The following is a 70,531-nucleotide window of genomic DNA, read 5'->3' as shown; positions in this document are numbered from 1 at the left end:
TTGGTTCCTTCTTCTTCTTGGGGTAAATAAGACGTATCTTAGGCAGTCAGGCCTTTCCAATTATATTCAGCAACAAGTTTGACAAAAGATGAATGCATGAGCATCTGCTGCAATTGGTTATAAGCCAAGTAAGCTAGGAAAGAAAGTCTATTGATTTACTTGGATTGACTAATCAACTAAGAAAAGATACATCCGTGTGTGACGAATGCCTGAGTATGTGCGTATTGTGTCTTTTCATGCATATGACAGCTTGACATAATTTAATTCAATAGTGACCAAATCATAATTCCCAATAACAAGAACAGATTATAAACAAAGAAATGTTTTTGTCACTTTGCATTAGATAATGTAAAAGCCTGGGCTATTTTTAAAACTGGTAGAAGAGTTGCACTTAAATCTTATAACATGGAAGAGAAAGCGGCAAGTTATTGTTAATGTAATCTACCAAATACAAGGGAACAACAACAACAACAACAACAAAAAACTATTTTTTACCTATCCTTGGAGAAAAAAAAATAATGATATGGTAACCAGTTTTTGTAAAGATATAGGTTTTGTGAAAAACTTTCACACAAACAACTCATTGTCATCAATAAGATGTAGAGAGTGCAACAATCAGCATGAAGTGACTCAGTTAAAACACAAAACAGATCCTAATTTTCTCAACTTCGATCAGAGGTCAGGTCCCAGATGAATGATGTTTTTTAGTAAGTAAAAAATATCTTATTAGAAAGAGAAGAAAATTTATAAAAGAAATCCTCCAGATAATTACAAGCAGTTTCAGATGAATGATTTTCCTTACATCTACTATAAATTGCATCTACCGTAACAGTCAAGATCGAGTTAAACATAACCAGGATAATAGATAGTACTAGTCAGGATGTCACAGGATAGAAACAAGATATTCCAGAATGGAGCAAAGTGTCCAAGTACCATAGTGTGCATGTGTGGGAATAGCGAGAGGGGAATGTGATACTTTCTTCAAGCAGAATAGTCGCAATTAACTATGACTATATTTATATTTATAATATGCAATGATCCAGCATAATTAATTAGCACATTCACATTGCATCTATGCGACATATTGGTAAAGAATAACTAGGGAAAAAAAAATGAAAGATTTATGCACACACAGAGAGAGAGCTAGAGGGAGAGAGAAATGTGACCATAATTAAACATTCCAGAGCAATAAGGCAGACCTTTCATAATTAGTAGCTTCGGATTTGGCCCGAGCAACAATTTGTCTCCCATCTGCTGCTAATCCTGCCACAGCCTGTAATTGGAAAAACACCAGCATATTCATAAAAAAAAATAAAAAACTACCTCCTTTGTTAGCAGCTTATGCAGTGAAGCTTCAAATTTAACCAAGTCTGACTTATTAACCAGGAGACTGAAACATATATCAAATAACAGATCACACTTGTTTTGCAGCCAACAGAGAAGAACATTCATGACATTTAAATATCGAAAACAGCGGAGATAACCCACGACTTATGCCAACAATTTACAAAGCAGAATTTGGATCCAATCGAAAAGTCACCTTAAAAATAATAATAATAATAAAAGAGAAATGGGAACATATGGTACCATGCCGGAGTGGCGATGAACAGAGTGAATTCTTCTATTGGACCCGGGTAGCATCATCTTCGACGCTATTAGCTTCTCCACACCCTAGAATACCCAACCAAAATACACAACATAAAGAAAAAAGAAAAAAGTTGCCCAACAATCAAATAATCAAACAGGCAAACGCCGAGTGATATCTACCATTACAATCCCGTCTCTGCATTTGATGCCGATAACAGTCCTGGAAAATCCAAAACTCAATATTACTGCACATAAAAGCCTAGGGTTTGCGGGTCGGGCAGGGAGCTAGATAACGAATGAGATGGGGAGAGGTAAAGAAGCGAGGGATTGAAGGGTGGGGCAAGAGAGAGAGAGAGATTACCCGCTGTTGTCGACGGCTTTGGCGGCGTACTCGATCTGGAAGACGCGGCCATCGGGAGAGAATGTGGTCACTGAGAGATCATACCCTGTTCCTATGCTGCTCATACTGTCTGATCCCTGTCTCGATTCTTCTTTTACTTCTTCTTCTTCTTCTTCTTCTTCTTTGGGTTGTCTTCAGATGTGCCTTCAGCCAAAACCAAGCTACAAATACAAGACTAGCTGCTTTTTCTTTCTTCTCAAGAAATACAGCACGCGACTTTTTTTGTTTTGTTTTTTTTTGTTTTTTTTTTTTCCTCTCTCTCTCTTCTATTTGGGCCTCCGTTCTTACAGGCCGTATAATGCATAGAGCCCAAGAAAAGGAATTGCCCCAAGAGCCCAATTATCACTCTTACGGGCTCCCACGTAAGGACAAAAATTTCGTCCAAACCTAGTGTGTGTTATTTTAACATGCGAAAAGCTCAACGTCCAAAACTCATGACAAGCTGTCTCACGGGTCCTTCAACTCAGCAATGTCAAAATTAGCCAAATAATGTAGCTAACTATGGTCATCAATGAGACACAAGAGTCCCTTTGAATTTCGAATAAGATTTTCATATTTTGCCCTTGAGGACAAGGGTGATTTTTAGGGGAAAGAGTGTTATGATAATAAAGTGCAAGGGATTAACATGCTATAGTATCTACTTTTGTTGTAAAGTCAATGTTGCATTAGGAGTACTTAGTTGATATCTATTCTTATATTTTATTATATGTCAGTGTTGCAATCGGATTACATATAGTAATCATGTAGTTGATTACTATATGTAGTAAACTATATTGTAGTCTTATAGTTTACTTTATCTTTATTATTAGTGTCAGTGTGGTATTAGAATTAAATGTTAGAGTCAGTTGGGTTGTAACACTACGGTGCATTTATTTGTGTGTAAGGGGTGAAGCTCTAAATCATGTAAGAGTTATCTCCTAGCCGAGTGTGAGTTATCTTTAAGTAAGTGTCAATAAAGAGTTCTACTCCAAGTCTAAGTCTTATATTCATTCTATTTAATCGATGTCATTGAATGAATAAAGAAGCAAAAAATTGGAGTTTTGGACACCAGTCCCAACACGTTCGGCCTCTAGAGCAATCGTTCGATCCACAGGTCGCAAACGTTCGTTCAAAGGATAGGGAATGTTCAATAGTACTAGAATGCATGAAAAACTAAGGATACTCTACCTAAATGTGATAACTCATAATCAAGCCTTCTAATAGCCTAAAATGAACATTTTAAAACATATTAAGTTGACTGATTAAGAGTGAACTTATACTTTGTTTAGAAAACATTTCCCTCAAGAATAATCTATAAAGCTTATGTGCTTAAAATTTGTAAGAACATCAAAACTCATATGAATAAAATATCAACAATATGAAAGATAAATTAAGTATCGAGGATTACCTCAGTGAGGGTGAATTATCTTCAAAACTCCTTCCTCTCTCTCTAGAATCTCTCCCTCTCTCACACAAGAAATGAGATGAACATGGTGCATGAAGGGATTTTGTGAATGAAAGGCGTAGGGGGAAAAATGGGTATTTATAGGGAAGAAAATGCAGAGGATAAGGATAACCTAGTTTGTCACCTATCGAATGTTCGATACTTGAGGCTCGAATGTTCATGTTCTATTTAGGGTTAAACGAACATTCGTTGTACGACTTTGATTGTTTGATGTATGATTTGACGTACATGCAAAAGGTATGGGATGTGCCTTCTGACACACAATACACAACATCATCAAACGTTCACAATAGAAACATTGAATGTTCGTTAAGAGGATAAAGATGATGGTTGCGTCAGCTAGGGCAATCATCGATCGTTCGTGAAAGAATTTCAAATGTTCGTTTTAGGGTTTCATCGAACTTTCCAAGGAACAAGGCGAACGTTCGAAGGGACTTAAAATAATAGAAAAAATATTTTTGTATAATTTGTTAGGAAATGAATTTTTGATGATAGAATATAGGGTTAGTCTTCTTATTTTAATTTGTAAATCGTTTTTTTTTTATATGGGGCATCATATCAGACCCAGTTGGGCTGCTAGTTGTTGGTCATTATTGTACTTATCAAGGAATTGGTGTTGTACCAGAAATTCTTTCGAGAACGCGCAAACCATACCAAGAAGGGAGTAAGGGCACGAATAGACCATATGGACTTGGGCTATGATTTTACTTTACTGCTTATCATGAAAATATATGAATATTGATTGCATTGCATTCTCGCATATCTTGTCAAAGAACTATCTTACACAATGATGCTTTTAATAGGCAAACTTTTACTAAAATCTTGAGTTAAACTGTCTTCCATGTGATATTGACTTACTAAGTCGTGAACTTACACTTGATTTTTTTCCATCTATGAAACACTTATGTGATTTATAGTTATTCAACAATTATATAGTGAGTCATGCGAGAAAGTATGTAATTGTGGAGGACTTAGCTAGAGTTATCTTTAAGGATATAGATTTGTTTTGGTTGCACCTTCTGTGGGATGAGTGTGAGGATGATCGAGACGAGGTTATAAAAGTATTGTATTTGCTTTACCTTACTCGACTTTAGTCGGATAATATAGGAGTGGCTTACCGCAACGTGGATGATACGAACTCTCAAGTTTTCCCTTGATTTTTATTATGACATTTAGGAGACTTTATTTTATGTTGTTTTTTAGGATGTTTTGAAGAGTTTGTTTTGGTTTTCGATTTAAAGTAATTTTTATGAGATCTTGGAGACTTAGAATTTGCTATGGTAATTTAATATTTCATGATTATTTTAGATTGCTATCTTGTAATAAGTATTTAATTTACCGCTGCTTAAATACAGAGTTTACATTTTAAGAGATCCTTTGAGGCTTATTTACGTGGTAATTTGGTCTTGGTAAGAGCGTCGAGTTAATCATTAGTTAGTTAATTTTCAAGAGCATTACACTTGGTGATCTAACAATGACATGCAAATTTCGCACATCAACATAAAAATAACATTTTTACTCAATTTTTATCATTCTAATCCATTCATTTTCATCATGCTATTTTTTTTTTTTTTTTGAACAAATAGCATGTGCTATTTAACTTCTAGATGCCCAAAAGCTACATCGTGAGCAATGAGGGACATACCCCCCACACACTCTTAAATCAGAAGGATATGACTTAAAAAACAATTACATATGTAGAATCTCAAATTTCACTAAAATTACAATCAGCCCCCTAACAAAGAAAATTCTAGTAAAACTTGAGCCACACATAAGCAACTGTACCTAGAAACAAGAGAATATACAAACACATCTAGCAGAAAATACAATCAAAAAACGTCAGAGGGGAACAGTCTTCGCCGGAGACCGGCGTGTGTTGTCCCCCGAAACCGCCAGCCATCAGATCAGCCACCCAGTGCCTGACTGCCGCCTTTGCACGGCGAAAAAACACCGGAACGAGACCTCCACGCACCGGTTGAAGAGAAAACTTCATTGGCGCGTGACAATCACACGCCAGTCACCGATGATCCCGACAGCCGGAACAAACAGCGGCGGAGCAAGAAGACGCCGGTAAACCCATCTGAGCAGCGCGTCTCTAGAAAGCCGATGGAAAAACGTAGATCTAACATCAAAAATTCCTAAATAAACATGTAGCTAAATATCTTTCCTTTTTAGGTTTAAAGGCTTCATTTTGCATAAAAATACTATTTTCTTCATTTTTTTCCAAAAATCACATAATGCTAACAACAATACTTCAAAAACTATTATTATTTACCATAAAATCCTCCAATAATCTCAACGCATCATTTATATAGTCATAACTTATTAAACTCTCCAACGTATGTGAAAATATATCTCTTGATGAATTTCAAGCTCCTCTCTCTCTATGTAATGACCAAAAAAATAAATTGCAAATTTAGCATAAATAAATTATGTTTATTAAATACGATGGGACTAATAATAGATTCTAAGTGATAATATTTATATTATCAAAATAAAAGGGGTTTAAGGTAAAGTAATGAATGAGGAAATAAATATTAATAGTGAGTTTTAGTGTAGCAAACAATTAATTATAATAGTAAGTTTTTAATTGAATTATAAGTAGTGGGTTAAGTAACAATTAACAAAGAAGAAAATTAGAATAGTGGGAGGTTTAAAATAAAATCTAAATTTATCTAATGCCACATGGCAGCCTAGGATTGGTTAATTGGATATCTTATCCCTTATTTTTTATTTGAGGGATAAAAATGGTAAAGCAAAGTGAAAAAAAAAAAAAAAAAAAAAACATATATATATATATATATATATATATATATATATAACAGAGAGGCATTTTCGGTAATTTCTCCCCCATTTTTCTTTTTTCTCTCCCTTTCCCTTTTTTTTCTCCCCGCACTTCACAATACCACCAGCCTTCTCCCTTTCCTTTTCTTTCTTTCTTTTCTTTTTCTTATCTCTTTCTCCCTTCCTCCCTCGTAACACACTCACATACACACTCACGCATAAAGAGAGAGAGAGAGAGCTATTGGAAGAAAAAGAAAAAGAAGAAAAAGAGAAGAAAAATAAGAGGAAATCCGGCCATAGGGATTTCTAAGTGGTACATTGCAAGTCATTGGCCAGGAAACCATAGTTGAGCCCAATATCTGCACAACCAAGGTGAGTCTTTTACTCACTAAGAACGATACTATGTTTTGAGTATTTTATAGAAATGTTAAATGATATGTTGTTTTGATTCGAACCAACAATATGTTGATGATATGTGTTTTGGATGGTTTCAATATTTTCAAGTATGTTGAGATATGACAATGATGTTTAAGTGATTTGAGATATGAATATGAAAGTATGATTTGAAGTGTGATTTGACGAAATTTTATGTGTATTGAGATTATGATCAAGAAAGCATGATTTGAGTTAAGTTTTGATGAGTTTTAAATGTGTGCTGGGGTTGAGATATAAATTATGTGATTTGTACTTGAGAAAATGACTTGTTGAAGTGTTCATGTTTTATGAGAAAGTTGTGTGTGTTAAAAGCATGATCATGAAATGTAAATGTATAATGACTTGAGCATGAAGCATGAACAAAGTAAACAAAATCGGGGGTTCAAGTCCCACGGCAAGTACACAAGACCGAGGGTTCGAGTCCCACGGCAAATAACATCAGAAACAGAAACCAAAAGAACAAATGTACATGAGCATGCATAGCATAGTTTTATGATGTTTTAAGATGTTTTCATGACTAGATGTATTAATTTTCATGCTAGATGTACCTATATGCCTATGAGGTTAAATGAGACAGTACATATGTATATGTTTACGGCTAGTCTGTGTAAGATGTCTTAAGGGCACTAAGTTTGACTGTGCTTAGATACTCGTGTTTCACATCGAAAGGTTTGGGAAATGCATGTATCTCTTTATAGCTACGGACAGTGAAGCCAAGCATTGGTGGAAGTTCACAAAAGCCCTCTTAGATGAAGAGGTGGGTCCTAATGTCTAGTTACGTGGGACCGATTTAAAAGAGAATTCAACGACCAATTCTTCCCTCGAGCACTGCGACAACAATGTGCTCGAGAATTCCAAGACTTGAAGTAAGGGAATATGTCAGTTGTGCAATACTTAGCTAAATTTCTTAAGCTATCGAGGTATGCTCCATACCTTATCCCTAACGAGCAAACCAAGGCTGAAAGGTTTATAGACAGTCTATCACCGAGAATCAAGGAGATGATTGCTTTCCTCGAGATCATTGACTATTTAAAGATGGTGCACACTGCCACCCTTGTTAAGAAGGGAATCTGTGAAGCGACTGCTGACTATGTAAATAGAAAGCGGTCACTCTCATTAGAAGCTCCTTCTCCATTGTCGAAGAGATAGTCTTTTGGCAGCGATTCTGGATCTACTGGGAGGCAAAGTGCTCTTGTGAGTCAGAAAAGCTTTATTGTCGCACAGTGCAGCACGCGTGGGAATCCACACTTGGGGGGTGTGCCGTAGGGGATCTAGGGCATGCTTTAAATGTGGCTAAGAGAGCCATTTCTCTATATAATGTCAACAAGTCGCTGCTAGAAAACTTGGGACTGAAGCGAGCAATGATCAGCCTAGACAAACTGCTCAAGCAAGGGTGTACTTACTTACACCGAGCAACTGCTTTAGGTACTATACCCCTTACTTCGTAACATTGCATGTACTTTGTTTGATTAAGGTGCTACCCATTATTTTGCCTCATTTGCATGTGTGAAATTGTGCAAGTTGAGCACTGAACCCTTAGAATAGGACGTATGCATGACGACTCTTATTGGTGACACTGTAATGTGTAGGAAATGTGTGGACAACTGTCCAATTGTTATAAAAGGAAAGACTTTGCAAGTGAAGATAGCAGTGTTTAACATGTTAGGCTTTGAAGTCATTCTAGAATGGATTGACTATTAAAGTATAGAGCGAATGTAAATTGCCACAAGTAGGAAGTTGCATTCTGACTTCACGACATGAGAGAGTTAAGTTCTGCAGGTCTCGTGTGCGAGCTACTCCGCCACTTCTCTCTATTGTTCAAGCAAAAAGAGTGTCAGAGATGGTACACTAGCGTGTTTGGCTTATGTCTAAGCCAAGCCTTGAGCTACCTCTATGGTGAACTGTGTGAAATCCGCCCTTATCACCAAAGTCTCTAATGCATTTTTACTTAGAGGGACTTAAATATGAGGCAACCTAGATGGCTTGAAGTGCTAGAACGAGTGAGCCCACTTGTGTACAAGTCAAAATGCCTCATAGTTTGGAGGGCATTTGCGACGTATTCCACGTCTCTCAGTTGTGGAAATGTGTTCACGATCCCTCACGTCATGGGCCTCTTGATATTCAAGCAAATTTGACATATAAAGAGCTGTCAATGCAAGTGTTGGATCGCAAGGAACATCAACTGAGGATCGAAACCATCCCATTAATAAAGATTCTGTAGTAGAATCACGGTGTTGAGGAAGCCACAGGGGTATTTGAACAACAAATGCGGGAGCGATTTTCTCATTTGTTCAAGTAAACTCATGTATGATCACTTGATTCATACCATTTTCATGTCTTTTTTTGAGTAAAATGCATGTCTAGACACTTATAAAACGACTTAGAGTCTAAATTTCGAGGACGAAATTTTTATAAGGTGGAAGAGATGTAACGACCAAGAAAATAAATGGGGAATTTAGCACAAATAAATTATGTTTATTAAATAAGATGGGACTAATAAGATATTCTAAGTGATAATATTTATATTATCGAAATAAAAGGGGTTTAAGGTAAAGTAATGAATTAGGACATTTATATTAATAGTGAGTTTTATTGTAGTAAACAATTAATTATAAGAGTAAGTTTTTAATTGAATTAAAAGTAGTGGGTTAAATAACAATTAACAAATGAGAAAATTAGAATAGTGGGAGGTTTAAAATAAAATGTAAATTTATTAAGTGCCACATTGCGGGCTAAGATTAGTTAAGGGGGTTATCTTATCATTTATTTTTGATTTGATGGATATAAAGGGAAAAACAAAATGAAAATAATATATACACACACACTTTAGAGTATTATAAAAAGAGCGAATGAGCCCTGTACAGTAACATTTTCTTTGAACGTGTGAACAATGCTTTTTCTTTGACATTTTTTTGCCGATTCTGCCCTTCATCTTTCTTCATTGGACCTAAATCTGGCAGGGTTATTTTTGTCTTTCATCATTTCCTTGGATTACAAAATTACTATTTTGCCCCTATTATCCTTCGGCTGGTAAAGAAATATGCAGGGCATTTTTGTCTTTTACATTGAAATTATTTTTTTACCCTCTAAGTTTGTACAGAGTTGAGTTTTTTTTAAGGAATTTTTTGATCTTTCCTTCTTGCATTAGTGTTAGATTTTTACCCCTTTAAATCCTTTGACTTAAAAAAAAATATGGGCTTTTAGGTCCTTTAATTGTAAATTATTGTACTGCCATTTTTGTTGTTAAAGTGGTTTTTTTTTTTCCGCCGAGGGCCTTTTTGTCTTTTTTGCTCTTTCCCGCATTTTTTCCGCTTGCTCTTTGACCGTTTTGCCCTTATTGGTTTTCATATGAATTAGATTTTTTCTTGGGTTTTTAGACATTTCGCCCCTCTTTTCTTCTTCTAGCATCTTCTTCTTTGTTGTTTTTCTTTGTTCTTCCACCACGCAAACCCATTTCTTCGTTTGCCACTAGCCATGCCGAAGGACAATTTTTTACCAAATCCATCCGTGAATCTCGCCAGTCACCTGTTTTCTTCAGAGGAAGTCCGCGGGAGAGTTATGCAGTAACCACGATTTTATTTACCAACTCCTCCACCGAAACACTATGCTATCGTAGACTCTTGCTTCTTTCTTTTTTCTTTTTTCTTTTTTTTTAAGAATTTCTTCTCAAAACTCCATTCATGCTTCAGAGATGAAAGTACCAACCCCATAAGAGAGTCGGCTGGATTTTCTCCCAAAAATCTTGTCCATTCACTTGGTTAAGAGAAAGAGAGAATACTTGTGAAAATTGGGTAGAATGGTGAGAATACTTGTGAAAATACCCATTATTTTGGTCTTTGTAGGAGTCGGGTTTTACTCATTTTTCTGCCGATTTCTGTGATTTATGGTTTTCTAGAAGTAGATTGATTGGTCTACTAGTTTTGCATGCTACTATTCAGTCTGAAAATTAGGGGTTTTGGATGTAGAATAATGATACCGACTACGCTTGCATCTAAGTAACTAGATTTGTTATTATTTTGTGTTGCTCCTTTTACAGTAAAGACCTATTTCCTATCAGCTAGATGTTGAGGATTTTGTGATAAAATTGACTGGCAATTGGTTATCAAAAGTTTGTAGTGTATTTGGTTTTCATGGTATAAAGCTCGAGAAAAATATGATAGGAATATTTTGTAAATTCACAATTTATTTGAAGTGGAACATACATGTAGCATACAACAATTTATTTATATTCGTGGATTAAAGGTCTCAATTAAGCAACAATTTGTTTATATTCGTGGATCAAAGGTCTCAATTAAGCAAATTTGACCTTGGTTAAGATGTCTATCATACTATCATTTTTTTTCTTCTTCCTATTGGTCCTAACATCCCTATTTTAGCCAGATATTATCGAGATAACTGTAATCTGTCAGTTGTGTTGAACATTCTATGTAATTTGGAGTTATTTTTTTTAATATATTTCTTGGTTTTTTTTCGACATGTAGTCATTCTGTCACGACATCTTTTATTTCTTGTCTACATGTTTGGACTCCCTTAGGAAAACTTAAATGCTAAAACATCCAAATGCAAGCATGCCTACTTGAGTTGAATCATAGAACTATTGTTGAAAATGAAAGACGCAAATACATCATAAGTGAGAAACTGAACCATATAGAGATTTTTATTGGGCTCACTTACATTTTGCCGCCTTTATGATTTGCTATGTTATATATGTATTATAGAAGTTCCAATCGGTCAAGAGATTTAGATGTTCTTCAGAAAAATTCTCTATATAAGGTTCGTTCTCAGTTATTTCTTCTTCTATTCTTTGAGTTTCAGAATAATAATCATTGATTTTGTTCTTATGTTTTTCTATTTGGAGAGACCTACTTCTAAGCCATCTTTTTTTATTTTCCCTGTATTGGGCCTCAATTTTTTTTTTCTTTTTTTTAATTGGAGTCGCTGAATGCAATTTTTCTTGGGCTTATTTTGTTCTTTTAATCAACGTATGTTGCTTATCTTGGAATTGGAAATCTATATGGTCATTTGCAAATGGATAAAAAAGAAAAAGGAAAAAAAAAAAAATGTGTTGTTTACTTGCTATTCGGATGCAAACTGTTTTTTGTGTAAATGATGGTTTAGGGGCAATTGTATACATGATGGTTTTCAAACATGTCAGCAAATCGTGTCTAACCATTCCCTTGGATATAACAATCCGCAAGTAGGAAGATTTCTACTTTATATGCCTTCATTTAGTATACTTAATGTTCTAATATGAGTATATTGTGGCAGGTGATTATGGACAAAACTGAAAGAAGTGACATTGCTGACATTGATAAGAAGTTGCATCTGCCATTCTCTTGCATTTTGAAATCTGTCACTATATTGTTGTGATTTAAATTTCATTTTGTTATTCATGTCTATAATCCTTAATAACAAGAATATCAAAAATCGTTATTCATAATGTTCTATTGAAGATGCATATTGTTATTTATTCATAATGTTTTATTGTAGATGCATATTGTTATTTTTACAAATTGCAATAGATAATATAACTCATCCATTTTTTTCCTCTGTGTTTAGCAAAGTAAAATGCGAACACTTTACGACTCTTTAGAAGAGATTACTCCAAAAACAAAAGAATGGAGGGGGGGTTAAACTGGTGGTTGCTGAAAAGATGATGGTACGAACTGAATGCACAACCCAATAAATATCAGAGTCTTGTACTAGCTGATTCAAAGGTAAGAAAACGTTTTTTTTTTTAAAAAAAATATACATTCCAACTTAGATTGTTATAATGTTTTTTTACATATGGTAAGTTAAATTTACAAGGTTAGACATGAATGGTACAAATAAGCATATTTGTGTATATGGTTGAAAAAAGTTGAACAATTTTTTTTTTCTTTTCTCCTTTTTCTTTAACTTGTGAGGCTAAAGTATTTATTTCTTGTTTGAGGCTATGTTTTGAAGCAGTTTAACTAAACACCATGCACATAAATCCAAAAAGTGAGAAAGATACTGGGTGTAATTGTTAAAAATTGTTGATTTGAATTTTTTTTTTTTTTTTAAGTAATAGTTAAAAGTGATTGGTGTGATATAAAATATAAAGAATATGTATGAAAAACTGAAAAAGTTCATATTGTATTGTATTTTTTAAATTTGAATAGTAATAAAAAAAAAATGTTAATGTGGTATAAAAAATGAAAAAAAAAATAGAATGTTTTAAAATTGATTGTTTTTTGGAAATGTGAAAGTAAGGGAAGAGAATGGATGGTATGTTGCCAAACAATTGCTTCATTGCATTTTAAAGTCTTCCAATATTCTGGGATTGTGTACTTATTATGGATTATGTTTTGGGTTATATTTGGTCCCTAACTTGATGGTGTAAAAGAGAAAAGAATCATGTTAAGTAAGAGAGGATATATATTCACAAAATGTTTGACAACTACGGTTATATCAAAATCTTAAATAAATGCTTTTTGAAGCATGTGATTTTGCTGTGCAATATATATATCTTGATTCAATTTGTACCTAGATGACCTTCATAGTATCAACGCAATTACTATATTGATTTCCCTCAATTTGGTTTGAAACTTTGCTTCTTTTCACCAAATATGTGGTGTATGTTTTAAAAAACTTTTCTCTTTTTTCGATTCTCTCCCTTTTTTTTTCTTTTTTTCTATGGAGTTATGAGATTCCCTGTTTTCCTTTTTTACTGGTAGATCATATTGTTCTTTACATTTTCTTCTTATGATGCCTTGTCAAATAATAAATATGAATTCGTTCTTTAAATACCTTGAAATTTGTGGGCCTTTCAAGAGTATGCTCTTTATAGAGGAGCTTGGTTATGAACCTTATCATAAGTATGCTTCGATGCTACGATGTATTTATCCTCATTCTTTAGTTGCATAGTAAACACGAATTAAACTCTATTAAGTGCATCGTCTCTTATGTACATCAGATTTACTTTCCTATGATGTATTATACCTCAAATTTTTTGTCAACAAATATCTCAAATGTTGTGAGCATTATAAATGATGTTGCCTTTCATTTTTTGCAATAATTTGTTTCTGCACTATTTTTCCTTTCCAGTGTTAATATTGATATTTTTGCTTTTATAATTTATCAAACTTCTCATACTTTTATTCTCCTGCAAATAGGAGGAAATTACTAATATACAAAACCTTGCAAGGCTTTCTTTGGAACAAGAATTTTTTATTCGGCTAAAGGCTACAATGATTGACGGACATGGAGGAGTACGTAAAAAAATCAATATTGCAATTGTACAAGAGCTACTAGACGAAGATCAATCAATTTTTACAACCCAAGAATTCACAACTTCATCAACTTCTTTCACCAACAACTGAATTACAAGGTGGTGATGTATTTTGAAACAGATTATAGTATTAAGAATTTTTTTGAAAAATCAAACTCACGATAGAAATCTTATGCTAATTGTAGTTGCTAATAGTTTGGTTTGATCAAGTTAGTTGCATGATTCGATGGTGGCATGGTTTTTGTAGTATTTATGTATATGTTATTAAGACTATTAAAACATAATTTTTTTGCTATGCTATGATGATAATTCATAGAGCATGCTTGTAAAGATGCTCTATATTTATAAACATCATAGCTTTTCAAAGTCCATGATGCAATAACAAATAAACTTTTATTTGGGATTACAATTTTATGTGCCTATAAGTTGGTTGACATAAACACAATGAACATAAATATCATACATGATTCCGAAGATTTCCAATACATTTGATTTGAAGTTACACTATATGTGTGCTATCTAAATTAACTCTCATTTTCTTTTTGTATATCGTATTTACTAAATTTTATAGCTTACTTTATTTGTTTCAAAAATTCAATATATACTTGTTCAATAATCTAGATATTAAATAATAATAATAATAATAATAATAATAATAATAATAATAATAATAATTATAGTGATACATACCACCGGGAACAAAGCACATGCAATATTATATAATAAAACAGATGAGCATTTTCGGTAATTTCTCCCCCTTTCTCCCCTTTTTTCTCCCCCCACTTCACGACACCACTAGCCTTCTCCATTTCCTTTTCTTTTCCTTATCTCTTTCTCCCTTCCTCCCTTGTAACACACTCACGCACAGAGAGAGAGAGAGAGAGAGAGAGAGAGAGAGAGAGAGAGAGAGAGAGAGACCTACTGGAAGAAAAAGAAAAAGAAAAAGAAAAGAAGAAGAAGAAGAAGAAGGAGAAGGAAAAGAGAAGAAAAAGAATAGGAAATCCGGCCATAGGATTTGTAAGTGGTACATTGCAAGTCATTGGCTAGGAAACCATAGTTGAGCCCAATATCCGCACAGCCAAGGTGAGTATTCTACTCACTGAGAACGATACTATGTTTTGAGTATTTTATAGAAATGTTAAATGATATGTTGTTTTAATTCGAACTGACAATATGTTGATGATATATGTTTTTGATGGTTTCAATATTTTCAAGTATGTTGAGATATGACAATGATGTTTAAGTTATTTGAGATATGAATATGAAAGTTTGATTTGAAGTGTGATTTGACAAAGTTTTATGTGTTTTGAGATTATGATTATGAAAGCATGATTTGAGTTAAGTTTTGATGAGTTTTCAATGTGTGTTGGTGTTGAGATATAAATTAGATGATTTGTGCTTGAAAAAATGACTTGTTGAAGTGTTCCTGTTTTATGAGAAAGTTGTGTGTTAAAAGCATGATCATGAAATGTAAATATATAATGATTTGAGCATAAAGTATGAGCAAAGTAAACAAGACCAGGGGTTTAAGTCCCACGGTAGGTAAACAGGACCCGGGGTTCAAGTCCCACAGCAAGTAAACAAGACCAGGAATTCAAGTCCCACGGCACGTAAACAAAACCGTGGGTTAAAGTCCCAGGGCAGGTAAACAAGATTAAGGGATTCAAGTCCCACAGCAAGTAAACAAGACCGAGGGGTTCAAGTCCCAAGACAAGTAAACAAGACCGGGGGGTTCAAGTCTCACGGCAAGTAAACAAGACCGGGGGTTCGAGTCCCACGACAAATACATAAGACCGAAGGTTCGAGTCTCACAACAAATAGCATCAGAAACAATAACAAAAAGAATAGACATATAGGAACATGCATAACATAGTTTTATGATATTCTAAGATGTTTTCATGACTAGATATATTAGTTTTCATGTTAGACGTACCTATATGCTTATGAGGTTGAATGAGATAGTGCGCGCGCGCGCACACACACACACACACATATGTTTACAGCTAATCTGCATAAGTTGTTTTAAAGGCACTAAACTTGACTGTGCTTAGATTCTCGTGTTTCACATAGAAAGGTTTGGAAAATGCATGTATCTTTCTATAGCTATGTTTGATGCCATATGTTTTTTGTTTAGACATACTTGTATGCTAGTATTTCTTAAAGATAGGAATGCTTGTATACGTGTATGGCTAAGCCACTAGTATAAAGGTAAAATGATGTAGATGAGCTTGCATATATGTACTGCCAAGCGGTAGATAGGAATACATATATGTATTCACAGCTATGTAGTATGTTGTTTACATGTTTCTGAAATATCGGTGTTTACCTTATCAACTACGACATGTTTTCAAGGAATGGATTTTCATAAATATAAATGGTAGCTGTTATTGTAAATGAACGATAAATTGAAATGTCAATTCTATGCAAAACTTAAAGAGTATTATATTGCTAAGGTGGTGAACTCATAACTTCACATGTACAGACGTGGAAAACACCACGACCGTATAGATATTGTTCCTTTAGTTGATGGTACCACGTATGTAAAGGATGACCCCGTAGCATTGTAATTGGAATATTACGACTGAAATTCATCATGGCGGTTGTAATCATCGAACTTGTGGGTAGTCCATTCTTTTGTAGATTTTGTATATGACTCGTGTCGCTTGTGACGCGTGTGTTTGTTGATCCATTCTTTTGATATGTAATTAACATTATGGTTAAGCCTTAAATAGATAGACGTTGTAATGACTCTATCGATGTATTAACTTATGGTAGTTTTATTATATGTGATTTTCGTTGTATTGAGGTATTCCGCTGTTCAGATTATGTTTTCCGTTGTATATATGTTGACTTTGTATATCAAGTACATATTATGGGATATGTACCATATGTTGGCTTTGCGATAAATAGTCGTGCCACTATGATGATCCATTTTGTATGTTTGTGTATATATATATATATAAAGGTCATTCCTCTCTCTCTCTCTGAGCTAAAAAAACCCTTTAAAAAACTCAACAAAACGGTCATTGGAACATTTAGAAACAAAGAAAATGAAGGAAATGAACTTTGCATCTGTTTGAGCTCTTCAAATAGGCTGAAATTTTGTCATTGTGCACTCTCGTTCGGACGGCACTGCATGAGTGCCAAGTCTCATTGCATAATGATTGAGACGTGGAGATTCCCTCGGTTGAACGACACAGAACACCATTCGAACACCACTTGATGTTTCAACATTAAACATGCGTCAAATCGATCTTTTCGGCACATGATTAAATTTGAGCCATTGATCATTTGGCGTCATACAATCTTGTGATGCCATGTGGAGATATCCTTCATTCGAACGACGTGTTCGTCTATCAAACGCGGCTGTTTGATTTCATCTCATGTAATCGAACGGGGGATACGACTTTCAATTGGGGGAATTTGATCCTAAAATTTTTATAAGCTTTTCAAGCCTTATTTCTAATATTTGGCATTTTGACAATTTAAATGTTTTCACACTTAATTTTATTGTGGTTGTGACATGTATTTTATTCATATTTTAATATTATTTCTCAATATATTTATATTATTTGCACTTTTAATTATTTTCAAGTGTTAAAGGTTGTACTCGTATAAAATCAATTCACCTCATATAAGCTCACGTAACTTTATTTTTATTATTTTGATAGTATTATCTAACTTTGTAATTTAAATCTGCTTGGTTAGAAAGCCTTACAAGAAATATCTGAGGAAAATTTGTAGAAGAATCTAATGAAGTGAAAGGTAGACCACGAGCTTAAAAAGAAAGAAAAAGGAAAAAAAAAAAAAAAATTTGTCAACCACGAGGCATTATCGCAACCACCAATCAAGTAATCGAGACAAGCCGATAATCAGCGGCCACGTGTGAAGCGGTTCAATCTCATTAGATTTCGTTGGATGAGATTCTATAGTTGTCAACAGCATCTTATCCCTTGCCATCCCATAATTAAGTCCCTCACGCCCACTGCACACTCACTTCCTTCAAAAACACCCCACCATCAGAGCAAATTGAACTTGCTCCGAAAATGGCAGCAGAAATGGCCCTCGTAAAAACCATCTCCAAATTCGGCAGTGGAACCCCTAAATTTGGCAACCCAAGAAGTGGGTCGTACTCAAAGTTCACCACCATCAAAATGACGGCCACTTCCACCGCTAAGCCTAGAAAGAAGGCTGGTAAAAATGTCATTAAGGAGACCCTCTTGGCACCAAGGTTTTACACCACTGACTTTGATGAGATGGAGACCCTTTTCAACACTGAGATCAACAAGAACCTCAACCAGGCTGAGTTTGAAGCTCTGCTGCAAGAATTCAAGACTGACTTCAACCAGACACACTTTGTCAGAAACAAGGAGTTCAAGGAGGCTGCTGATAAAATGCAAGGACCTCTCAGGCAAATCTTTGTCGAGTTCTTGGAGAGGTCCTGCACCGCTGAGTTCTCTGGGTTCCTTCTCTACAAAGAGCTTGGAAGAAGGCTCAAGGTATGGCTCTCTATTTCCTCAATTTCTGATGCTGTTGTGTTGTGGATTCTCTATATTGGGTTTTCACTAAATATTTCGAACCTCTTGTACAAATTGGTCCAAGATAATCAACACCCAGAATTGCTGAGTTACTAGGAAAAGTTTTGAGAATCTGGTTTCATATTAAAGAAATAAGAAACTGCATATATATTTCTATTGAAATTCAACTTCAATCAGTTTTCTCTGGTAGAAAAATTTAGCCGACTAGTCTCTAATTTGTCGAATCGAGTAATGATAAATACATCCAATTTCTAGAAGTGGGTACCAGGAGTGAGGCGCGTTTCTCTGAAACATTGGATGAACTGAGCTTCTTGCTTATTTATTTAGCATTCTCAAAAAATGGGCTTCATTCATGTCTGTATCTGTCTTTCCCCCACTTCAGGAAAATGAAGGCACTATAGTTTTCTTTCCTTTTCGGTTCTAGCTAGTTTTGGTTTGGATTAACGGAACTTTATTCTGGTAATGTTGGGCTTGTTTAATTGTTTCGAGGATTGATCCTGCAGAAAACCAATCCAGTGGTAGCTGAGATTTTCTCTCTTATGTCCAGGGATGAAGCCAGGCATGCTGGGTATGCAGATGACGTCTCTTTTTCTCTTTTTCGACTGACTGTGTGTGCGTCTGCGTGTGTATTATTGTATCTGTGCAGTCAATATTGGTAATGTTGTTGCATTATGTGCAGATTTCTGAACAAGGGTCTGTCTGATTTTAATTTGGCGTTGGACTTGGGTTTCCTAACAAAGGCTCGGAAGTACACATTTTTCAAGCCAAAGTTCATTTTTTATGCCACATATCTGTCTGAGAAAATCGGATACTGGAGATACATAACCATATACAGACATCTCATGGCCAATCCTGAGTACCAATGTTATCCCATTTTCAAGTATTTTGAGAACTGGTGCCAGGATGAGAACCGGCATGGTGATTTCTTCTCTGCATTGATGAAGGCCCAACCCCAATTTCTCAATGACTGGAAAGCCAAGTTGTGGTCCCGATTCTTCTGCCTTTCGGTACTATTACCCTACTAAACTTACTGCTCATAATATTCTTTGATTCTTCTGGGACATTTTCTAATGCAAATGTAGGGTTTGCTTTTAAGATAAGATGAAAACAGCCAAGAGAAAATGATTCAATTTAAGTCTGTCTGTCTGTCTACCTCTCCCTAAGTTTCTGTACTTCTCTTACAATTTCATGAATCTACTACCATGCAGGTTTATGTGACCATGTACCTAAATGATTGCCAACGCACAGCTTTCTATGAAGGCATTGGGCTCAACACAAAAGAATTCGATATGCATGTCATCATCGAGGTGAGACTATGAATTCATCAGAATTTATTCTTACATCAAGCCGTTTTGTGCTCATTGATTGCCAAGATGAATTTGGAAAAGGAAAGAAATTATGAATTATTTTCCAAACGCAAATGGTTATCATATCCCAAGTTTTCAGTACTTTCCCTGCATTCCCTGGGCTGCTGTGTGATTCTTTCTACCAAACTAGAGAAAGAACATGAGTTGAGTTGAAAACCTTTTTTAAAGTTGGGTGTTTTTATGCAGACAAACCGCACAACAGCTAGGATTTTCCCAGCTGTGCTAGACGTTGAGAACCCTGAATTTAAAAGGAAGTTGGACAACATGGTGGAGATTAACCAGAAGCTTATCGCAATTGGGGAGACCAACGAGCTGCCCTTGGTGAAGAACTTCAAGAGGATACCACTTGTCGCAGCATTGGCCTCTGAGCTCCTGGCCGCATATCTAATGCCACCAATTGAATCTGGATCTGTTGATATTGCGGAGTTTGAGCCACAACTTGTGTACTAGTTTTTTTTTTTTTTGTATGAGTTCCATCTAATCCTTGTTAGCTTCAATTCTTGCATTTCTTGTAGTTAAACAAATTACATTTTATCCATATGATGTCACATATCTTAATATTTTTCCCCTTGAGTTGTTAAAATTAGTATGTACGAATTACACGTCTAACACATATAGGCTAGAATAGAATGTACAATAACGATATCCATAAAGCAAATGCATGGTTGGAATATGTGTGTGTACCATTGTTTTGTTAGGCTATGTGGAGCTTGGTTTGTGTCCAACCCGATTTACACCCAACCCAGTTCGACGTTAGAAGCGCTATGGTTTAAATGGGTTTTCTCATCGAAACACAAATACAACTCACTTTAGTAGTGAACTAAAGCTATCAAGACACTATTCAAGTATCCACCCAACTATACACCCTTCTTACAATGAAAAATAGGACAAACAAAGAAAAACAACAAAGCAAACAACTACACCAATATTTCACTATCTATACTTCTTGGAGTTTTTCTGAACTTTCCTTTCACCCCAACTCGGGCTCTCACATCCCATTGAATTCTCAGCAGAACCTGCTCTTCAGTTCTCAGACAACCACCATGACGGACATTATTTCTATTCTTCCACAAATTACAGATTGAAGCCCCAAAAACAAAAACTAATCTGCATAAGCTAGCCTGTAAAGTTTTCTTCCACTAGTTTTGAATCCTTGCAGGAATAATATCATCCCAGTAAAGAGGGGGATTAGCCATATTGCACTGCAACATAACTGAGTCCATACTCTCTTGCTAAAACCACAAAGGAAAAAAAGATGCTCCATGTCCTCAATTCCACTCCTGCCAAAGCTACATTGAACATTTCCATGAAAACCCCAATGAAGTAGCTAAGCACCAGTAGACAAAGCATTCTTCATAGCAAGCCAAGAGATGAAAGCATGCTTTGGGATGGCTAAAGGAAACAAAATCAGTTTTCACCACTCCACCATGCCCCGCTTTAATCGGATTTCATTCCAAGTATCTGAACTAGAATACTCTCTAGATTTCGAAATAATCCATTTTGGTTTATCCTCCCTCCCAAACTAAAACAAACTCAATTTGCTATGCATGTCCATCATCTGCTCCGATCGAGCAGGCCACGAATTCTACTGGCCATCCTTAATGACAATAGAAATACTAGCTTCATGTTTACTCTGAGCCTCAAAAATCACTCGATGCCCATACTTCTCATACAACCTACCAGCAGGGTGCCGACAATCAAACCAAAGAAGAATATTCTTTTCATCCCAGATTTTCAAATTTTATAAAACCCTTGGCAGCCTCTCTTAACTTTAGTAAGTTTCTCCAAGACCAAGAACAATTTTGGGGAATACTTAACTGCCAAAAACTCTTTCCCTTTAATAAATCTCATTCACCTAAGCTGTAACACCCAAGAAGCTAATTAAAAGATCTATTATAATTAAATTAAGTAAATAAAACAATTAAAAACTAATAGGATGCAAGAATGCGTAAAAACCGTAGTAAAAAGTCAGTTTTTAAGCCTTTGGTTTGAAGTTAGAAGTTTTCAGTTCAAATGGACCATTGCAAAGCACAGTAAAAATCACACCCGAGAGCTTTGTTTCGATTTCTGTTCGAATGGGTGTTCTAGAGACACCTGTTCTAAGTATCATCCTAAATTTAGTTCGAACGGAGGGTGTCTCGAAAAAAACCGAGACGTCCATTCCAACTCCCGTTCTAATTCTATTCAAATGGGATTGCAACTGGGTGCCCAATTCGAACAGGAATGTGTTGCAATGTCTGGTTCAAATAGGAAAGTTTGGAGTCGATTATAAATAGCTAAAACTCGATTTTTCAGCTCATTTTGTCTCGTTTTCTTCTCTCATACACCTCTCACTCTCTCTAGCCCTCTTAGGGTTTGCTCAAACCCTAGGGTATTTATCATTTGAGGTTCCTAAAGTAAAATCTAACACTAGAAATGTGATTCTTGGTGTTAGAACATTGTTTTCACCAATTGATTTGAGGAAAATCGCTACTTTATTTTTCTTGAAGTTGGGTTGATTTTTGGGGTTTATGCCTAATACCTCAATTTTCTTTAGGAAATTTGTGTCATGTGGGTTGCTAAGCTTGGGTAAAGCTACGGGTTGGAGTTTCGTGGACCCAAACCGACCCAAACCTTAAGTTTCTCTAAGTGTTATAATTTGGAGTTTTTGAGTGTCTAATGCTATAGCTTCTCTTTGAGTTAGCTTATTAACTTGTGGATAGTAAATGTAAACCTTAGGTTTTTATAGGTTTTAATGAGAAGATTATACTTGAGATACTCAAATATGTTAAGTTGTGAGTTGAAATTAATAGAGTTGTTGCAATGAGAAAAATGCAGTGGCATTGCTAGGCTTCGTTGGGGATCCATCTCACGCTTGTTGTCAATGATATGCAAGTATATTACATATTGAGGATAACGCTACATTTTTAATGTTTTGATGGTTTAATATTTTAATGTTTTAAAGGAATTGTGAAATTTAGTGTAGTTGTTATTCTAAATTCAAGGTAGAAAATGAAAAGTCGGCTCAATGATTGAGCTTAGTAATTTTTATATTTACTCAGACTATGGACTCACATATCCGCGGTGCAAATGTGGTAACCCCACAATCGTGCATTGTAGGTGATGATAGTGTTGATGAGGACTTGGTTTTCTTATACTTGGGCTACTATGATTGAGACCATGTGATGCCGTGAGCATTTTGGTTTAGGCTTTTTAGCCTTTTTTTTTTTTTTTTTTTGTACATCATTTTTGTTTCATATATAACAATTGTGATGTATATGACTATGTCACACGTGACACTTTTATAGTCATTCTTTTGTAATGTAATAGATACAATATGAAAGCTTTAATGATATAGATGTTTTTGTCAACTCTGCGTGTTATGTAAGTTTTTATTATGTTATTGTTTCCGCTGCAATAGTATGATTTCTAATATGATATGCTCATGTGATGAGATGTTTTTAGATATGTATAGGTTATTGTAGTGATTTGGCCTACCTTAATGAGGTTATAAGGTCCAGGTTGTCACATAAGCTGCCCAAAGAGAGCCCGATTTGACAAACAAGCTCCATATGTGCCTCTTCATGACAACGGTTCCTCAACTAACTTTTTTATCCCTAAACCCCCTTCTTGTTTAGGAGCACATAGCATATTCCAAAACACTTTGACTTGCAGCTTCACCCTTACCATTCCATAAGAAGCTATTGAGTTTTTGTTTAATAGCTCTAAAGATTTTCTTAGGTAAAATAGAAATGCTTGTCTAGTAAACTTGGATGTTGTATAACACTAAAGAGATAAGTTGGAGTCTCCTTACAAAAGAGAGATTATTGGATAACCAAGAGTCATCTAACTAGTAATTTTCTCAAACAAAGAAAAGCAATTTTCAGCATTCAATCTAGTTGAGATTAAAGGAACACTAAGGTAGCAAACTGAAAACTTACCCTCCTTAATCCACAGATATTCATCAATATGGTATGTTACTCTCCGAGAGATACTAGTACAAAAAATAGTGATTTTCTCAGGATTAGCTAGTAAATTTCTCTTTTTATCCCATCAGAAGGTCTCGTTCGGACGCTCGTAACTAACTGGACGTTTTGTCCTACACCCACGCCGTAGCGAACAAGATGTTCTATGTCATTTGATCATTCACCATTCGTTGTCTCGTCTAAACGCCCTAGTGAACAAGATGTTCTGCATTACCTTTGGAACATTCCATTTGAACGCCAACTTTGGTATTAGGCATTTTTCCTAAATTTTAAGCTTTTTCTCACTTTCTAAGTTTTTGTGTTTGGTCTATTAGTTCCACTTGTCTTATTTACTTAATTCAACTATGGTGACTTATGTAATTGCCTTCTTGGATGTTAGCGCATTCACAATGGATTGTGTATATTTCAATCTAAAATAACTAACCAAAACTCACTTTATCTAGTTTAGCTAATGGGTTTTAAAAGGCACACTCCATTTGATTATCTATTCTTAACTCTATATTCTTATTTTATTATTTCTCTCTATTTCCTACTTTTTGTCATTTTACTCTACCAACTAACTCCTAACCAACCTTTCATACCTTTTTTTTTTTTTTTTAATTTTTTTTTTTTTTTTTTTTAATTTTTTTTTTTTATGTTTATAAAATTATTCAATGACCATTTAAATGGCTGGCTTAAATTTTGGATGAAAGGTAGTGGACCCAATTAATTTTTGGCTGGCAATGACTATTTTTTAAAAATTTGGTTTGCTACCAAAAATTTGCTTCCAAGAGTATTTATTGCATGCGTTATGACCAGCAACATTTGTTGCATACATGTTATTTATTGCATGCGTTAATGACCAGCAACACATTTGTTGCATGCTATGTACTTCTTTGCAACAACATTTCAACGTCTCTCTATACATTTATTGTATTTCAACAACATTTATTATATTTTTCAACCTCTATTTCATAAATAACATGGGTTAATGACCAACAACACATTTGTTGCATGCTATTTACTTCTTTGCAACAACATTTCAACGGCTCTCTACTATTTTATTGTATTTCAACAACATTTATTATGTTTTTCAACCTCTATTTCAAGTAAGTTACTTCTTCATGGCATGCGTTAGTCTCAAAGTGCACTTATTCTCCTTCTCTTTGTAACGACGCACTTCTTCAAAGTGCTCAAAGATTGGCTACAACATTCACACATAAAAAACACTTTAAGCTTTTTATTTTCTACACTCTTTATGGATCATTCTTTTACAATTTTTGACTCTTCATCCTCTGATGACGAGTTGGATATTATTTTAGCTTTTTTTGTTGAAGAAGAACGATTACGTAATGAAAGATGCTCAACATCGTGCCTTGGTTTTGTTCAACGCCGTAGGTTCATCCAGCGGAATTCTTTGGAAGGGCACCAACGCCTTTTCTTAGGCTATTTTGCAGAATCGCCAGTCTATCCTCTTAATAAATTTTGAAGGAGGTTTCAAATGTAACGTTCTCTATTTAATCATATTCAAATTGCAATAGTAGCTCATGAACCATATTTCGTCCAAAGAAGAGATGCTGATAAAAAGCTCGGACATTCTTCCCTTCAAAAGATGATTGCCGCACTTAGGATGCTCGCTTATGGAGTATCAGGTGATTTTATGGATGAATATTTGAGAATTGCAGAAAACACTGCAACACGGTGTTTGCAATATTTTGGTAAATCAGTTATTTCAATTTATTTTGACAAGTACTTGAGGTCACCAAACAACAATGACATTACTAGACTACTAGAGGTGAATACAAGATGAGGATTTCAGGTATGTTGGGGAGCATCGATTGCATGCATTGAAAATGGAAGAATTGTCCAAAACCCTAGGCATATATGTTTTCTAGTCATATTTATGAACCAATAATCATTTTGGAAGCTATGACATCATATGATCTTTGGATATGACACGTATTTTTTTGGTTGCCAGGGTCTCATAATGATATCAACGTGCTAGAACATTCTTCTTTATTTATCGAGCTCGCTGGAGGGCTTGCTCCTTCGGTGAACTACTCAATCAACGATAATGACTACACAATGGGATATTATCTCGCTGATAGTATATATCATTCATGGTCAACATTTGTAGAAACAATTCATGCTCCGCAAGGAAATAAGAGAGAACATTTTGCAAAAACTCAAGAGTCAGTAAGGAAAGATGTAGAACGTGCATTTGAGGTGCTTCAAGCAGGATTTGCAATTGTGCGAGGAGCTGTGCGTTCTTTCGATCATGAAATGCTTAAAACCATCATGATAACGTGCATAATATTGCATAACATGATTGTTGAAGATGAGTGACATCTATACCTTGGAGCAAATGATTTTGTTTACGATCAACCCGATGAAAGTCTCTACAAACGAGTGCCGCACACTGTGAATCAACAACTTAAGGACTTCATTGAACGTCATCATCGCATTAGAGACAGAGTGACTCATTCTCAACTGCAATCAGACCTCATTGAGCATTTATGGCAAATACATAGCCAATCGTAATTTTAAATTTCATATTATCGCATTATGTTTTTAGTGTGGAATTGATTGAACACAGTTGAATTTTCACACAGGATCTCTTTATAGTACGACCCAACTTTATGTTATCATTATCGTTGATTCTTGGGATAACGTAGAAATTTTGGATATGAGCCAATGAACAATAATGGCAATGGGACCATAATTTTTCTTTTGCCACTATTTTCCACTTGCTAAAATTAATGAAGTTGGTGCCTCTTATCTGTATCTAGTAGTCATTGCCCCTTTGTCAATCTTTTAACAAATGCCTCAAAAGTCAGAACACTATCACTTTTGTGGTGCAAAACTAAGAAAATTTAACCACATTTGTTAAGTGATATTTACATAGTTTGATGTTCATATAGGAAAAAAGGAAAAGACCCACAAAGAAGAAGCCAAACAGGGTTTTGGCTATGTCCACCACATGAGGATCACATTATTGGCATCACAATAATGCAATTTAGTTTATCATAAGAACACTCAAAAAATAAGTAGAAGAGATTATTGGCATAACAATTACATTAACTTTGATTTAACTTCTTGAAGCTGATACTGGGGTAACCATTAGAAACAAGATTTTGATCATTTATCTTTCTCTCATGGTTTACAACAATCCCTATGAGAGAAAGTACCATGTCAAGCTGCAAATGGGGACAAAAGAAAGCCCCACAAAATACATCTTTCACTAACTAACCAAACAAACTATTGGACCATGTTCACAAACTAATTATTTAGTCCACAAAATAGACTTTCAACAAAATACAACCCAAAAAATACATCAAACACATGTAAAAACATTTAATCAATCTCAAATGGGAATGACCATACGTTTTTCAATGATTTCCATTTGACGTGAACAAAAATATGCTTTTTTCATTAGAGACATGCTGCTTGTATCCATAGTCATAATTTCCTTGTCCTCTCTCGATTGCTCCATCTCAAGCTTTTTTTTTTTACGAAGAAGATTAGCCTCTTGTTCCCTTACCTCTCTAGATTGCTTCATCTCAAACCTTTTTTTACTAATAAGATTAGCCTCTTTTTCCATTTCCTCTCTCGATTGCTCAAACGCAAGCTTTTATTTTGTAAGACGAATATACTCTTGTCATTCTTCAATTCAGTGATCATGAGATTTCTTTTTTTCTTCCTTGATATCATTAACTACCTCCGCAAGATTTGCAGACATATGGTCTTGCCTCCTTCGTGTTTTCTCTCTCTTTTTGGGCCTTGTTGCCAATTGGCCTCTCCAAGTTTACAACCACTGATGGAGACTCATTGTCGTCCCCTAAATGTATCAATTTGAAGTACAAGAAGGTTCTTGTACAAGTGATTTTTTTTTTTTTAACTCCTTCGGACAAAGTTCGTTTCCATTTTGGATGAAATCTCAATGTATTCCAACAATGTTCAAAATTAAATGAGCCATTGTGAATGTTGTGATACATTACCTTCGCTTCCTCAATCTAAAAAATTAACAAAGATTCAATAATTAAAATATTCATACTAATTAATCATTGGCTCATTGACTTTAAGGTATAACAATCCATTCGTACCTTGTCTTGTTCAGTAACTCCACTTGGATGCCTTGCTTTGATTTGAGCTATACATCCACAAAACTTGTTGGTGGCAACTTGGATTGTTGACCACCGATTCGTTAAAAAGTTCACAGAACATTCACAAAAGGTAGGCTTCTTATGTTCATCATACTCCGCATGAACTCTCATCCAAAATTTTGAGGCTTTTTGGTCAATACCATGAATTGCATCCATACTAGTAGTGATCCAAGCCGATACTAGTATCTTGTCTTCTTCTACACTAAAGTTTTCTTTTTGCAGAATTTTTTTAGTAGTGAATTCAGTTTGAGGTTGGAGTTGAGTGTTTTGGGAATCAATGTTCTCGTGAAAAGAAGCCGGCATATATGCATTGTAACCATAATCTTCCTTATGTATGAGAGGGGTGAAGAATATATCATCATTCAAATCCATCCTTAAAAAATACAACACAAGGCAATGAAAGGGCAATCAAACATTACAAGTGATGTAATGAAATGACAATGGATAAAAGCACTCCAAGTATAAGTTTCTTGAGTAGATGAATAAATAAATAAAAAGAAGCATGCTTTTCTTGCAATAACATATTTCTAGCTCTTGCCCCATTGTTGCAGGAAATCCACAGCTCAATCGAATGCACCTAAACTTCAATGGAGCTTGCATAAATCAAGGGACGAAATAACATATGAACTAATCAATTAACTTTTAGTGAGCTAATTTGAGGATGATTTCAGAAATGAAATGCCGAAATAAATAAAAGAGATGACCGAAAAAGGTGGACGACAAGCAAGATATGTGGTCACTTATCCAGAAAATGAAAAGAATCCTTGTCACCTCAAATGCTACTCCCACATACAGAGATAATGTAAATAGACATGGTTATATTACTAGATAGATCTCATTGCTTAAGGCAAAAGGGAAACTAGAGTAAGTACTCTCGTAACATAGTAGACAAATTAAGTACTTGGGAAGTCAACGAAAACCAGGCGTGGAGTATATGTAAGGGTGCCCTGCAAATGTTTTACAACAATGTTGTTAGCAATGTGTCTCTACAAAAACTATGCAAGTTAGAAATGACAAAAGTAAGTCTTTAGGTTTACTTCAAATCAGTTCACAATGTTCTAGCATGAGACAATCTCAAGGGCAAATATTTCTCCATCCTAAGAAAGCATAAATACTAAATGGGAGAAAGCATTGAAAAAAAATAAAATCAAATGTATGAGAATAACAATATAATGAACTAGCTTCTTTTATCTTTTCTGATGTAGAATTGTAATGGAAATGATAATGATAAGTGGTATGTACCTTAATGACTCAGTGCTCTAGATGATGCTGAGCTTGAAACTTTACTAAAATAGAATTTGTCTTGCGCTAGGGTTCTCAAGGGCACGATGGCAGCCGCCGGGGGCTCTAAGGGCCCTCCGACGGTGGCGGGGAGGACTCGGTCTTTTGCGGAGTTGGTGTCGGTACCGCCTTAGCCCATCCCTGAGGTTGTGATTCTGTTTCGATCTCACCAGGTTGTGGATGGGGAGGTTTGCGTACGGTTTTCCAGGGACGAAATTGAGAGATCAGCGGCCCCGTTTCGGTTTGCTATGGTGATGAAGTTTCTGAAGCAACGACCCTCTCTTGATCGGATCCGTGCGTTCATTAATGGGCGTTGAGGCCTAGTCTCTCAGCCGGTAGTCTCAGCGATGCGGAAGCCCAGAAACGTATTCGTTCAATTTGCTTTGGAGGTAGACTTTATCAAGTCTATGTCCCGTGAAAGCAGCGAGATTGATGGGGTCAATTACCGCAATTTTCAGTGGACGGTGGACTTCTCAAAAGAGGTGGAACCTGTGATGGCACCAGTTTGGATTAATTTGCCGAGGCTTGCTCCGAATTTCTATCAAGAATCATACCTGCGGAATATTACAGCTCCGGTTGGAATTCTCCTTCGGAGAGACAATGCTACAAAATGTGCGACGCACTGATGGGGCTAGGGTCTGTGTTCTAATGGATATTTCCCAACCACCAGTGCAACATGTGTGGATTGGGATGCCTCGACAGCCTTCCAGTGTGCGTCAGGAAATTAACTATGAAACCCTTCCGGCCTTCTGCACCAAATGTAATACACAAGGGAATAATATTGGTACTTGCAAGCTGTTGGTGAAGGACATAGGGAAAAAGAAGGAATCGGGTCTTGTATGGAAACCGCAGAAACCCAAAGAAACAGAGAAGGTGGTCGTCTTGGGGGGAAATAGACCCTCTGTTTCGGGGGAACCTGTGGGAGATGATTTGGCTGTCAAGGAAAATAATTTTGAGGCAAAACATTCTGGGGTGAATAAGGAAGTTGCTGTCACGGAGAGTGAAAAAACTGGAACGTATGGAGGGGAGGAATGGCTGACTAGAAGTGAAGAAGGGCTGTCCAAGGATCAATGGGAGTCAATGGCAAAAAATGATAAAAGCTTAACTGAGATGAGGTGTGCTGAATTGATCATAGAGGGAGCTGCTTTGGAGGTTAATATTAACATGGATTGTACGATGAAATCTGTGGAGATTGGTGGGGATTCTGGCAATTCTGGAGGGGCTGGCCTGCTGAATGATGAAAAGGAGTATGATCCTATATCTATAAATGGCTCTCTGGATGGTGTTATATTGGAGAATCTAGATGATAATGTTGAGGAGTTGGCCAAGGAAAATCTTGGGTGGAGGAGAGTCGAAAAAGCAGTCAAACCTGTGATGAGGAGTTCAGGGTCTGTTTCGGATTCAGAGGGAATATGTGTGTTACCGCATTTTGTGAAAGAAAAAGATGGTGTTTTGGATACTGAAATTTTGAAACCAAAGCTAAGATCTAGTATGAAGCTACGCAATTCCTCACAGGCTCCTAGCAGGCCTGAACGGATTGATCAATGTTAGACAACCTACTGTTTTGGAATTGTCGAGGTCTCGATTCCTCGAAGACTAGATTACGTGATATGCTAAAAGTTTTAAAGTCGAAGATTTTAATTATTGCGGAGCCTTTTCATCAAGATTGTAAACTTGCACGTTGGCAAGGAATGTTGAATTTTGATGTGTCTTATTCGAATGGTGATTCGGGTGGTAAATTGTGGATATTCTGGAAAGATGAGGTTCAAGTTAATATTCTTCAGGAGTCGAATCAGCATGTTACTTTTCTAATTAACTCTTCTTTGCTCATTTCTGCTGTCTATGCTAAATGTAATTACATGGAGAGAAGGCAGCTCTGGGATAGTCTTCTGTCTTTTGGAGTTTTACAAATGCCTTGGATGATTATTGGCGATTTTAATACTATTCGTCATGATGGGGAGAGAAGAGGAGGATGTCCACGTCTGCCAAGGGCAATGGAAGATTTTTCCTTTTTTATTCAAAATGGTGGGTTGATCGAAGTGCCTTTTTCAGGAAATAAACTGTCTTGGTGAAATGGGCGTGGAGGTTTGACTCGTAGTTGGGCTCGTTTGGATAGGGCTTTGTGTAATACAAGGCTTTTGGATAGATGGTCGACGGTATCATTGAAATATTTACCTCGAAAATCGTCAGATCATGCGCCTATGTCTCTTCGGTTGGAGAGTTCGGATAAGAGGTATGGTCCTAGCATTTTTAGATTCCAACAGATGTGGACGTTGCATGAAGGTTTTGGGGAGTTTGTTCATAATCTATGGAATGAGGAGGTGGATGGAGCTGGTTTGTGGAAACTTGCTTATAAGTTGAAAAAAGTTAAAAATGCTCTTAGAAGATGGAATCGTGAGGTTTTCGGTTGGACTACGATGCACTTAAAACGACTGGAGGAAAAAGTTGAGCAAAAGGAAACTCAATTGCAAGAGTCTTATTCACAAGAAGTGGAAGCGGATATGCTTGAGGCTCAAGCGGAATTAAACACTTGGATGAAACGAGAGGAAACCAGAATTGCTCAAAAAATTAAAAATACGTGGATAGGGCATGGGGAGGTTAATGCTTCTTTCTTTGCAACTTTGCAGACTAATAAGAGGAATATTATTAATTCGATGAATCTTCCAGATGGTAGAATGAAGTCTACGCCGGAAGAGATTCATAATGAAGCGGTAGTTCATTTTGCTGATTTTTTGGGTCGCAGGGCTTCGGCGTTAGTACTTAGTTTATCTGATATTATACAAGAAGAGGTGAGGGAAGCTGAAAATTTGAACTTATGTCGGAGTGCAACGAAGCAGGAAATTAAAGATGCCTTGTTTGATATACCGATTAATAGCAGCCCTAGCCAGGATGGTTTTACTTCTGGTTTTTTCCAACATTGTTGGGATTTTATTCAGACAGACTTGGTCGAGGCAGTCAGGGACTTTTTTGCAGGTACGGCGTTTCCGAGGTATTACACCGCTTCCTTTCTTGTTTTAATTCCGAAAGTGGCGGACCCATGTTCCTTTGATAAATTTAGGCCTATTAGCCTTTGCTCGGTTGTGTATAAAATATGTTCAAAACTGATTGTGAATAGATTATCTGCTATTTTGTGTCGTTTGGTTTCTGAAGAGCAAGGAGCCTTTTTGCCTTGCAGAAGTATTTTTGAGAATATAAGTCTTACACAGGAATTGGTTCAAGACATAAATAAACCAATTCAAGGGGGGTAACATTATGATGAAAATTGATATGGCCAAGGCTTATGATATGGTAGACTGGGAATTTTTACTGCAAGTGCTGAATGCGTTTGGGTTTTCCTTGGGGTTTTGTAAGTTGATCTCTAACTGTGTTTCTTCTTCTTGGTTCTCTGTGGTGATGAATGACACTTCTAAAGGTTTTTTTAAGGCTGGTAGGGGTCTTCGCCAGGGGGATCCTTTATCCCCTTATTTATTTATTTTGGTGGAGGAGGTGTTTTCTAGATTGTTGCGGAAGAAAGTTCAAGATGGGACTATTGGATACTATTTACAGCCTAGAAAGGGCCCTTTAATATCCCATTTGCTTTATGCGGATGATATGGTTATTTTTTCGACTGGTAGAAAGAAAGATGTGAGGAGCATTTTAGAAGTTCTTGATACCTATGCCCAGTGGTCTGGTCAAGTGGTCAACGCCTCGAAATCATCTATTTTTTTTTTTTCTAACCGTATTCTAGATTCTAGGCGTCAGGAGCTGATTCGTGTTTCTGGTTTTTCGATGGGAAATTTCCCAACGCGATATTTGGGGGTTCCCATTTTCCCTGGTAGGGTTAAATCTTGGTATTTTGATGATTTGTTGGTTAAAATTTCTAAAAAAATTGAGGGTTGGAAGATGAGATATCTTTCTGCTGGTGCCAGATTACTTCTGATTAAGCACGTTCTTTCAAGTTTGCCAGTGCATTTATTATCAGTCTTACCAGTTCCCAAGCAAATATTTGGGAAGATTAACAGACTTTTTAGTACGTTTTTCTGGGGTTCGTCTGAAGGAAGGCCAAAGAGGAAATGGGTGTGTTGGGAATCGGTTTACAGGCCCGTGGATGAAGGCAGCGTGGGGATCAGAAATATTATGGATGTCTACAGCTCCCTTCAATCCAAATTTGCCTGGAAATTCCTCTAGGAGGATACCGTATGGTCGTGTTTCTTTAAAGCTAAATACGTGAAGAATCAACATATTTCCCTTGTCGACTCCTCTAAAGGCTCTAGATTTTGAAAAATGCTTATTAATTCCATTCCCCTGGTTATTGACAAGTCCGTTTGGCATGTCAAAGATGGGAACCTATCATTTTGGCGGGATAAGTGGATGGAGTTGGGTCCTATATGTCAGAAGGTTCAGATATCTGATTCGCCTTTATTAAAAATAAAAGATTGCATGGTGGAAAATAGTTGGGATGTGGACTTGGTTGTTCAGCTAGTGGGTCAAGAGATTGCTGATAATATTTTCTCTCAGATTGATGGAACTAAACCAGGAATGAATCGGTTAATATGGCTTGGTAGTAGGGATGGGAGATTTTCAACAAAAAGTGTTTGGGACTGGCTTCATATTTCGGTTCCAAAGCACCAATGGACAAACTGGATTTGGCACTTTGCTTTACCAAAAAAAATTTCAGTTGTTGTGTGGAAGGCGATGACTAATAGCTTGAGTGTAGACGACCGGATAAGGTGTATTGGTATCTCTTTAGCCTCAAAATGTGAATGCTATCCGCAGGGCGACTTTGACGACCTGGATCATGTGCTTTACAATGGCAAGATTGCGGCTACGCTTTGGCAAATGTGCTCTAGTTTCCTGGGTATTCCTTATGTGGCTATTCGGTCTTGGTTGATTACTGTTGAAACTTGGTTTCGTAGATCCAAAAAATCCACAAAGGTTGGTAATTTGATTGGGTTGATTCCCTGTATCATTATTTGGAATTTATGGATATGGAGATGTTCGGCTCGAATGGAGGGACAAAAGGATTGCTTTAATGTTTTGTGGCGGAAGGTTAAATACTGGATTCATTGGGTTGGCTTGAGGCTCAGGGATACCGGTAATTTGCATCATCGTGATCAAGCAATTCTTAAAGATTTAAATTTGCTGGCTGTTTCTCTTTCGAAAAGTAATTTCATTGCAGTTTCTTGGGAGAAGCCAGAGCTGGGTTGGTTCAAATTAAATACGGATGGTAGTAATTTGGTGAATCCGGGGATTTCAGGTGCGGGGGGATTGATTAGAGACCATAAAGGTAATCTAATTGTTGCTTTTTCAGAGTATATTGGTATTGGTTCTAATAATAAAGCAGAATTATTGGGGGTTCTAATTGGTTTGCGAAAATGTAAGGCGATGGGTTTACGTAATATTGTTGTTGAACTTGACTCATCTCTGATTATGACTTAGTTCAAGAAAGGTAGTTGTTGGGTTTGGTACTTGGAGGATTTTTGGGAGGAAATAGTTTTGCTCCTCAGTGGCCTGAATACTTGGTTTAACCATGTGTTTAGAGAGGGTAACCAAGCTGCGGACTGGCTCAGTAAACGTGGTAGTGCGGGGATTATGCATGATTATAATTCGAATAATATTTCTAAGGAACTCAAAGGGATTTTACGGGTAGATAAATGTGGTTTACCTTGCTTTAGAATAAAGTAAGTTGTGTTATGTCTTTTATGGGATGGTTTCTTTGTAAATCCTGTGATTTTTGGATGTTATCATGGTATTCCTCCGCCAAAAGTGAGGCTTTTATCTAATAAATTTGGGTCGGGATCACTATTGGACATGTGATCTCGTCTTTTCTTAAAAAAAAAAAAAAAGTAATGGAAATGATAATGAATTGTAGAGTAAAAATGGAAAAAGAATGGAATATAATGAGAAAATATGAGATGCTGAATTGATTGTATCTGGTTCAAGCCCAGATAAAGCTCCAAGAAGGGTGATTTGAGCTCAACCCCAAGCTCCAAGAACTATAGTTTCTGAAACACTTAGCAAATTCGATCCCATCTCTACACTCCCCTTGGACTTAAATAACAAATATCTTCTAACTAACTAACAAAAGCCCACTAGTACAATTATATCCCTAACACTATTATACCTCTTACAAACAGAGTTTTATCACTAATTAATAAGACAATTATAAGCAGAAAACGACACATAATAATCTCAAAAAAAAAAAAAAAAAAAACTCAATTCAAAAGAAAAGGAGAAGGAAATAAAAATTGTGGTTGAAAAGTGTGTACTTCTTTTATATAAACATAGAGAACCTTAATTATATTTTGCTAAATTTTCTTTCAATAACAAGGAGCTAATGTGAGGATGATTTCAGAAATGAAATGCCGGATTGAAAGGAATTCAAATTTAGTAGGAGTAAGCTAAGAGTAGGAAATACCTCTTATTTGGAGAATCTCAATCAATTACATGATGGGATCTTGGATTTATGAAAGTTGAGAATTAACACGTTGAGCAGTCCATTGTAGATCTTAAGACGGTTTGCGATAACCATGAACAGAGGAAAATTTTGGAACAAAGCAACGAAAATTGGACAACCTCCTAATTAGGGTTGGCAAAACGGGTTTGCAGGTCGACCCGTTTACGACCCACAACCCGTTTAAGTTAGACCCAAACACGACCCGTTTATATTAATGGGTCGGAGCTCCAGGCACGACACGACAAGGCAATTTTCACGGGTCACCCGACACGACCCGTGAAACCCATAATGGGTCGTTTCCAAGCCCTCAAATCACAACCCTCTGTCCTCCCTAATCCGTCTTCTAATTCTCTATCTCCACCGCAAAAATCTCAAAAATCAACCACGTCTAGTGTGGATGAAGATGTGCTCTCTGCCAGATTTGTTGCTCTCAAGGGCTCTCACGGAATTCTTGTGGATCCCAAGTTATCATCCTCCGATGATGATGATGATGCTGCTGAGGATGAAGAAGATGAAGTGGAGAAGTTGATTTAGTGGGCCAAGGACGCCGCTCGTCTCGAGCGCTCTCCTTCGTCCGATGACGACAGAGCGACGCTGGCAGCGATGTTGGCAGTGAGCGGAGAGCAGAGAGAGAGAGAGAGCGTTGAGCAGGAGGAAGAAGAATAGGGGGTGGCACTGAAGGAAAAAAGAAATTAGGGTTTTTTTTGTGTGTGTTTTCTCTTCTCTACCTAGGGTCGTTTCCACGCGGCACACGTTGCACACTGTTCAAAGAAAAAATCAAAAATTTTCTTGGCTGTGCGATCTTATAGCAGAATGGACTATTGAGTGAAGAATAACAACTCCTTTCTAGCTTTCCTCTTGTCTTGTCATTTCAACTTTCCATATAAATGAGTTTGAATCCTTTTTCATTTCCTTGAGCCCAGTGTAGTAGTGCACTGTGTTCATTAATGCTTCTCTACATCCTAGGCTAATCACATTTCCTTTTTCTTTTCTTTTTTTTTAATAAAAAAAAAAATCGAGTCTGGCGGGTCACCCATGGGTGACCCACGACACGACCAGCCAGGTAGAAATAAACATGTCATAAACGGGTCGATTGGTTTATGACCCAAACCCGTTTAAGGTAAACCTAAACCTGCTAATTTCATGTCGTGTTCGTGTCGGGTTGTGTCAAAATTGCCAGCCCTACTCCTAATTTAGAAATATTAAGAACCAAAAAATTAAACAAACACTTCCACAAACACACATATCTCTATTATTTGAACAAATCACAGAAACCCAACAAATCATTTACCCATCAAACTTAACCCGTGAAGAACTCACTGAAGCTAATATGTTCTCAAGCACTAAAACTCATCAATGATTCACAAGAGCACACTCAAAGTTACTATCAGAACAAGCAAACTCAATCCAAATATCAAAGAGCACATCAAAATCCCCTCTAAAATTTCGGCCACCAGCATATACATCCAACGAAATCAACACCCAAATTCCACTAAAATTCAAAATCAATTAACAGAAGAGTATCAACCCATCATAACAAAAATTTCACAAGGGAAGAAAAATGAAGAGTCTTACCTAGCTTTGTCGTTTCTCTAGGCCATGTGCCTTTATGAAGACATCCACTCCTTTCACCTTCTTCTCCTTCTTCTTCTTAGACTCTTGGCACTCTCTCTCTCTCTCTCTCTCTGGTGCGACGGGAAGCAGGGGCGGGGAAGGGGATGGGTTGTGCAGCTAAGAAATAGGTTCACGAACCAGGTTCACTCTCTGCGACCAACATGATTTTGATGAAACTCAGCTGATTTTGACGATTTCCTCACGAGTCCTGGATGAAAACAGAGAAGAGAGACCATAGAGAGAGAGAGAGAGAGAGAGAGAGAGAAGACCTTGAGAGATAGAAGATGGGGGAAAGAGCAGACCTTGAGAGACAGAGAGACACATAGACGAGAGAAAGAAGCGGGAGAGAAGAGAGGAAAAGGAAAAGGTAGAGGGAAAAGGAAAAGGTAGAGGGAAAAGGAAAAAAAGGAAAAAAGAAAAAGAAAAAGAAGCAACCCTATTCGTCATTTTCGAGCCTGAAATATACAATAAAAAAAAGAAAGATGTATGAGCAGTGCAATGCTACAGGTAGCGTTGCATTGTTCACAAATGCAGCTTGGATCTACTCTAGCGTTGGGATACATAATGGGATGTAATGATGTTTTTGTGAGTTTGTTATCTATTATAGATTCACAGTGGGTTTACATAACCCACTGTGAGGCTCTTACATAGGGAGCTAGTCTCCCTTCATTATCACAAGTTTCTCTCATTTCTCTCTTGAGAGAATTTGAGAGAGTTGAGAGCAAGGCAGCTTGTTACCGAGAAGAAGAGAGGAGATAGAGAGAAAATGAAAGGAAAAAGAGGGAGAAATGAGGAAAGAAAAAAGGGAAAAGAAGGAGGTACGAGGGAATAGTGCTCTCGGGGTTTGAATACGCTATTTTACAAAATAGCTTGGTGAGCCCTTCTAAAGTGCCCTCTTTTACACTTTAAAATCTATTTATTTAATGACAGAAATTTCCTTCAAACCAGTTTGTAGGAAATTTCATACAATCCACATATAAGATTGACATGTATCCATTGGCATGTAAGAAACACATGTTGTTTTAATAGCATTAATAAAAAAATATGTCATTCTCACATGTTTAAAGGACACATGCTACTCTTATATATGAATTGTATGAAATTTCCTACAAACCAATTTATAGGAAATTTCTGTTCTTTATTTAAAAGTAAGTTGTTATAATGATCAATTTAATTTATAGAGTTATATTTAATGTTTTAGAATAATGCCTTAATATAAAGTTATTATATTCAAATTATCGTTGAAAAAAATTATAAAAGCTTTGTTGTAATGACCAAATGAAATTTGAAATTTTACAATAGCGTCGTTATAATGCCTGAGTAACATTAGTGTATTTTAATAATAACTATATCTTGAATAAATAAAAAATAACAATAATTATATCTATGCCGTAGTAATACCCATGTAAAAATACGAATAAATACTACTTTGGTCATCTTAATGCCAGAGTAACAATATCATGATATAAATATACCTTCATAATGCTCAAGTGACAATATGGCGTTATAAATATACTTTCATAATGCCCGAGTGACATTATGACCTCATAGGTACTTTGCCAAAATAAATAATCTTAATATAGCAACATGTTTTGGATAATAAAATAAAGGGTTAAATAGCCTATACACCCATGTGCTTTACGACCTTTATTTTTTGCCCCCTCAGTTTTCTTTTTTACCGAATTTGGTACCTATGGTATGGGAAAAAACAGAAATTGTATCTTCGTCTAATTTCCTGTCCAAAACTAACGTCTAGCTATGTTATTCTACAGTGTTGGCGTGCATGCGCGACATCTGTCCCCGTGGTATACCTCAGCGCTGACGTGACTAACATTTTTTTTTAATGATTTCTTATATATATATATATATATAAAAAAAAAAAATCTGGGGTGGCCCAGCCACTCCCTTTGGGCCACATGGGGATGGCCGAAACCACTCCCATTTGGCTTGGGGGTGGCTCGGCCACCCCCATTAGGCTTGGGGTGGCTCGGCCACCCCCGTGGCCCATAGGGGTGGTTCGGCCACCCCCATGGTCCATAGGGGTGGTTCGGCCACCCCTAATGGCCAAAGTGAAAAAAAAAAAAAAAAAAATTAAGTTTTGGCCCTTGGGGGTGGCCCGGTCTGGAGGTGGCCGAGCCACCCCCAACTGCCAAAACCTAATTTTTTATTTATTTTTTTTTTTTCACTTGCCACGGGGGTGGTTCGACCACCCCTTTGGCCAAAATGGGGGTGGCCGGCTACCCCCATGTGGCCTAAAGGGGTGGCTCTAGATTTTTTTTTATTTTTATTTTTTATTATTTTTTTTTATAAAAAAAAAACCTTAAAATTAAAAATCACAATTTTTTTTTTCCCAATATATACTTCTGTGGTTTTATACATTTCATGATGTGCCCCATGTAGTTTTAATAAGTACCAGAAATGGTACTTTAGTTTTGTAATTATATCACAAATGGTACTCACAAATAATATTTGGCATATTTGGTATGCCTGTTTTGAACCAAAAGTAACATATATGTCTGTCGTGTATCAAAATAACATGTTGACAAGAATTGAACCCTTCATAAAAGAAAAAAAAAAACACAATCAATCATGTGTAACAATTGGAAACATAAAATTATATGCGTGGCCAATTGATATAACCCAAAAAATGAGCAAATGTTTGTTACTTAAACACAAATTTTTTTTTTCCAAAATATACCCTTGTGGTTTTATAAATTTCATGATGTGCCCTCTGTGGTTTGAATAAGTATCAGAAATGGTACCTTGAGGGTGGCTCAGCTAGGGGTGAGCAAAAACCCGTGGACCCGCCCCATCCTGCACCCCCCGCCCCGCCCTGCCCCTAAAAACACGGGTTTTAGTGTTTTTTTTACGGGTACGGGTTGAAATATGGTATACTCGTGAGGGGCGGGGCGGGTTACGGGTTGGGGCTTTAAAAAATTCCGGGGACCCGCCCCACCCCACCCCTACCCGTAGGAAGAAAAAAAAAACGAAAAAAAAATTAAAAGACCTTAACCCTGCATTGCCTCTAGAGTCTTCTTCATTCTTCTCTTCTCTTCACTCTATGTTGAGTTCGTTCAGCATCTCTTCTTTGTTATTCTCTTCTCTTCACCCAAAGAACTGAAAAGAGAAAGCAAAGGAAAGGAAAGGAATGGCTTGCAGTTAGATGGCTCTAGAACTAGAAGGATATATGGCACTGTGGCAGTCACTTGTGAAGTTGGAGTACAACTGGAAGCCTAGAAAGTGGAAACATGCATTGGTTCAATTTCAAAAGAATTAAAACGCATGGGTATTTAAAAAGGTGAAAAACTGTGCGTTTTGAACCAACGCAATGGCTCACAACTGTAAGCCATTATTTGTCTCGAGATACCCACGGACCCATCATCTTCTGGCACGTGGACTTCTGGATCCTTCCTCAGCAAGTCAGCATAATCTTCACGGTTTTCGTCTCCATTTTCTTTGTTTCTTCATTCTTCTCAACATACTAGTCCTTCTTTCGGCGCCCCATGGAGATCGAAACCGCTCCGTATCCTTCTTCTCCTTTACTTCTAATCTCCTAGATCGACTCAGATCTCCTCCGTTTCTCTGACTCAGATCGATCTCCCTCCAAAATCAGCAAAACTCGCAAAAGCAGAAACTGCCCCGCCCTCCCCCATGACCCTGCGGCTTTAGTGAACAAAGTTGTGGTCACGGGAGGGATTTTTTAAACCCGCAGGGTCGCGGGGCGGGGGCAAAAATGGCGGAAATCTGCCCCCCTCTCCCCCGCCCTATGCTCACCCCTAGGCTCAGCCACCCCTTTGGCCAAAATGGGGGTGACAGCCACCCCATATATATATATATATATATATAAGATATCATTAAAATAATAAAAAAAAATGGTAGCTACGTCAGCGTTGATGTGTGCTACGGGGACATGTGTCGTGCATGTACGCTGACACCTGTAGGATGACATAGCTGGACGTTAGTTTTAGATGTAAAAATAGACGAAGGTACCATTTTCGTCTTTTCCTATACTACAAGTACTACCTTTAATAAAAAGTAAAATTTAGGGGGCAAAACATAAAAGGTCGCAAACCACACGAGGCAGTAAAGTATTTAACCTTAAAATGAAACCTAGGATTTGTGCTCATGCATTTATGTAGTGCCATGCATGGGCCACACACTTATTAGAGCATTCCTAGCCGTTTCCTATAACTAATACTATTACCTAAATTTAAGAAAAATGTAGAAAATCACAAAAAGTGACCCACAACAAATTCCTTAAGTTTTTCCTAATTAAAGCTTGGAAATGCTGCGGTATGTAACCCATTGCCAAACTTTATTATAATCATAAAAATATTCTCTCTCCTCTCACAGCTCTCCATGCAGGCTTCCTTGCTTCTTCTTCTTTATTCCAAGCTTTGCTGATCAGAGAAGAGAACAACGATGCCGAATAGAGATTTCCTATCAACACTCAACACCCAACGACGCCGACACCAAAGAATTTGCTCGTCTGTATCTTTTTTTTTTTTTCCATAAACTCTCGATCTCTCGCTCTCTCTCTCGTCTGCGCCACTCTACTGGCTAGCATATGGGATGTATGAGGGTTGTTCATCCCCTGGAGAAGGAGTTCTTTCTGGGCTAGCTTGGTTCATGGTTGCTGCATCATTGGTAAGAGTTGATTTCGATCATCGTCGGTTGAGCCGACGCTTTCCCTTTTTCGATGTTCACGTGTGTGAGGGGGCGTCGTCCTATTGGTTTCACCTGTCAAGGCGTCCTTGGTATATTGGGGTAGGTGATCATGTGATTGTCTAAAATGCTAAAGGGACTTTCATTTTACAACCTTTAGTTTGCACGCTTGATCTGAGCGGTTTGGATTTGCCTTGTCCCTTCTTTAGCATCTTACTTTCTAACAATTCCTTATGTATGGGTATTTGACCGAGTTTTGTGTTGGGTTGGTATTGAGCCTTCTCGGCTTAGGAGCTAGCCACCTTGATTAGCCACTAATGTTGGGCTTTTTTTCTTTTTTCGAATGGTGAGAAGAGGTCTGCTAGGCCTCCTAGGTCTAATCAGCCCGGCTAGTACCAGGCTTAGTTATGATTCATTGTTCCCCTTATGTCACCTACTTTGGTGATATCATAGACATAATTGTTGTCTTAGCATGGCGGTTGTAATTGCATTGTCGATTTCGGACGTCCAGATTGGATTGTTGAATCTCCTATATCTTGAGGGATCGATGGTTTCACTTGTTTTGTTTTGGGTAGCCGATCACTCGATAACTTGATTTGGAACTCATGGCCTTATTCTGGCTGTCCATTCTACTTTGATCGGCTACCCAACAAGAGGTGTTTTGAGGCATATGGTCACATACAGGCCAATTGCCTAATATAATCAAGAGTACATGACTATATACTAGCCAATTGACCAATATAATATGGGGTATATAACCATGTACTAGTCAATGGCCCAATGTAATATGAGCCATAGATTATCAACAATAGTGTGCTGAAATTACCTGCATTACCGGCTCTTAGCAATTACACGTTGATCAGGCCGTAGGCCTCTGCTTGCATTTTTTGGTAGAATCATGGCCGTTGAACGGCCTTCTGACCGTGTAGCATCAATCCTTTAAGCTTTCGTGAATGCTACTCTATGGGGATTGCGTTTGTCCAGTGGCCTTGTGATCATGCAACAACACAACAATCTTTTAATGGTTTGCTTATTGAAAGTAGGCCAGATAAGCCCCTCTTTTACTGGCCCGCTGACATTCGCTGTGAGAACCTCATTTCGAATTGGGCCCTCTTTCATTCTGAAGCAAATGTGGGTCTTCTTTTTGGGTCCCACCAAAAATCAGCCCTCACCACTGTTCACTTCGCATTTTAGTTCATTGCTACCAAAATTATGACTAAATTGCCTTAAATCCATCACCTACATCAATACTAAAAAGAAAGAAAACAAGAAAAAGTTTCACCATTTCACTACATGATGATTTGCCACATCTAAATACTGAAGATGCTATAAGAATGCACATTCTTTCTGATCCTGCTTCCCTTCCAGAGAGACCTCATATCGTTGTAAACATTGGCCACCAAAGATTCTCAAGCTCTCATTTTCTAGGATTTTGGGACTGTTCTTAACTTTGCCGTCACTAAATCCTTGTAAAAGAAGGTTTACCTCCCAATATGCAGTTCATGATACTTAATTCTCAAAGCCTTCTTATTTATGCTCCACGTTAACTGCAAGATACTCATTTGTTTCACACGTACGCAGAAAGCATGTGTGCAAGTAGAAACATTTATATTTTTGCATGAACACAGGCGGAGGAGAGAAACAGGAACATATTGGTGAATCTACTAACTGCAATGAATGATAAAATTACAAATGGATGAGCCCAAGGAAATTGAATTGATGTACAAAATTCTGTATGTTCCTTCAACTCGATCTGATAGTCTCTAACCATTTTCACCTACTCAAATGCTAAGAGATTGGATAAACCTACTCTTGAATACCAAGTGGAACTTTATCATTCTGATTTACTCTTCACATTTGCTTTCTCCTCTTTTATTGGCCGGACTACCAACTTAAATATCCATACCGCCAGCAGAGTCGCCTCTATTGGGGCAAGCCAGTACACAAGTATATGCTCCTTGGTTATGTGATCCCCGCGAGCATAAGCCCATCCCATCACCTACATTAATCAATTTCTATGATTTAAGTTTCTGCAGCTAAAGTAATGATAGGAAAAAAAAAAAAAAAAAAAATTCATAAATCAGTAAAAAAACTAGATGCTTACAGAAGCTGGATTCATACAACCACCAGTCAGATCAGAGCCAAGTATATGAAGAGTTAACTTGGAGACACTTGAGATCCAAGTCTTCATGATGAAACTACCAGGAATTTTTCTGGCCAGTCCAAGAGAGATAGTAACAATTGCAAATGTCAGAAAACCTTCGGTCAGTGCACCTCGATTGATGTCGACATTTAAACGTGGCCCAAGTCCTATTTCAGGGAAGGTCTCAATAATGAGCCTAACCCCAGTAATCGATCCAATCACCTGGCGAGTAAATATAAGGTCAAAAGCAGTGTATATAAGAAAAACAAGTTGCCTCCATGGTAGAAGGAACCAGCTACTACTGAATGATTGCAAATAATTTCCAAGGCACATAGTTTTGGCAAACTTAAATTATCTACTCCAAACAATATTCTCTCTGAAATTCCTAATTGAAGGACATGAGAAATAATCATTCTTTGTCCAACTCAGTATTTTCTCCCCCAGCCCTGCAGTAGCTTGTGGCTGTATCCTTAAATGAATTGAATCTCAAGATTGCAGGACATTTCACCCTAGTCCGATTGGCGGAAAAGGATGCCCGTGGTCCGTGGAAGAACACCAGAATAAATATAAAGAGGAAAAATCTTTGATGCATTGACTGGTTATATCCTACTTCTGTCTTTCATGTTTTAGCTCATCAAAAGTACGTAATCACACTGATCCCATTTCTTCATGATGCATGTGCAGTAAGAACAATAGCATGAGAAATGGATCAAACATGTGAAAAAGAGGATTAAAAAGAAACATTTTCTTTTTCCTCCACGTGACAACTTTTTTAGTACATTTTTTATTATGTTAAAACTATTTTTTTGATAAGTAAGAAAAGTTTTATTAGAAAAAACGTAAGGCACCTCTAAGTATATAGGGAGTATACACAGGGACAACTAAAGTCAACCCACATAAATCACCCAACAAAACCCTAAAGCCCAAAAGGAGCACCCTAGAACAGCTCACAAAAGAACCCAACATAACCCACAAGGAGTTAAGCCCTAAAACCCGAAAACTTCAAAACTTATCACAGACATGTTAAATGGGTAGGTTCTTCTATTATTTGTTTTTTTTTTTTTTTTTTTTTTTTTTTTTTTTTTTAATTTTTAATTTTTTTTTTTTTTTTTTTTATATGAATAGGTTCTATTATTTGTATTATAAGATAATTTCTCAATTATTGTTGTTTCCTTTTGTTTTAAAATTATTTCAGTTACTAAACATGAAAGAAAACAAATTATAGACTTGTGTCCTTCCTTGGCTTTACTAAGATGCATCTTCGTGCTAACTGCTAACACACAGACAGACAATAAAGACACACACACAACTAAGTATGCATCTTCGTGCTAACACACACACACACAAGCAGAAAGTATTATGTTTTTAGTGCCAAATTAAGCAGAAGGCCCCAATAAAAAGCTGAACTAAGATTTCAGCATTCCTTCTTTTCGGTAAGTTTCAGCTTCCCAAACAAAAGATAAATTAAATTAATTAAAAAAAAAAAAAAGAACACACCAAATCATGCCCCAGTTCATTTCTGAAAAAGAAAAAAAGTTTCAATCAGATTTCTATTTTGGAGCACAAAAACTTCAGATATCCACCCAAGTAAGCTTTATACAATTATTTCTCATGATTGAAGACAAGTATTCCAGTATTGGGAGAAAATAAAATGACAAAAATCCAAAAATCTTGTTTCCTTCACTTTACCGCGAACCAGACAAGCAAATAAAGCAAGCCCAGTTCGCGCTCCAATCAAACAAATCCAGTCGATAATCAGATAGTGCTTCAACACCCAAATAAAACAAAGTCAATTCACATTTCAATCAAATTAAGCCGTTTACCAACAAAAACATAGGTTCTAACAACCAAATAAAAAAGCACCAAAGAGGTAACCTGAGCTGGGATTCTAGCACCAACGTCAAAGAGGAAGCGGCTGAAATCCCCAGAAATGGCACCAGCCAACACCGTGAGAGGATTGTAGGCTCCACCTTTGGTAGTCTTACCCAAAAACGCGAAAAAGAACATGTTGATGATGGAGAGAACGCACTTGATAACCTCGCCACTGGGTTCATGGCCCAACTCCAAAACGTTGTTCACAAAGATCTTAATCAGAACCCCTGACCATACCCACATGAACGAGATTATGAAATCTGAGATCAGCAAAGCAGCCACAGCCATACAAGAAATCTGAAAGAGACTTCTTCTTCTTCTTCTCTTTTTTCTTCTCCTATTATTCGGGACGCTGGAACGCGCTCTCTCTCTCTCTCTCTCTGTGCGCGTGGAGATACTATAGTACCAGACTACCGGGGGCGATGCATGTGAACACCATTGCGGGTAAGAAGTTCTAAAACGCCAAAGTCTATAATGTGTCACACGTGTCGGTCTAAAAATAAAATGAATTTTAAATTTATTAATTAATCAAAATTTAATAGTAATTAATCACAAATTTAATTATAATTTTAAAAATTATATTATTTTTTAAATGAGATATAATTTCCTGCCAACTTTTTACATAACTAAAAATACGAATAATTATTCTATGTGACAGAGAATCATAGACTCTTTAAATAAAAATTAAATCACAACTATTATATAATTTTCTGCTACATAAGATAGTTATATTTTTAATTGTGTGAAAAGTTGATATGAATCAAGTTTCTTTTTAAATAGACACAAAAATGACTTGGGATGGACTTTTAAAATTACTTCAATTTTTTGTTTTTATTTTTTTTGTAAGTAAATAATATATAAAAAATTGCTTTAATTTCCAAAACAAGGAAACATACAAATAAAATAAAACCAAAATTTTGGAGGCTGTTGGATAATGACAAAAGAATTATTATTGGAATAAAAATATGTTGGTAATCAATGTCAAGACTCCTAATCTAGATTAGATTAGGTAAACAACGGGTTGTGCAACCTATGTCCCTACAAAGTACAAAGTTGTCCACCAACCAGGTCTCTCGACAAATAATCATGTTGAGCCGGCTTATATATATATATATATATATTTTTTTTTTTTTTTGAACAGGGACATTCATTCAATAAAAGCCCGAAGGCAAATACAAGAGTCCGAAGGCAAATAACCCAGTCCCAACATCTACAACACAAACCCAAAGGTTGAAGGTAGGGAATAAAGATAAAGAATCTCTAAACCCCAAGTTAGGATCAAACCTAACTTAAAGCAGTTACCAAAACAACAAGCTAAAATTACATGAATAAAAATATAGCCCTCTCTAAACAATAAAGCACCACCCATCTAAAAATGAGAAAGCCTGGTCTAGCTTTCAAGTCACCTAAATGCTCAAGTAATTTTCAGCCCATTACAATAGTAAACTGTGAAAGAAAGTAAGAATATACAAAACAGACAGACAACAAAACGCTAAGCCGGCAGTGAAGAGCAACCCTGACACCAACGCGTTTAAAACACGCGTCGCACACTGGGCCACCCCTGTTGCAGCCAATCAGCATTCCTTCCCGAAAACACCATCCCACCGGCCAGAGAGGTGATCGTGGCCCTCACGCGCAAACCAAACCCTCAACGCGTGTAGACCACGCTCTGAGCGTGGAAGTTCAACGTCGCTGGTGAATGAGGCAACAGGAACAGAGGCTGACGGCGAACAAAGTCTGGGTGGTTGTGTCGAAAGATCTTCGGCGTAACACCATAGATCTAAGAGAAAAGAAAGCCGGAAGAACACGAACCGAGGTTACACCCAAAGGCGACTTCAAACGAAATGAATCTGTCAAAAACAAAAGGAAAACAACAACAAAAAACAAAAATAACCAAACTCCATAGCCCCAACAGCTAAGAGGACAAACATCACCACCGGAAACAAGCCGGGGGGAATAAAACACCACTGAAACAAACTAGGGGAACAAAAAACACCCTAGCCCAGAAAAGACTAGAGGGATAAGCACTACCGGGAGGAGGGAGGGAGGCGCCTCCCTCCCTCGGAGAAGACAAGCTCTCAGAAACTCTCTCTCACTAAAAGGCGGAAAACGAGACTCTCTCTCACTGATATGCACCAAGTAATTTAATGATATATTTAAAAAATATATATATATATATATATATATATATATATATATAGAGAAACGAAGTTTGTAGATGTTGTACCATGAACATCTTGAGCCGTGATGGCACGTTGCTCAAACATATTGGACAGCTTTAAGCAAATATTTTAATTAAATGTTTCGCGTCGTTCTATAAATAAAGTAGTAAAATAAGGAATATTACGCGCGTAAAATCTGGGAGAAATTGAAACATCCGCCCCCGTACTCATCGTTGCCATCGTTTGGGAAGCAAGAAAAAAATAGGAAGAGTTTTGGAGAGAGAGACAGAAGAAAGGGAGAATCTTGCTGTCTTTGTGCAACCCGTCTGAAACAATAACAAAAGTGTTTTGGGTGAGCAGAGAGGCAGCTGGATTTTTTTTGATCCAACAACCTCTCTCTCTCTCTCTTTCCCTCTCTTTCTGATCACCTGCCTTTCCAAACTCCAGTTCACATTCACATGCATGTATTGTCTTTAGAATCACAAACCCAGGACGCAAATTTTGGATTTCGTGAGAAGATTTTTGTGGGTTTCGTTTGATATATGCAATGGATTGTGAGGAGGAGAAAGTGGGGTTGTGATAATACAGAGCTCTGTTGTGGTTTGGAAACTGGAACAGAAATCCTAATCTGGGTTCTGAGTTGTTCTTCTTCCTGGTGACAGTATGGACCCGAATGATAAACCCAAGAGGTTCTACAAAGTTTGGAAGGGAAACAATGTGAGTTTCTCGGTTTCTCTATGTCAATTGGGTTTTGCTTTCAATGTTAACTGATTCTTTAGTTTATAAATTGAATTGCATAATTTCTATTTTCTGTTTTGTTTCATTTTGAATGAATATATTAAAAATTGCGACTAGTTCTTCGATTTCGTTTTCGTTGTATTGGGTTCCATTCTTACTTGTTCGTTATTTGATTTGTGATTAGGATATAGACATTGTTTTTATTTTGCTCGTGATGAGTGATCCTCTGTTATTTGGAAATATTAAAATTGTACTAGTTAGGGAGCTCTAGTTATCGCTTTGCTAATGTGATTAGAGACAACAAAATGAAACAATCAACGCTGATTGTGGGATTTTTCGTGTTGTATATTCTATTCATTCAGTATTATACAAATTATTCAGGATTGGTTATCATCTTACCACACTACTAAGAAATAACTACTGAAATTCCATTATTTTGGTTTACCCCAAGAGATAAGGAAAGAAGAATAGACCTTTAAATTCTCTTCTTTTCCAGTTTCTAGTTTGTGAAAGCCCAAGGGGGAGAGGAAAATAGCTGCCTCGGGGGAGGATAAGCGGGAGGATTGCTTATCTAGTTAGTCTATTTTTCTAATGTGCACATTTAAATTCCACTCATTTATATGTTTTGCTTCATTTCTTTCTTTTGTTGTTTCATGATTTTATTGACAATTGCTGGTTTTTCTTGTTGGATTGGCAATTAATGAAGTTCTTTATATTTTCAACTGTTTATTAATACAAGTATCTTTTCTCTAGTGAGTTATTGGAGATAGCAGTGACTGTAAACAAGCTGATTAACCATAGGGGATTCTGTATTTACTTGATAATTAAAACATTATGTTTATATCATCATTCTCTCTCTCTCTCTCTCTCTCTCTCTCTTCAGTCTCTTTTCTTTTCTACTGTTATCATGATATGTTGACTGACCAGCAGATAGGAGAGAAATAAATTATTTTAATGGTTATTATCTTTGTGTGTATATTGCCTGTAGGTATAGGTAGGGGAAGAAAATAAGTCGTTACTTACTTCCTCTCTTTCTGGGTGTGTGTGTTTGTTTGTCCGTGGATGTGGGTTGTGCACGAGACCCTAAAATCCTAACTATTTACACCAAGGCTTATTGAGTTGGTTCGAACTTTCCTAGGTCATGTCCCTAGAAAACAACAATAAGTATAATCGTTAATAGTATCAACAATGAATAAATAAATACTAATCACTGATAATTTATCATGTCATGCACAATTTCCCCCATCCCTCTCGCAGGCATGTTGAGTAGTTCAAATTGTAAAAGTTTGGATATATTGGTCATATCTTGAGAGCATACCGATTTTATTCCCCCCTTTTTTTTTTTTTTTTTGGTTTTCTAATCAGAACACTTGATGTCTGTGTATACTTTGTTAAATTTTCTCCTTCCACATAAGATAGTTTCACATGACTAGAATGGGTGCTTAGAATTTCATATTTTTGCAGTCTCTTATTTTTAGGAATATCTTGGGCATGACAATTAAGTAAAGTTTTTTAGTTTATCTACTTTTACTTGATATATGTTTCATATATATATATATATGTGTGTGTGTGTGTGTGTAGCATTTCTGTGTTTTGTTTGAAGCTTGTGCTCTGTAAAAGTTCTAGGGAATTGTGTTTAGGTTTATTAAAGAAGCTAGCTGTTTAAGTATGACCAGTATTGTTGCAATATCATCCGAGATGTAGAACTAGTATGGCATACTTTCACTGATAGTGCCTTTTCTTGGTTTTGTCAGAATTTTTTTTGCCGTGGGAGATTGATCTTCGGTCCTGACGTGGCATCTCTGTTTCTGTCCACACTCCTTATTGGTGGTCCTGCAATTGTTTTTTGTATAAGGATTTATCTTAATGCAAAGAAAACTGGTCAATATCTTTGGTATCCTGTGTTGATTGTGGGCTCAATCCTCACTGTTTTGGTAAGTTTTTTTTTTCCCTATCTCCAATCACGATGACTGTTTCCAAAACTATGCATGCCCAAAGCCAGTCCCGTGTTGTTGTGGACTCAATCCTCACTGTTGGGATGTTGCATGACATTTTCACAAGTGCATTGGTTATTCAGAAAGCACATGAATTTTAAATGAAGAGAAAAAAGTTATAGTCAAACATGACACAAAAATGAAAAAAGAAGGATAGTTATCATTGTTTAGGCGGCATGCCAAGTTGGGGATTCCTCCTTGGAAGAGACCTAGTGGAGATAGGGCAGGGCCTATAGCTAAGAGGACCAGAACATGTGGCTATGGATCATGGTGGCAGGGAATATCCTCTCCCAAAACTGGCCAATTTGCCTTGGAATGAGTCTACTTTGTTTCAGTAGTATTTAGTTTTTGTACTGCATGTGCACAAGCAGTTTTTATTATTTTGGTGGATTTCAGAAAATTACTCTTATATAATTTTTCAAGTTTTTGTACATTACTACACATTTACTTCTCTTCTTTAGGATATTGATTTTTATTCAAAACTTTGGATACTATCCATCAGACACTATGAAAATCAAGATGCAATGATTGCAATTCCATGTTTATAACTGATTTTCCATTAGAGAATTGTTTCTTCATGCCTTTGTTTTGATGCTTATATTGACAACTTGTTCCTGCACTGATAGTAATAATGACTTACCAACTTTTGTGCAGGATTTAATATTTCTCTTCTTCACCTCTGGTAGAGATCCTGGAATAGTCCCTAGAAATTCAAGGCCTCCGGAATCGGATGAAGCATTTGATTCAACTACACCATCTATGGAGTGGGTTAATGATAGAACCCCTCACTTGAAACTACCCCGAACAAAAGATGTGATTGTGAATGGTCATACCATAAAAGTGAAGTACTGTGACACTTGTTTGCTCTATCGCCCACCTCGTACTTCTCATTGTTCCATCTGCAACAATTGTGTCCAGAGATTTGATCATCACTGTCCCTGGGTTGGTCAGTGCATTGGACTAGTAAGTTCAATTTTCCTGCTTTCAGTTTTTCTTTCTTTCTTTTTTCCAAAGAAAAAGAAACGATTTAAGATTATCTTCCGTGTTTATGTTACTCAATATTAAGGGTCCTATAATTTTCAGGGTTCTCCTAGTTAAGTGTTGGCACAGAAATTGAAAACATTGAAATCATATTTGAAGAAATAGAATGAGTAGGTCGTTGATAATGTAGGGAAGCGGAAGAAGGATATGGTGGAGGGTCTTTGTGAGCTGGATATGAATGCAGAGGAAAGATTATGATCTGAAGATGAAAGATTGAAGAAAGAAGAATTTTATAGAGAGTTGGAGAGGAGTTTCATTCTTGAAGATGTGAGTTGGAGACAAAAGTCAAGGGCCCTTTGGTTGAGAGGGAGATAATAATACTAAATTTTTTCATCGTTTGGCAAATTCGCATATAGGAAATAACTCGGTAGAGTCCCTAGTGGTTAATGGGAATATGACATCTGATTCCGTAGAAATAAAGAAACATATTGTGAACTTCTATAAACAATTGTATTATGAACAATATATGTGGAGACCAAATTTGGACGGCCTCTCATTCCTTTCCATTGATGCGGATGAGAGAAATTGGATGGAAAGAGAATTTGAGGAGAGTGAAGTGTTGGAGGTGGTGAGAAATTTCATTGGAGATAAGGCTTCAGAATCATACGGGTTTTCAAAGGCTTTTTTCCGGAAGTGATGGAAGGTATTCAAAAAGGACATTGTGGCAGTTTTCAAGAAGTTTCATAACTGAGGGAAGTTTGAGAAGAGCTTCAATGCTACTTTTGTGTCTCTTATTTCTAAGAAAGTTGGGGCGGTTGAAATAAAGGATTTTTGTCCCATCAGCTTAGTGGGTGGTGTGTACAAAATTATTTCTAAGGTATTGGCAAATAAGTTGAAATTGGTATTGGAAAAGATTATCTCCAGTTCTCAGAATGCGTTTATCAGAGGTACACAAATTCTAGATTCTGCCTTGGTGGCGAATGAATGTTTGGATAGTCGAATTTGATCTGGGAAACCAAGAGTATATTAGATTTGGAGAAGGCCTATGATCATGTCAACTGGGAGTTTATGTTATACTTGTTGATGAGATGTGGCTTTGGGAAGAGATGGCGAGTTTGGATAGATCATTGTATATTTACGGTGTGGTTTCACAAAAAGTTAATGGGTCTCCATCTGGTTTCTTTAATAGTTAGCGTGGATTAAGACAAGGGGTTATGGAGGCATTAAGTAGGATGATGTTTGCTATTGTGAACAGTGGGCTGGTACACAAATTCTAGATTCTGCCTTGGTGGTGAATGAATGTTTGGATAGTTGAATTTGATCTGGGAAACCAAGAGTATATTAGATTTGGAGAAGGCCTATGATCATGTCAACTGGGAGTTTATGTTATACTTGTTGATGAGATGTGGCTTTGGGAAGAGATGGCGAGTTTGGATAGATCATTGTATATTTACGGTGTGGTTTCACAAAAAGTTAATGGGTCTCCATCTGGTTTCTTTAATAGTTAGCGTGGATTAAGACAGGGGGTTATGGAGGCATTAAGTAGGATGATGTTTGCTATTGTGAATAGTGGGCTCTTTCCTATCTGAATTTTCAGTGGGATCGAGGAATCCTAAGGAGATGATAGTTTCGCATTTGTTGGTTGCAGATGATACTTTGATCTTTTGTGAGCGTAATTGTGAATAACTTTGTAACTTGTAGTGTCTATTATTATGATTTGAAGAGGTGTCGGGGTTGAAGATAAACTTGTCCAAGTCAGAGATTGTTTCGGCAGGCGATGTGGGTGATGTAGAAGTTGGGCTAGCATTCTTGTGTGTAGAGTGGCTTCGTTGCCGATGAAGGATTTGGGTCTTCCTCTGGGAGCTCCTTTCAAGGCTTCTACCATTTGGAATGGCATTATTGAGAAGATGAAACATTAGTTGGTGGGTTGGAAGAGGCTTTATCTATCAAAGGGAGGCAAGCTGACTTTGATAAAAAGCACTATTTCTAATTTAACGACGTATTATTTGTCTCTTTTCCATATTTCGGTAGGAGTGGCTAATAGACTGGAAAAACTTCAGAGGGACTTTCTTCAAAGGGGTATTGGTGATGAGTTTTACGTTTCATTTAGCAAAGTGGTCAAAAATATGTACTCTGAAGTCTCTGGTAATTTCAGGGGGTTTTCGGGTGAAAAATATGATTCAGTTTAACCGAGACCTTTAGATAAGTGGTTGAAGCGGCATGTTATGGAGAGGGAGGCTTTGTGAAAATCAATTGTGGACAATAAATATGATAATTTTGAGGGGAGGTTGGTGTTCAAAGGGGATTGCGAGGCCCTATGGTGTGGGCACGTGGAAATGTATAAGGAGGGGGTGAGAAGGTTTTTCTAAATTTGTGAGGTATGAGATGAGAGATGGATCTACGGTGCGGTGCAGTTTTGGCATGATTTATGGTGGGGAGAATAGCCTTTGAAGTTCTCTTTTCTAGAATTATTCATTATTGCTCGTTGTAGAGATTAGTGGGTGGCGGATCATGTGGATTTCCAGAATTGAAACATTTGTTGGAATGTTTCTTTACAAGACTTGTGCATGATTGGGAGGTGGAAATGGATTTTGCTTTCTTTGAATTGTATTCTTAAAGAGTAAGGCAAGGGGCTGAGGATAAGATTTGTGGATTCCTTCTAAAAAGAAATCATTTGAAGTGAAGTCTTACTATCATGTGTTATCTACTCCAATAAATTCCCTTTTTCTTTAGAAGAGTATTTGAAAAGTTAAGATTTCCTCGAGAGTGGCGTTCTTTGTGTGAATGGCTTTAAATTTTTTAACTTTTGGATGATTTACGAAAGAGAAATGTTGTTGTGGTGAATTGATGTTGTATGTGTAAGAAAAATGTGGAGTTTATTGATCACCTCCTTTATTGATAATAATGGAGTTCGCTTTTCCAGTTTTTGGTGTTGCATAGGTTATGCCTCGAGGGGTGAGAGAGTTGGTGACTTGGAGGGGATAGTTGGGAGACTGTACTGCTTTGAAAATGTGTAGGTTGGCTCCTTTGTGTTTAATGGGGTGTATTTGGAGAGCCGAATGCAAGGAGCTTTGAAGATCGTGAGACTGCAATGTTAGAGTTGAAGAAGATGCTGTTCCAATACCTTTATACATAGATAGTAGCATTTAATAGTTTGCCTGTTTCTAATATCTCTGAGTTTTTGGAGCTTTGTTCTTCTTTTTCTATACTTAAGAGATTCTCTTGTATACTTCCTGTGTGTACTAGGGTTGCGTCCCTCTGCGCTTTTAATGAATTTGAATTACTTATCAAAAAAAATATTGATAGTATGTTGAATGTTTGGAATTTCTTTTCTCATGCACTATTAGGGTATTTGGAATTCTGCTAGTAATAACCTTACTTATCAAAAGGAAATAAAGTTGGTTGCAAATGAACCTGCTATCAACATCATTCAAATGCCCAAGTTTGTACTGTGGTATGGGGTGAATTTTGAAATGCTATTACCTGTAATTTGGATTGTGTAAAGTGCTGTCTCTTTGTTTTGGACAACTGCACCTCTAGCTCCAATCGCACTTTGTTAGAGTATAGCTCCTCTGCAGACATTGGTTCATGTCAGTTGTGAGGCTACCTAAGTGAGCTGTTTCATACTGACTGTCACATGCCAAACTCTTTTTTCGAGCACTGGCCTTGAACACCCACTGAGAATTTCATCCCTTAGTTAAGTTGCAAAAAGCACACACATGCAGCCATCATTAAAATGTAAGGAAACAATGAATGCCCAATTTTAAGGCAGCAACTCTCTTTTCCCAATTTGGCAACTAGTATGTAATATAATGATAAGTAGGGAATGATAAAACTAATTGGTGATCCTGGTGTGGCTTTCAAAAATGGTAAGAAAAGCATAATATGTATAAGAAAGATGTTGTAGTTAATTTATATGGTATAAACTAGGAAATTTATGATTCGAATTCTATTTGGTTTGCAAATGCCACTCAATTTTTTCATCATACATTCTTCTGGAAACTAATTACTTCTACATGTTGATCTGGTTGCAGCGTAACTATCGGTTCTTCTTCTTGTTCATCTTGACATCAACCGTCTTGTGTATACACGTGTTTGTGTTTTCTTTGATCAGCATTCTTAAAATTCATAAAAAGAAAGGCAGTGTTTGGAAGGCTATGCAATACGATATCCCATCAGATTTTCTCACAGTGTATTGCTTCATAGCTGTCTGGTTCGTTGGTGGTCTTACTGTTTTCCATTTCTATTTGATCTGCACAAACCAGGTAGCCTTATTACTTAAAATACATAGAAACAAGTGATATAGACTGTATATTTTACTCTAAAGTGCTTCATTATGTTACAGTCACATGCCTACGTAGCTATTAATATATCTAATGTCTAGGGTATGAATAGATTAACAGATTATAGCATCTTTAGGGCTTTGTTTATTTTGCTGTAAAACATTTTCCAGAAAGTATTTTCCACATTTCCCAATGTTTGGTGCAACTGAAAATCCCAACCCAATGGAAAATATTTTTCCGTTCAGGGGAAATTTACATCTGAATGGGCAGAAAATTTGTGTTTCGCACAGCTGAAAACCCTCTTAAGTTTAAGTCATTTATGCCCTTAACAAGCAGTGTTTGAGTTAGAAAAGAAAAAAATAATAAGCATATAAGAAGGTTATTGGGCTTCCCTTTATTTATCATTTTCTTCTATCTCTTCTCTCATTTTCTTAGGTCATTGTCTCTCTTTCAGATCTCTCTCTCTCTCTCTCTCTCTCTCTCTCTCTCTCTCTCCACTGGCCTGAAGTCCTTATGTTCTCTCTGACTGAACATCTGTTTATGGCTGGAATAGTACTAAACCTTAACTTGGTTCCCATCGCCTCTTGTAGGCTCTTCCAAAATCTTGATGTGAAACGGAGGTCTCGGTTTGAGACAACGGTTGTCAGCACCCCATGCAATTTGAGAACCTCTTGAACATATAACTCTGCCAATTTCTCCAAAGAGTACCTTACCTTGATGGGCAAAAAATTGACGATCTTTGTCAATCGGTCTACCACCACCCATACGACATCTTGCCCCGTAGGTGCCCTAGGCAGACCCTACCACAAAATCCATGGTGACTTCTTCCCACTTCCACTCTATTATGTGAATTGGCTAAAGAGGTCCTGTAAGTCTCTAGTGCACTGCCTTCATCTTGCGCAACTTCCTGCTTCATATCATTTCTAAGGTCTGCAAAGCTAGTCACTCTAATATCACTTTGTGACGCCCCTTAATTATTATGCAATATATAATAACGTAAGAGCACTACTACTCTACTTTGACGTTAAAAATGCAGCGGAATTTGCTATCCCTCAACCCATAACGTTTCATTTCATAAACATTTCATGTCATGCCATTTCATAACATTTCATAACCTTTAATACAAGTGAGATAAGGTGGCCGAAATTGGATCTGTCAGGTTTGACTAAGACATAAATATAATTACATATCTTAAAGTCATATCTTTAAAACTTAAATCACATGCCAAGTCTACACCATAATATCTAGTCAAATGCATGCATAACCAAAAAGTGGCAAAATATATACCTTCTGACTATACAGGTAAATCATATCAAGCTACAATGTCCAGGCAAACCAAAATCTGCACACTACAAAATACTCTCAGGAAGCACATCTACCCTCTACTCTGGCTGCTCTCCCCCTAAGTCGGCGTCCTTTGTAAAATGGCACAGTGTAAGATGAGTTTACGCCTCAACAAGTAACCAACGACCGTAAAAGGCACAAGATTTTGGCCCTTATTTAAGACATGAAATCAAACATTTCATTTCCTTTCATTTCATAACTTTATGTGTCATTTCGTATTGTAAGTACGTGCCACTTTTTACCTCATACTATATATTTAGGTATTATAATTTTTTTTTTCCTTTTTCTATGCCCCTCTACAATGCTCTTCAATGAAATGAATTATTTATATATATATAAAAAAAAAACCATTTTCATATTACGTAACATATCAATTTCGTACATCAAACGTAACATACAACATATATGAAATTTATGGGCTCCCATCATGTAATAAAAACACATCATTTCATGCATATTAAAATATTCAATTTAATTTGCAAATTATCATAAAATAAAAACGCATCATTTTATACACACTAAAATATCCAATCTTGTTTGCAAATTTATCATGTAGTGAAAACACACATTTATTTCATGCATACTAAAATATCCAATTTAATTTCAAAATTTATGGAAACAAACTTTTACCCCTTCCAGAGTGTGTTTACTTTGTTTGCTGAATCCCTTGGTTCCCCTTCATCCGTTACATTCTGTTTGTCGTCTACAATTAATTCTTTTTTGTTAGTTAAGGTTTTTCTTTTAACTCAATTTTAAATTTCTAAAGTTAATCCCTCCCCCCTCTTTTTCTCTTATTTATTCCCCCATTCCTGAATTATCTTAGAAAGACTTTCTATAGATATTATTTTTTGTGGTGTGCTACACTACTTGGGCTGGATAATTAGGTTGGGTGACAGACCCAAGTAATGTGCGTGCTTGTTACATGTGGGTGACTGGAAGTGCATGAAACAGCGAAAAAGGCGAAGTGTGGGGCGCGTGATCTAGTTTTGGTGGCAGAGAAATTTTGATCAAGATGGATCAGATACTTCTAAGCCTAGTAGTGAGATTAGTTGTTGGAGAAAACCGTCTCAGTGTGCCAGATCTAGCAGCGACGTTTGGTGTTGGCGAGAGGGTTGCTCAGATTAATTGGTGGCGGTGTGAGTGCGTGGATAGTATGTTTTTGTGGGGAACACGTGAAATCAGAAGCAAAAATAGAGTGGGGCATCATGGTGGCGGGAGAAAAATGGAGTCCATAGGCAAGTGGCTCTTATAATATGTAGATTGCTAAAATATAAAATATTGAGAGAAAAGCGGAAGCAAGAGAAAAAGAGAACATAGGACTTTTAGGGTGGTCCGGCCATAGAGACCTACGTCCACCATTGGAAGTGCCCTGTAAGGCTGCATTTGATCTTATTGACTCGATTTATTTGTGTTATAGATGAGTCTATTTATAGGGAAAATAGGGTAGGTGAAGTGAGTTAAGAAAGGTAATTAAATGCTAGGGATTTGATTACAAACAGATATGGTAAATACTTAATAAGGAAATTAACACATATAGAATATATCTTATGTTCTAACAGATTTTAACAAGGCTCCTTGAAAAACATAAAAATAGAGTTCTGTGGCTTCTGTTTTGCATTGAAATGACTAATGTTGCCTCCATTTCCTGATTGAAATGCTACATCACCTAGTTTAATTGGCTCTGGTGAAGTAAATATATTGTCATCTTGTCAAAGTTAGCTCCTAGTGAAGATACAAATATAAGTTCAAACCTCTGTTAAATGTTAGGTGAGTTTGGGTTCCTTCCCATCCTAAACATTGCACCTTAATTTTGTCCCAACTATTCGAATGGTTATACATTCGAATAAATCATATACAACATGGTTTCTTTCTACCTAAATCCGCCTCCATGTTATCTTATGCATCACTTATGAGAACTGTGTTAGTCCCAAATGTATACTTCAAGAGAAGTGCCAATGCTTGATCCCTATCATGAAAGCTTGGAGTTGAATACTCTTAACTGCAACTCTGCAAGGTCAGGGGAACCTTGGTTAATTCTTGTAATTGATTATTAATCAGCTGTTGTTATCTTGTTCTTGTTATGTGCTACCCGCAAAGTCTCTTAGTCTTAGAGATGTGATTCTTTTTAATTCTGTTATCTCCTACTGTTCAAATCTGCATCTTGTTGTCTGTGTACATTGTTTTATAAACAAATACTTTTGTAACTGAATGAATGACCATGGCTTCTCTTATAAATGTCCTATAACCATTTTTCAGTTCTAACATAACAATTCACACTGTTTTATTTTGTGAGTAACGTGATTTTTGAAGGAAATAGAGAGAATTTAATTTTCCTTACCAAGCCTTAAAGAGAGTACTCTTTCTTACCGGTTTCAAAAGGGCTGCTCAAGGCTTCTTATTAGTAGTATCATGTATCTCAGATATTGGAGCTTCTATAAATTACGTCACTTTAAAGTTATCTTAATTAGAAGCAATATTTGTATTTGTTTCAACTTAAAAAGTTTCAGGATACCTTATCAGAATAGGCCCTTTATTGTGGAAACTCTTCTATGTTTTTATTGCATTTTGCATTCAGGAAGGAAATTGTGTAGAATTGTATTATTGGTTTTCAAAATAATAATTATATTGCAAGAAAAACAATGAGATTTATCCTGTTTTGTCTGGCTGATTTCCAAGGTGCAAGTCTATTTTGTGCTACTGAAGGGGCCATCATGTAGTCTTTCATAGACATTTTCACTACCATGTGCATCTGTGCTTATCTAATTTGTTTTCTATTTTTTTCTTTATTTTTTTGGTTTTTTTATTTTTTGGTTTTTTTATTTTTTTATTTATTTTTGTGCAAACACGAACGGTCACATGTATCTGCTTCTTCCTTGTGGTGAATCATAATTCTTCAATTAATTCTAATCAATCAATTTTGGTATTTTTTTTCACTTCAGACAACTTACGAGAACTTTCGTTACCGATATGATAAGAATGAGAACCCATATAACAAGGGAATGATGAGTAACCTTAGAGAAACTTTTTTCTCTAGGATCCCCCCTTCAATGCATAAATTCCGATCATTTGTGGAGGTGGACGAACAGATGGTGGCACCTGTGACTCCAAATCTTGGGGAACCTATTATTAGCCCAAAGGAGAAAATTGACATTGAAATGGGAACTAAGCGTGCAGAGGGCAGTGGTTTCAAACTTCCAGGAATTTTGCAAAATTTGGACTACGATGATTTCGAAGATAATATGAAGAGTATGGAGGAAGAAGCAAGACCTTCTTTTGATCCAGTCCTGCCTGTTGAGCAAGGATCAAAACAATCTGTAGAAAGCTTCACTGGTGGAGATGGAGTGAGAATGTTTAGCCAAAGATCCTCTACTGGTGATGGAGCTGGAGAGTCTGATCAAACCTCCACAACTACCGATGGAACTAAAGCATTTGAGGGAATCGATGATGGAAATAACCTGCATCAAACCACAGCACCAGTTTTTCAAGCATAAAGGTTTTTTAGTCTTTCCATTCTGAGTTTTCACACTTAAGTTTTTATTTTTCACCTAAGCTGATTTTGTCTTTGACCACTAAAACTAGCGGGATGGGACCAATAAGTGTTGATGGATATTATGAAGAGAGAATAAGAGAATGCAGTGTCTCACAGCTTAAATCTTAAACAGTCAGTGTTAAAGAATGCTCAATTTTGATGATAACCTTGAGTAACCTGGTCAATCTAGATCAAGATTATGCCTAGTTTTAAAGCTTTAGTTTAATTCAGACCAAATTGCAGACGTGTACGTGGACAAACATTGAATGTATATCATATATGTTTCTTCTTTAGTTTTATTAACTAGCATGATCAATAAATGGCATGTATCACTGCCTTGTACAACTGCTTTGCTTCCATGAGAAAATTGAAGTTGACCACTTTATACCATGGGCAAGACCTATCATTACTTTTTTTTTTTTTTTAGCCTTTTATGAAGTTATTCAACACCTTAAAAATGCTGCTACAAGATTGATACTTTTTTTTTTTTTTTTTTTTTTTCTTTTTCTTTTTTTCTCTTCAAATCCTAATAGCATTTCAATACATGCTACAGGCCAGGGTTATTTGTGCTGGGGTTGCCGTAGTTGGTTGCTTGAGAAGGCTGTGAGTTCCCAAATATACATACAAGTTGAATACATGCTGAGGGAGGTTATCTGTGCTGGAAAAGAGGGGAGGTTGGCATAGGCTTTTTCATCTCTTCATTATAATGTTCACACCAAGTTTGTTATAAGCTGTAAATGTCACGCTATTCCAAATAATGGTCTCTAGATTGTGTTGTAGGTTTTCATTATCCTTTTGTGTTCTTCTTTTCCACTCTCTAAATCACTCTTATATATGAAAGGGTTTTCTTGTATTTACTTCGAGTTGATATATCTATCCGAACCGATTGTCATTTCTGATGAACTGGACTGACTTGTATCTATATATAACGTGCAATATTATTTTTATTCAAGGATCTTCGTGTATTTTATTAGATTTGTTACACTTGTTCAATTAATTGCCATTTCCGATTAACTGTCGATAAGTTCCAATGCATATTTCATGCTTATTCTCCTACAACTTTTGATTTCTCTTCAAGTGATATGAAAACCAGAATGGTCATAACAAATGTTTGGATAACGTCAGCCTTCCGTGTTGGTACGTGTAAACAGCTAGAGAAGAAAGTGATATATTTCATTCATCTGACCAAAAAAAAAAAAAAAAAAAATGAAAGAAAAAATTAGGGTGATATCGTTCAATTAATTAGGCAGTGTTGCCGAGTAGAAAGTGGTCTAACTTTCATTTTCAAAATTTCCCTTATTAATGCTATTCTTTTTCAATCCATACACAATCCTTTTAGGCAAATTATTATTCCTACACAAACCTTTTTCAATGTAATCTAGGAGATTACATTGTTCAAACATCATCTAGAGACTCGGAAAGAAGGTTATTCATAATTGGGTGCCGCGCCTTACACATGGCTTCCAGTGCCACAGCTTTGGGCATGGTGAGTCCATTACCTTCAGCCATGTCTATTTTTTCCTCGCCAACCCTCTTCCACTCAAAGCACTGAATCAATGAACCCAAAGCCAACCCCGGCCACCGTTCGTTGGGCGAGTCCTGCGCCAGGGCAGGCCCTCCTCCCCAGCCCGAAAGGCATCAACTTGTGTGCATCAGCCTCGCCGCACTCCAATCTCTCAGGCTTAAAACTGGTCTGGTCATTCCACACCTTGGGGTCTCTATGTGTATAGCCCAATGCATTCACCAATAACATTGTGTTACGTGGTACATCATATCCTCCCACGTTGCAATCCTCGGAGGGCATGTGGGGTACTAGCAATGGAACCGCAGGGTATAATCGAAGGGTCTCCGAAATTATGCTTTGAAGGTAGTGCAGTTTAGACAAATCTGATTCGTCCCCAAATTCTCTTCCCCAATTTGACTGTCCAACTCATGCTCTAGCCTTGATCAACACATCAGGATGTTTGAGCAAATTGGACAATCGCCCACTCTAATGTCACTGCTGATGTGTCAGTCCCCGCGAGTAGCAAGACCTAGTCATTATACATTAATAAATGCTACAAGAGTTGGAAAGGAATTGAAAATGGACACTCTATCTACCTGTAAATGATATATTTTCTGAGAAATACTAGAGCTCATTTTAGTATTCTTCAGGGTCCTTCTATGCTGACATGATACCCTATTTTTAATAAAAATAAAAAAAAAAATACAGTTTAATTTCTCTTTTCTATTTTTATCATCATCTAAAATGCTGAAATCTAGCATTTTTAATATTTTTTTAGTAAAGTTTATTGGGAAAGACACTTACCAAAATAAGGCCTTTGATAATCTGGTCGGTGTAGTAATCCGGCTGCGATTTCTGCAAGGAAAGCAGATGGTTGATCATGGTGTTCCCCTCCTCATTACCACTACAAAAAAAAAAGGGATTTCTGGACGGTTTAAAACCGTCCACAAATCGGAAAAAAAACCGTCTGGAAATAGGTCAAGACGGTTTTAAACCGTCCAGGACAATTGTTCAGGAATTTCAGTTGTGGACGGTTTGTCAAAAACCATCCGTAATTCCGGACGGTTTGGAAAAACCGTCTGGAAATAATTCCGAACAGTTTTGTTATAACTGTCCGGAAATAATTACGAACGGTTTTGTTATAACCGTCCGGAAATAATTCCGGACAGTTTTTGTCCAACCGTCCGGAAATATTTCCGGATGGTTTGGGCAGGAACCAAGGAAATAATTCTGGACGGTTTGGAATTGTATATATATATTTTTTAAATGCATAATTAAAATCCAAAAAAAAAATCTCTGATATAAAATTTCAAATCCATTTCCAAAATCTCAAATTCAAATTCAAATCCAATTCCAAATTCAAATCCAAATCTATTTCTAAATTCAATCTCTTCACAACAACGGTCTATTTAGCTTACATATTTAAAAAATTCATGCATACCTATTACAGAATTCAAATGTAAATACATAATTAAAATCCATAAAAATTAAAACCTACATTCCATGCACTATTATAATCATCAATGCACGCAAGCCCAGAGGAGAATCCGATTTACAGCCTTATGTGCATTGCTTGCTTCAACCATCTTGTTCGTTTATGCTTCTGATCTAGTGTTTGCTGCAATAGGTATACAAATCCCAAATTGTTAGGTAAGAATCATCTTGATGAAAACTCAACACAACTAATGATTATAATATAATCGCCTATATACTCATACAAGCAACTTCTTTTATTTTTTTTTTTTTCATTCCAAATGATAGAATAGATTCTTGAACTAGTACTAGTAGTAGCATTAGGAATTAAGTAGCTCATTTTTAATTGCCAATATCACTTGAGCTAATGATATAATGGAGAAAACAATGATGGTATTTTATACATCAAGACCATTTCAAAATTTATAATATCAAAGATTACAAAAAAAAAAAAACATGTTCACAGGATTCCAAGATTCAACCTAATTAACCATATAATAGTTAACATTCCTCTTAACTATTAGCATTCATCTTCAACCATAAATTATTCTCGTGGAATTTGAAATAAAAATAAAATAAGCCCAATGAACAGTTAGAAGGGACAATTACTCACTGATTAATAAAAAATTAAGTGTAAAGCAAAACATCACCTTCTTTGCTGTTTCCCATTGATGGTTGTTTCCCTGCCATAATCATGGCTACCATACGTTTGACGGCTGCCAGCTCTTCCTGTTGCGCTGCATACTTGTTGTTTTGCTCTTGCAATTGATGGTCTTGCTCTTGCAGTTTGATGTTTTGCGCTTCGTACATAGTCTTCAAACGTTCAATCTCAGCATCCATCTCTAGTTCTTTAGGAGTAGGTAAACTAGAAATCGATCCATGTCCGGAGGTATAAGAGGTGGATTTACTGGGAGTCGGCCCTAGCCCCACCCTGCGTACATGACCGAAATGTTCTCTTCCTAACACTTGTGCACACGCATCATTATGCGACCAGTAGATTGACCCCTGTGAACACACTTGTTCTGCCGGCGACTGATTCTCGATAATTTCTCTCATCTTCGCCTGCACAAAACATCCAAGGATGAGAACTTGAACATAGAACTAATATTACGTATTTACCATTTACGATAGTTTCTCCAGCCGCAGCATTCACAGGGTTCCCATCTTTCTTGGTATGCGAGACGATGAACATATCATCTTTGTTCGGTGTTTCTCCTATGTCTTCCTTCTACAATATCATTAACATTGTCAGTTACAAGCTTATTATATTACTACAGTACATACAAGCCGTGAGCGTTTATCTATTATATGTACGTACTATTTCTCGTGCAACCTGTGCAATGCTCTTCGATCCTAGAGTGTGAAGAAGTGCATTTTTGGCACGACTGGCCTTGGACTTGAACGCTCTCTCCTACAAAGATTATAATGTTAATATGTGGATTTCTTCAACAAAATAAATAAATAAATGAAAATACCTGATCAGCCGAAGACAACCACGTATCAACTTGCAGTTTGAAGTCTTCTGAATCGAAGACGTCCGCTGTCGGTGCCCTAGTGACCACAGACTGTACGGTATCACCTTGTTTTAAATTGAGACTCCTCTTGATCTCATACCTGTATTGCCTCATTTCCTTTGCTAGGTCCATCAACGTTAATTTTTTTATGTGCTAGAGTAGGTGAATAGGCTCAAAATAAAATTTTTTCTACACATAAAAATGATATCCCATAGCTTAATTGGAAATGCAAGGCTACAAAACTATAAATAAAAAGTGATTGACATGCGTGGAAAAAAGAAGAAGGATTCATACCGTTAGGGTTTGCCACATATCTTCCTTCCCTTCCAATGGTAATTTCTTCTAGTTACCATGCAACTGGACAAATCGACCATTTCTTATGATCTTCCCATAAATTCATCTAAAATTCTCGACCCCCGGGCCAGTTGGTTGGTAGGATAAGTTGAATTCGATCACAACCTTTTCCCCATCAGGTATGTGCCATATATCCTTAGGACTACCAATAGTCCTAACATTTCTTCTACCCTGCTCATCTGCAACTCATAGAAAAAATTTATGTCACACTTGATCATTACTAAATTAGTAGAAGATTATCAAAGTAATTGACTATCATCAAATATAAAGATAATTTATACCTATTGTGTAAACTTTCCCATCCTGTAATATACGCGGCACCCGAGTAGTACCACTATGATGTGAAGTATCAGGTCCTGATGCCTCAACTGATCTAGTTTGGCCGTCTTAGTTCAATTTCGCTTCTTTTTTGTTTTGTTTTGTTTGTTTGTTGTTCTTGTAGTTTTGTGTGTGCTGCTTTTTTATTTTTTAAATGGTTTTCCTGTCAATGATATCTGAGTGGTTAATTTACACAAGTTTTTCTCAATGGGTTTTTGGGGTTCGAGTTGGGTTATATATATGTAGTGAATGATGATAAACGCACTGGGCTCTGAGCAGTTTTTTGCTGCATTATTCATGGAAATGCAGACTAGAAAGCTATATCTAACCAGTTTTTTTTTTTTTTTTTTTAAACACTTTGTAGTGTATTTTGTTTATGTCTTAGATGTCATGTTTTTTGAATTATCTAATGTGGGCCGGGGTTACATTCTATTGGTAATTAGAATTACTCTGCTGAGCCATAGTGATGAATTTGTTTAGTTGTACTGTTGTTTTGGTTCTTTGCAGTAGTTATTGATCCTTTAGTAGTCTAAGGACTAATTATATTTGCATATGCATTTTCATTTGCCCCATCAAATTTATTTGATGAGCTTCATTCAATCAGTGGAGGAGAAAAATATGACAAGAAAAAGAATAAAAATTAAAGAAAATAAGTGGCCTACACATGCAGGTCTGTGGGTATGGCTCAAAATATATAGCTTCGGCTTGGGTAGGGAGTTGAGAAAAATTAAATTTGGGCATTTGCTGGTTTAGATTCGTTGACTCCAGGTCAAGCAAGAGATGATGAAAAAACCCTTTATATATATGTAAAATGTATCATAAATCTTCGAGATAATTTCACAAAAACCCTTTATATATATATATATATATATATATATGTAATTCAGTACTTCTATCCTACATCTTTCTATAACACCCATCTATATATATGTAATTCAGTACTTCTATCCTACATCTTTCTATAACACCCATCAGCACTAGCAAATCAGAAACCACTAAAATATAAACTAAAAGTACAAACTCAGAAAACAACAAATAGAAAAAAGAAAAACAAAAAAAAAAAAAAAACAAAAAAAAAATAAGCAAACAAAATTGAAGCACTTACCTTTACATGCACCTGGCGTCGATCGGGGGTGTGGCTCCCCGGGGCTGCTAGTTGCAGGGACTTGTCGGGTGTCGCTGGAGAAGCTGAGGGCGGGCCGGCATCTACTCGATCTAATAGAGATAGGGGCCGCCGGAAGGAGTACGAGCTAGAGAGAGAGAGAGCCGGCCGACGGATCCTGAGCTAGAGAGAGAGAGAGATAGAGGGGGAGAGGGAGAGAGAGAGAGAGAGAGCGCCGGAGACTGGGTCGGTAGACGGCCGCCGGCCGGGTGAGACAGAGAGAGAGATACTGAGCTAGAGAGAGAGAGAGTGAGAGAGAGCTAGAGTGAGAGAGAGATCGATCGTGCGTGATTTTACTTTACTAGTTTTAGAAAATTAGGTTATGGATGGTTGTTAAAAACCATCCAGAATTTTCTAATTCCAGACGGTTCTTTAACAACTGTCTATATATTTATTGACGGTTGTTAAAAAACCGTCCAGAATTAGAAAATTCCAGACGGTTTTTTAACAACTGTCGATATTTTTATAGACGGTTATATTAAACCATCTGTAAATTATAATTACGGACGGTTTTTTTAAACCGTCTATATATATAGACGGTTTGAAAAAAACCGTCTGGAATTTACAATTCCGGACGGTTTTATTCAAATCGTCAGTATTTTTAACAACGGTTAAATTAAACCGACTGGAATTTTGTTTTTCTTGACAATTTAGAAAAAAACCACTATAAATTTTTTTTATAGACGGTTTAAAAAACCGTCTATTAAAAAACCATCTAGAAAACCCCTTTTTTTGGTAGTGATATACCCTTCTTCTCGTCAATAAGAGCTTGCAAGAAGGCATCCTTCTTCTTGGCAAGCCTCATCATCTTCTTCTTCAAACTCCCGCGATCAATCCATTGCAAAATGGGGATAAATTCTTGAGGATTCGACGCCCCTCCTAATGCAACAACCTCTCCAATTATCTCCCGAAACCGTCTCGCTTCTTCCTCGTCCTTCACATCCTCCCCATACCCGTAGTACCGCTTCCCTGCCACCATCCTCATTATGATGTTAAAGGTGAGCTCGGAGAACACTGATTTCAGCTCCACCTTGGCAAAATCTTTGCACGAGTTACGTGAAAGTTTGCGTAGCAAGCGCTTGACCTCATCCCTTCAGATGCCCAAGAACTTGTTGAGGCGGTTGGTTGAGAAGATCTCGAGCGAGCTGATGCGGCGGAGGTTGCGCCAATGGTCCCCGTAGGAGGATGATATCAGGGTGGTCTGGTTGTAGCCGACGAGCTTGGCCAATAGGGAGGGAGGACGGTTGGCTAAGACGATGTCGTTTTTGGTAAAGCATTCTTCGACTGCGGATGGGGACGATACGATAACCACCAGGTGGGAGCCAAATCGGAGAGAGAAAATCTGACTGTATTTTTGGGAAAGGGTCTGGAAAGTACGATGGAGGGGTTTTTTAGCGAGATGGAGATGACGAATAATTGGGAGAGAAGGTGGGCTGGGAGGAAGGTGCTTGGGTGTTTGACGGTAGATCAGCTTGAAAGCTACAGCGACGAGGAGAAGAGAGAGGGTAATGGATGAGTAGTATAGCAACATGTCCTAATTGAATTTGGATGGTTTAATTTGCGACAACGTCTGTGTATATGCATGGCTGCCCGCAACACTAGTATATATATATATATGGACCAAAATCCTGACACATTTTCTTTTTGCTCAACTCCATTGACGTAACGGCTTATGTCAGGGTTGTGTACTGTGTACTTTTCCGAATGGGGAACAATCTTAAAGTGATGAACTCATTTTCTCCAACAAAAACCAACCAAAACACAGAGAGAGAGAGAGAGAGAGAGAGAGAGAGAGAGAGAGAGAGAGAGAGAGAGAGAGAGAGAGAGATTGATCGGTGATCTGAATGGAACCCACGACTGTCTTTTTCCCGATAGTCCAAATTTATCAGGTTGTAAGTGGGGTTCTAGAGGGTCCAACATGTTCATTTTCTTACAAAGAAATACTTAGCTAGAGAAGTTGTTCACGTAACGAATCCGTCTCTCGTTTAATATTCTCTTTCTATATAAGAAGAAGAAGATCTGTAAGTTTGTCAAAAGAGAACAGAGAAATGAAAACAAAATGGCTTACGACTCATCAGTGAACTGGGATTTCTTAATTCATTGCTTGGATTGTTTTGGATTTCCTATGAAGTTCACAAACTGGATTTTCTATTCCGAATGGGCAACAAGCTTGTATTGGGGCTGAAAAACTTGGAAGTTTGGAACATCTCTGCTATGTTGAGACATGCACGAACAGGTTCTATTTGGGTTGTTTGGGTTCAAGAATATTAATTTGCTGAAAGGGAGAAGCTTTTGGAGTATAAGCATTCCCCAAAATTGCTCTTGGAGTTGGAGGAAGCTACTAAAGATGCGTGATACTGCCAAAGCTTTCCTTAAGTTTGAAGTAGGTGATGGTAAACATATTCACTTGTGGATGGACAACTGGCACCCGTATGGAGCTCTTTTTGAGAAGTATGGTTACCAGGTTATTTACATTCTCAAATTAGAGTGGATGCTAAGCTTGCTTCTGTATTGCTTAATGGAGAATGGTGCTGGAAATTAAACTTGCAAGATCGATCTGATGATTTAGTGGACATACAAAGCAGGCTCCAGGAGATACAATTAGGTGATTCTGATAAACACTACAAAAAATTAAGGTTTTTGAATTGCTTTTAGTTAGTGTCGTTTTAACAAAATAACTCCAAGTGGAGTCGTTTTTAACTAAAACGACTCCATTTATAATTATTTTTATTTTTAACCAGTTTCTTAAAACCTTATTGGTTATCTGGTTGTAGCTATTTCCAGTTTCCCAATCATCTAATTAGCGGTTATTAATTGACGGTTGCACATGTATACTCTTACCCAGCCCCATCACTTTTAGTAATATATCTATAACACTAACCCTATATACTATATATTTATATAAAAGTTATAATTATATTTAGTATATATATTATATATGTATAAACCCATTATATATATAGTATGCTATATATAGCACTACATAAGTTGTATATATATCGGGTTGTAATCGAGACAAGCCGTGTTTTAAGATTTTAAGACTGGCTCGTTTATGAGTTGAGCTTAAATAGTCAATCTTGGATTAGAGTCGATCTATAAAATGTGTGTTTAAGCTCGACTCGTTTAAAACTCAGGTGAGCTCGACTTCGAACTCGAGCTCATTGAGAATGCCATTCGAGTCGAGCTGGGTTACTCGACAAGTTTGGTTAACTAGAGCTCGAGCTAAGTTATTAAATTTTTTAATGTATGA

General features: G+C 36.8%; 6 protein-coding genes, 1 non-coding gene and 1 pseudogene across 10 annotated transcripts in view; 4 read left to right on the top strand and 4 right to left on the bottom strand.

Annotated features, from left to right (window-relative positions):
* Positions 1 to 2,167, bottom strand: part of LOC133873835 (proteasome subunit alpha type-3) — a 7,335-nt gene extending 5,168 nt beyond the window's left edge. The window contains exons 1-4 of the mRNA XM_062311610.1: positions 1,949 to 2,167; positions 1,768 to 1,807; positions 1,588 to 1,671; positions 1,200 to 1,273 (exon numbers count right to left, since the gene is read on the bottom strand). Coding sequence (XP_062167594.1) covers positions 1,200 to 1,273; positions 1,588 to 1,671; positions 1,768 to 1,807; positions 1,949 to 2,052 — 302 coding nt within the window. The 5' untranslated portion in view covers positions 2,053 to 2,167. The remainder of the gene's footprint in view (positions 1 to 1,199; positions 1,274 to 1,587; positions 1,672 to 1,767; positions 1,808 to 1,948) is intronic.
* Positions 2,168 to 17,880: 15,713 nt separating this feature from the next.
* LOC133873944 (magnesium-protoporphyrin IX monomethyl ester [oxidative] cyclase, chloroplastic) lies at positions 17,881 to 20,375 on the top strand. Its single transcript, XM_062311750.1, has 5 exons — positions 17,881 to 18,401; positions 18,944 to 19,008; positions 19,120 to 19,447; positions 19,649 to 19,747; positions 19,994 to 20,375. The coding sequence occupies exons 1-5, from the start codon at positions 17,949 to 17,951 to the stop codon at positions 20,255 to 20,257; spliced, it is 1,209 nt and encodes a 402-aa protein (XP_062167734.1). The 5' UTR covers positions 17,881 to 17,948; the 3' UTR covers positions 20,258 to 20,375.
* A 4,728-nt stretch (positions 20,376 to 25,103) lies between these two features.
* On the top strand, positions 25,104 to 26,097 carry LOC133873263 (uncharacterized). Its single transcript, XM_062310989.1, has 3 exons — positions 25,104 to 25,149; positions 25,293 to 25,469; positions 25,730 to 26,097. The coding sequence occupies exons 1-3, from the start codon at positions 25,104 to 25,106 to the stop codon at positions 26,095 to 26,097; spliced, it is 591 nt and encodes a 196-aa protein (XP_062166973.1).
* Positions 26,098 to 43,548: 17,451 nt separating this feature from the next.
* LOC133874292 (probable aquaporin SIP2-1) lies at positions 43,549 to 46,374 on the bottom strand. The gene is made up of 3 exons (XM_062312178.1): positions 45,929 to 46,374; positions 44,015 to 44,275; positions 43,549 to 43,909 (listed from the first exon to the last, which is right to left on the bottom strand). The coding sequence occupies exons 1-3, from the start codon at positions 46,211 to 46,213 to the stop codon at positions 43,745 to 43,747; spliced, it is 711 nt and encodes a 236-aa protein (XP_062168162.1). The 5' UTR covers positions 46,214 to 46,374; the 3' UTR covers positions 43,549 to 43,744.
* Positions 46,375 to 48,270: 1,896 nt separating this feature from the next.
* LOC133872869 (probable protein S-acyltransferase 4) lies at positions 48,271 to 61,921 on the top strand. 2 transcript variants are annotated; one of them, XM_062310504.1, is made up of 6 exons: positions 48,271 to 48,804; positions 50,580 to 50,759; positions 51,474 to 51,782; positions 55,835 to 56,065; positions 60,367 to 60,920; positions 61,510 to 61,921. In XM_062310504.1, the coding sequence occupies exons 1-5, from the start codon at positions 48,751 to 48,753 to the stop codon at positions 60,916 to 60,918; spliced, it is 1,326 nt and encodes a 441-aa protein (XP_062166488.1). In that variant the 5' UTR covers positions 48,271 to 48,750; the 3' UTR covers positions 60,919 to 60,920; positions 61,510 to 61,921. The 2 variants fall into 2 exon arrangements, with proteins under 2 accessions (XP_062166488.1, XP_062166489.1); XM_062310505.1 differs by lacking the exon at positions 55,835 to 56,065.
* A 430-nt stretch (positions 61,922 to 62,351) lies between these two features.
* Positions 62,352 to 68,814, bottom strand: LOC133873960 (cytochrome P450 81E8-like; annotated as a pseudogene).
* LOC133873961 (uncharacterized) lies at positions 63,838 to 67,577 on the bottom strand. Of its 3 annotated transcripts, none has more exons than XM_062311770.1 (5): positions 67,225 to 67,577; positions 65,409 to 65,980; positions 65,252 to 65,344; positions 64,584 to 65,161; positions 63,838 to 64,078 (listed from the first exon to the last, which is right to left on the bottom strand). In XM_062311770.1, the coding sequence occupies exons 2-4, from the start codon at positions 65,577 to 65,579 to the stop codon at positions 64,916 to 64,918; spliced, it is 510 nt and encodes a 169-aa protein (XP_062167754.1). In that variant the 5' UTR covers positions 65,580 to 65,980; positions 67,225 to 67,577; the 3' UTR covers positions 63,838 to 64,078; positions 64,584 to 64,915. The 3 variants fall into 3 exon arrangements, with proteins under 3 accessions (XP_062167754.1, XP_062167755.1, XP_062167756.1); XM_062311771.1 differs by having other exon boundaries at positions 64,584 to 65,158; XM_062311772.1 differs by lacking the exon at positions 65,252 to 65,344 and having other exon boundaries at positions 64,584 to 64,995; positions 65,742 to 65,980.
* LOC133874433 (small nucleolar RNA snoR118) lies at positions 66,365 to 66,450 on the top strand. The gene has a single exon (XR_009901293.1). It is a non-coding gene; the product is annotated as a small nucleolar RNA snoR118 (small nucleolar RNA).
* Positions 68,815 to 70,531: the final 1,717 nt, after the last annotated feature.

This window comes from Alnus glutinosa, chromosome 7 (assembly GCF_958979055.1).
Source record: "Alnus glutinosa chromosome 7, dhAlnGlut1.1, whole genome shotgun sequence".
NCBI classification, from domain to species: Eukaryota; Viridiplantae; Streptophyta; class Magnoliopsida; order Fagales; family Betulaceae; genus Alnus; species Alnus glutinosa.
Note: the sequence above shows the minus strand (reverse complement) of the source record. Positions and strands in the feature narration are given on the sequence as shown.

Bases quoted from the DNA above. Each gene is read 5' to 3' on its own strand.
- LOC133873263 (XM_062310989.1), top strand. From the start codon at position 25,104: ATGAAAGATGCTCAACATCGTGCCTTGGTTTTGTTCAACGCCGTAG. The intron at 25,150-25,292 runs GTTCATCCAGCG...AAATTGCAATAG, and splicing joins GGTTTTGTTCAACGCCGTAG to TAGCTCATGAACCATATTTC. The intron at 25,470-25,729 runs GTAAATCAGTTA...TTTGGTTGCCAG, and splicing joins ACGGTGTTTGCAATATTTTG to GGTCTCATAATGATATCAAC.
- LOC133873944 (XM_062311750.1), top strand. From the start codon at position 17,949: ATGGCAGCAGAAATGGCCCTCGTAAAAACCATCTCCAAATTCGGCAGT. The intron at 19,009-19,119 runs GTATGCAGATGA...CATTATGTGCAG, and splicing joins GATGAAGCCAGGCATGCTGG to ATTTCTGAACAAGGGTCTGT. The intron at 19,748-19,993 runs GTGAGACTATGA...GTTTTTATGCAG, and splicing joins ATATGCATGTCATCATCGAG to ACAAACCGCACAACAGCTAG.
- LOC133872869 (XM_062310504.1), top strand. From the start codon at position 48,751: ATGGACCCGAATGATAAACCCAAGAGGTTCTACAAAGTTTGGAAGGGA. The intron at 48,805-50,579 runs GTGAGTTTCTCG...TGGTTTTGTCAG, and splicing joins AAGTTTGGAAGGGAAACAAT to AATTTTTTTTGCCGTGGGAG. The intron at 51,783-55,834 runs GTAAGTTCAATT...ATCTGGTTGCAG, and splicing joins TTGGTCAGTGCATTGGACTA to CGTAACTATCGGTTCTTCTT.
- LOC133874292 (XM_062312178.1), bottom strand. From the start codon at position 46,213: ATGGCTGTGGCTGCTTTGCTGATCTCAGATTTCATAATCTCGTTCATG. The intron at 44,276-45,928 runs GTTACCTCTTTG...TTTACTCGCCAG, and splicing joins GTGCTAGAATCCCAGCTCAG to GTGATTGGATCGATTACTGG. The intron at 43,910-44,014 runs GTAAGCATCTAG...TGATTAATGTAG, and splicing joins GTTGTATGAATCCAGCTTCT to GTGATGGGATGGGCTTATGC.
- LOC133873961 (XM_062311770.1), bottom strand. From the start codon at position 65,579: ATGGACCTAGCAAAGGAAATGAGGCAATACAGGTATGAGATCAAGAGG. The intron at 65,345-65,408 runs GTATTTTCATTT...TAATCTTTGTAG, and splicing joins GGTTGTCTTCGGCTGATCAG to GAGAGAGCGTTCAAGTCCAA. The intron at 65,162-65,251 runs GTACGTACATAT...ATGATATTGTAG, and splicing joins CACAGGTTGCACGAGAAATA to AAGGAAGACATAGGAGAAAC.